Source organism: Strongylocentrotus purpuratus, unplaced genomic scaffold (genome assembly GCF_000002235.5).
Source record: "Strongylocentrotus purpuratus isolate Spur 01 unplaced genomic scaffold, Spur_5.0 spur5_contig_831, whole genome shotgun sequence".
NCBI classification, from domain to species: domain Eukaryota; kingdom Metazoa; phylum Echinodermata; class Echinoidea; order Camarodonta; family Strongylocentrotidae; genus Strongylocentrotus; species Strongylocentrotus purpuratus.
In genome coordinates, this window is record NW_022145537.1 from 11,262 (window position 1) to 83,350 (window position 72,089).

Below are 72,089 nucleotides of genomic sequence, written 5' to 3' on the forward strand. Positions count from 1 at the left end.
CCTTGAAAAAATCCTGCGTACGCGCCTGGACTACGCGATATATATCCAGTCCGGATAAATATAATAATTTACCATATATATCAATTATTAGTAGGCGGTTTCCCGGCAAAATTTGTATCATCAGTTGGAGCCTCGGGTTGTGGCGAGCTGGCGCGATCTTATGGCAAGCTGATTTTATCATTAAAACATATTTCTTGATATCAAGAAATAATTTTACGTTGTAAAGCAATGGTAATTCTTGATATCAAGAATTCGATTTCGTGATATCAAGAATCGATTTCGTGATATCAAGAAATATGTTTTAATGATAAAACGGCTCGCCATAAGATCGCGCCAGCTCGCCACAACTCGTGGCTCCAACTCGGCTAAGTGGGAGCCCTGCTTACGTCCTATTTTCGAAAGCTCAGTGACCTTAAAGTGACCGGGAATAAGTTGATCCGCGTTTAAGACTCATGGCTCAACCGTCGCTAAACTTCTTAAGGGGGAGCGGCGAATGCTTACGAACGTTGCGATTTTGGAATTCGCTACCTTTTCTGACGCATGTTGGCGAAAATCAAAGTTCGCCTCTGCGATGCCTCTACGGTCATCAGCCTAGCGAAATATCGGTTTCCGCATGTGCAAAATCGTACATGTCACCGTCCCTTTGATTTTCAGGATGGTTCTCCAGTCTCGGCTGAAATAACGTCCAGTCTGTAAACGGACGGAATAGTGTGTCGTGTACATGGGAAATAACAGAAAGGGAATATAAAAGGTCATTTTTCGGAAAAACAAACAATTATGAGGGAGAGATAAAGGAAAAGATGAAAGGATAAAACAAAGAGTAATATAAGAAATTAAGATAGAACAGGAATTGATAGAACGATAAAAGAAATGATTACATCTGGAAAGAAAGAAGAGGAAACGATAGAAGGATAACAGCACAGAATAACAGATCGAAAGAGGGATGAGAAAATGTTAGAATGATAGAAGAAAGGATAAAAGGTAACGAAGAGAAGCTTAGAGAAGGATACAAACAAAACAAAGAAATACAATTGGAACGGTATGCCCAAAGGAGTAACATGAATAGGGGTCACAGGACATCGCCTCACCGTCCCCAAAAATTAAAATGGTCTACAAAATAAGGAGGATAGGATTAGTGTGAGAGGAACGCGTCATCGTCCCCTTTCAACAGGTCCCTAATTATAAGACGGCATTACCACGGTAGAAGGCCGGTAATGAAAAAAAAAAGGGGGGGGGGACCTCTGTAGTCAGACCTGACGAGACCACAAAATAACACTTTAAAGTCCTGGATCTACAGGGAACTGCTCCTATTTTTCCTGAATTTAATTGATAGGGTCGAACAATGAAGTTTTTTAGTTGATCACGGAAGCGATGCGGACAGGCTTCGGCGGGCGTACTATAATAGTTAGGCATGGGTTTAGATAACTTTCTAAGCTTAACGAGTAATTTTTTAATGAATATTTGTTGACTTAAGTCTGGAAATGTCCCTTTTCTTTTTTGATAAGAGCAAGTTCCCTTTCCCTTAAATGCCCCTTCTCACACGTCTGCCAAATGCCTTTATCAAAATCTAATAGTTGCCCTTTTTATTTCGACAAGTGCCCATTTTCCTTTGTAATACGTGCCCCTTTCCATTCTAACAAGTGCCCCTATTCATCTTAGATGAGTGCCCTTTTTCAGGTACAAGAAATACCTCTAATTGCTTCTTTTCAAATACGAGAGGTGTCCCTTTCATATTGATAGTTTAAAGTGCCTCTTTTCATCTCCGGTGAGTGCCCTTATTACAATTTGAGAGGTGCTCCTTCGACTTTGTAATAAATGCCCCTTTTCACCTTTGATAAGTGCCTCTTTTATTTTGACACGTGCCCCTATCCTTTCTAATTAGTGCCATTTTCCTTTTAATAATTGCCCCTTTTACTTTGTAAAAAGTGTCCCTTTCCGTCCGCATGAGTGCCTTTCTTCATTTCTGGTAAGTGCCCCTTATCAGGTGCTAGCAGTGCCCCATTGTCACCTTTGATAATCACGATTTTTACCTTGACACGTTCTCCTTTTCTTTTTTAATTAGTGTCCTTTTAACATTGGCCCCTTTACGTTTCACTATAAAATATGCTCCTAATTTAAAGCGACTATATGATCAACTTTTTTCTTCAAGTTCACCCAAAGCTCGCTGCATTTTGCTTGCTCGCATTTTGTTTTAATAAATTTTGTTTCTTATTAAATACGTTGTCAGTCTTTCATGATTAGGATCGTTTTACCTCTTTATAAGATGTATTTTTTCGCAGTACGACATCGCAAATATTTTTTGTTTTGCTTGCTCTCTTCGCTCGCTCGCAATTAAATATTAAGACCATCACACTGCTAAGTATGATACTTAAGCAGTATCTTGGACCATGTAAAGAGATAAACAAACTATGAAATCATCCCTGATAATCTAATCACAATGTAGGGGGTATATTAAAGGGCCTACCCATTTATAGAATAGCTATATTTTCGCTTTGAGGTTGTAAGTGATCTTTTCTTTTCTCTCCAGAAAGTGCCCCTTTTTGTTGGTGTATAATAAGTCACTGAAGCAAAATACGACATTTCACTATCTGGATTCCTCATTGCTAACAATGTTCTTTTAATTTCGTTTTTTTCTTCTTTCATTACAGGCAGCCAAAATCATATTTACCGAACAGCAGATAGCAGGTACGAAATTCCGAATCTTTCAATTTTTAAAATGGGAGACGAAAGATATAACAAGAGGGTATTATAAAACAATGTTAAAACACGATATTAGTATTGCGGTACAATGTTAGCTCTCGAAGAGCATCAAAATAAAATAAGATCATTAAAGATGTGAAATAATAGCTGGTCTTCTAGGATAAAAAACAATTCCCGTTAACATGAGAGGATATCAGTTGGTTGGTTGGTTAGTTTGTTTGTAATACTTGAATGCTAAGAAAGCATGGGTGCTTGTAAGTAAGCAACCAGGGGACCGACGGCTTTCAATCCTCTCCGAGGGACTTGGTAATGAGGATTAATGCCTTACTAAAAGGCACTAGCGCATAGACTTGGTTTCGATCACGGGACCTCCCGGTTTCGAGACCACTGCTCCACCACTGAGACATCACGTCTGCTTGCAATTTGAAGATTGCAATATTGAAGAAATCAAGCAAAATAACGCTAATGATGAAAAACAAATTCTTATTCACTTCAATAATTTATAGTCATGTGAAAGTATTTGCTTTTAAGAGGAACGACTTTGCTTTTATTAGCAATTGCAAGTCCTTTGCTAGTTTATATATGATATATATATATATATATATATATATATATATATATATATATATATATATATATGTATGTATATGTGTGTACATTACTCGATGTTTCCTACAAACATCTCCTGCTTCTTTCCTCCCCTCTCTCACTCACACCATATCTCCACTTTATTTTGTTATTACCTCTTTTTTAAATAGAATTCAAGAAAAAATTCGAGGCCCTTGACAAGAAAAGCGATGGCACCTTCCCTACTAGGCACTTGAAGTATGCGATGGAATCAGTGGGTCATGTCCTTACTGAGGATGAGCTTGACAAGTCTAGAGCTGATGGTGAGTTTATGGTGAAGACTTATGAAATGATAACGAAAGATGAAACTGACCACAACACGTAAATTGAATTAATAATCTATGACTTGAAGCATAATTAATGTCAAATATATATGTATAAATCAATAGCTTGCTTGAACGTCTGTGTATGAAGTATTACCAAGAGGTCATCAGGTCAACAATAATTACAGTGAAAGGTGAAACTAATTTCTTTTTAAAGTGGTAGTACACAATTCTATTTTCTATGGTGGAATGGGAGCTTCGTTTCAACAAAAGGTACATGAAAGTGCTTACTTTTTATCACCTTAAGATGTCTCCACTCATTAGGCATTTATTTTAGTGAATTATCGGATCTAATCTTCGTGCATTGAAATCGAGACGTAATAATGCAAGATGAATCACTGTTCGAAAAGGACTTTTGTGTGGGACCTAAATAACCCTTTTTCCTTCATTCGGCTAGACGGAACTATGACATTTCCTGAGTTTTTGGAGATTATAGCAGGTAAGGTGAGGTCGAACAGGAGGACAGCAATGTCACAATACCGCACAGCTTTCAAAGCCTTGGACAAGGATGGCAACAACCTTCTCTGGTAAGTTGGACAGTGATAGGTTAGTTGGACAGTGATAGGGTAGTTGGACAGTGATAGGGTAGTTGGACAGTGATAGGGTGGTTGGACAGTGATAGGGTAGTTGAACAGTGATAGGGTAGTTGAACAGTGATAGGGTAGTTGGACAGTGATAGGGTAGTTGGACAGTGATAGGGTAGTTGAACAGTGGTAGGGTAGTTGGACAGTGATAGGGTAGTTGGACAGTGATAGGGTAGTTGGACAGTGATAGGGTAGTTGAACAGTGATAGGGTAGTTGGACAGTGATAGGGTAGTTGAACAGTGATAGGGTAGTTGAACAGTGATAGGGTAGTTGAACAGTGATAGGGTAGTTGGACAGTGATAGGGTGGTAGGACCAGGCGCGGATCCAGGATTTCTTAGGGGGGGCCCAAATTTGAAATTATGCGAGCCAAATATTGGTACGTAATGGTGACCAACAGTGACGTGATGCGGGGGGGGGGGTCGGTCGGTGCAGGGAGGGGCGAATTTCCCCCTCCCTCCTCCGCGAAACGCGGAAGCTTTGACGTTTCATTTAATTATTAGAAAAAGAAGACGGTTCGTTGTACCGTTCTCGAAAATAAATCTCGTCTGAATTTAGTTTTTCCCCTCTCGCGCGAAGCGCGGACAATTTTAGGATTTATTAAATTATTAGAGAAAGAAAACGATTCGTTGTAGAGTTCTCAACTCTAAATTCTCGTCTGAATTCAGGTTCCCCCCTATCGTGCGAAGCGCGGAAGCTTTTAAGTTTCCTTAAATCAGTAGAGAAACAAAACAATTCGTTGTACCGTTTTCGAAAATAATCCTCGTCTGAATTTAGACTCTCCCCCCCCCCCCTCTTTAAAGTTTCATAAGATTATGAGAGTAAGAAGACGATTGGCTGAACAGTTCTCGACTCTTAATCCTCGTCTGAATTTAGTTTACCCCCTCCCCCTCCTGCGCGATTCGCGGAAGCTTTGACGTTTCATTAAACTATTGGAGAAAGAAGGCGATTCGTTGTACCGTTCTCGACTCTTAATCCTCGTCTGAATTCAGGTCCCCCCCCCCTCCCGCGCGAAGCGCTGAAGCTTTAAAGTTTCATAAGATTATGAGAGAAAAAAGACGATTTGCTGTTCAGTTCTCGACTCTTAATCCTCGTCTGAATTCAGGTTCCCCCCCTCCCGCGCGAAGCGCGGAAGCTTTTAATTTTCATTAAATCATTAGAGAAAGAAGACGATTTCGTTGTACCGCTCTCGAAAATAATCCTCGTCGGAATTAAGTTCCCCCCCTCCATCCCGTGCGAAGCGCGGAAGCTTTTACGTTTTATTAAATCATAAAAGATTGGTATTACCGTTCTCGCCTCTGAATGCTTGTCTGAATTCAGGTTCCCCCTCCCGCGCAAAGCGCGGAAGCTTCACGTTTCATAAGATTATGAGAGAAAAAAGACGATTCGCTGTACCGTTCTCGATTGTTAATCCTTGTCTGGAGCGGCGGCGAAGCCGGCCCCGGAAGCTCAGAGCTTTTAGGCGTTTAATTAAGGTCATATGAGCATATTTTTTTTTGTATACCTTATTATTTCGTGACACTGGCAGGTAACTATTTGGCGTTGGGTCCAGGGGTCGGAGCCCCCCAAAATCAGGGGTTTTAGGCATTAAATTACCGTCAAATGAGCATCTAAGGACCCGCCGTAGGGCCCTTGGTGGGATCCAGGGGGCAGAGCCCACGGAAGCTTAGGGGTTTTAGGCATTTAATCACGGTCAGATGAGCATATTTTGATGCCTCATTATTTGTTAACACTGGCAGTTAACTATTCTTTCTTTCTTGCTCTCATTCTATTTTATTTCTCTTTAATATACTTTTTCAAAAAAAAGTGGGGGGGGGGGGGGGAGAGCTCGAGGCTCCCGATCCCCACCGTACCTCGGGCCCTGACATGAAGGAATCTCAAGAATCATATTTCTTGCCTGGCTGCAAATTTCGGAATTTGTCATTTTCCAACAAACACATACAAACGTATAATTTACTAAAAAGTGAGGAAAAATCTCGGAAATGATGTCATTTCAGCATTATTTGTAATCCACCGTTGTGGAATTAGAAATAAACCACGTTTGAATTTGATTTCCACTAACTCCCCCCCCCCTCCCTATCAGTACGCCAGTATCTCCTCTTTTCCTTTCCCTTTCCTTCCTTCTCTCTTATTTGTTTTATGGGGGGGGGGCAACAGCCTGGGAGGCAAAGCCCTTTCGGCCCCCCCGATCTCCTTCTTCCCCTTTTCTTTTCTTCTTCCTATTCTTTCTTTTCCTTTCTCTCCTCTTTCCCTTTCGCTTCTTTTCCTTTTTTCTCTTTTTTTTTTTTTTTGCGGGGGGGGGGGGGGGGCAAGGCCCGCTCGCCCCCCCTGGATCCGCGCCTGGGTAGGACAGTGATAGGGTAGTTGAACAGTGATAGGGTAGTTGGACATTGATAGGGTATAGTTGGACAGTGTTAGGGTAGTTAGACAGTGGTAGGGTAGTTGGACAGTGATAGGGTAGTTGGACAGTGATAGGGTAGTTGGACAGTGATAGGGTAGTTGGACAATGATAGGGTAGTCTTAAGGAGTGAAAGGGGTAAGAAGGGATGCTCGCCCCGGTGGTCTCATTCATGCAGAAATACTGTAAGCATGTGTGACTACAGGTATTCCAGACACCCCCTAAAGGATGATTTCTTCTGAAGGCAAAAATACACCCTAAATGAGGATTTCGCGTTGTTTTTCTTCTCAAGAATTCACATCCTAAACGGGTATTTAAAGAAGTGTACTCCTAAACAAGTATTGTAAACTAATTATTATAGTCCAATTGATCATTTTATAGTGCGATAGGGATTTAGCGCCTCAATACTGGATCATTATTCATTACATTATAAAAGATTATTCGATGATTTTAGTCAATGACTTAATCCAAATTTGTAGAAAGTGAACTCAAATAATTGTTATTTGTTAATTATTTGCATGCAGTGCTGACGAGCTGCGTCAAGCGATGTTAAGCATTGATCGACCGATGTCGGAGGAAGAAATCAACGCAATGATCGACAAAGCCGACTTTACTAATGATGGTAAAGTCGACTTAATAGGTGAGTGCATTGAATGGATGATGTCAGTGGCATAGTGTAATCAACCCATTGAAGGGGAACTGGAATGATATGGGGATGGGCACCGATCTTACTCGTAAAATGAAATACGAATTTGAAAGGCTGCTGCTCAGAGGAAGAGTATGGGAGGGGGTCCAGGAGTCTTCTTGTCTCGTCCCTTTCCCCCCCCCCGTTTCAAAACCTCACAGCCAGCTGACAGTATACACCGATTCTTATATGAAACCTCCATAATTGGTCCCAAACATTTATTTTCACATTATGACCAGTAGTCGACTTTTACCTATAATTACCATTCGGCGTCATTTTTGTCTCGCCTGCGAAATGGAGCGAGACATAGGCGTCACTATATCCGGCGTCGGTGTATTTGTTGTCGTCGTTGTTGTCGTCGTTCGTGTTGTTGTCGTCAACACTCATGCTGTATTCGCAATAAATTTGTATAGCTACGAGGTATGATCACTAAATTCAAACCCCAGGTACATGGGTCAAATCAGACCGAGGTCAAATAGTCAAAAGGTCAATCAATTTTTTATGAAAAGCACTGTACACACACTAATGATTGAATAACACTTCGATGATGAGGTCGAAGGTTCAAGGGCATCTTAGGCAAATGAACGATGATCCACTACAATTTCACCAAACTTGATATGTACCTAAGTAGACTTTATGAACAACGCACAATCTCAAGATGATTTCGGATCGCCAGGTCAACAGTTATGTCATGTGAGAAACATTCTACTTGAGAGATATTCAATCAGAGGCAGAGGCATAATTCTCAACGGCGCGGCGTGTGCAGTTGAATATTTTTCTAGTCTGTTTTTTTATATTTTTTTTACCATAGTTTTTTTTTAGATCGTATTAGCAGCATTCTTAAATAGAGATTTCTCATTTTCCAAGGATAAAGTCTATGCAACATTACCATTACCGGAAACTGTCAGAACCAAAATTAACATCCTAAACTCCTGAAAGCTTGAAATGAGATACTTTTCATAATTATGTGTAATGTGTTATCATTCGCATCGTGACATGCAGGCGAGACAACGTTTGGAGATTTCCTTATTTCTTTTCATTCACTACATATTATTTCTCCTTTTCTACCATTCAGAATTCATTAAGATGATGATGAATTTTTGTTAGGATGATGATGGATTTGTACTCGGTGAAGATGATGAACGCTATCCTCTACTTCAGCAGCGACAACTTGTCCCTTTTATACTTCTTGAGGACTCTTCGGGAAAGGGTGATACAATCGTCTCGTATCAGATTTCATTATGTTCCGGCAATTTTGTTTGAGCTGTCACTTTTTGAAAAAGAGTGGTTCGAAATTCCATTCACTTTATTTCTTTACATTTTTGTCATAATACCCAGGGTGCCTTTCAAATGTGAGTGTACTCCTTCCAAGAATAAATGTTGCGTTTTTTCTTCTTCTGAAAGCCAACTATTAGTATTTCATTATATGATACCTTTGACATCATGATTTTTGTATTTGTTTTTCATTTTTATCATAGTCATCGTGATTGTGGTTAGGATGGAGGTCGACTAACACCAAAGAATATCCATGTCTGAAAAGTGACATGGTACACAAGGGAGAAGAGGAATTTTAACTTTCTTAATTCTTGATAGGCGGTAAAAGCACTTATCTTAAATAAATTACTTTAATAGTATTTTATGTGGAGGTACCGTAGGTCATTCAATTGACTCATTGAATGCTCCCCAGGGAGTGGAGATTGCGTACTCAGTGCATGCGGTTAAGTACTTAGAGACATTTGTATTAAGCGCTATATAAAAGCGGACTATTATTATTATTATTATTGAATTAAACTGAATGGGTTATTGAGCATACTGGAAAACGGCAGCACGAGGGCTGAATTACTTTCATTTTACATGAATAAGAGCACATGAAGCACATCGCAATGTTTAAACAGATATTACATAACGCTTGCGAGAATACCTTCAAAGATAAAATTAATAGGATAAAATATTATGACAAAAAAACCCCTCTCAATCTGGACATCTAGGAAGATTTCGGAATAGAGCTATTCATCCGTATTATTTTCAAGTAATTATAATTTATTTGTTTATGTTCACGTGTATGTATTATGTTTGTTTATACGATGATGAAACCAAACCAAACCAAACCAAACCAAGGGTTGAGAGTCCGGCACCAACGTCCTTTGAAAAAAGGCATTAATCCACATTTGCCACTCTCCACCCAGGTGTAAATGGGTACCTGGCAAATAATATTGATGGATAATGATAATTGCAGGGCCCGCGGGAGCAGCAGTATTGATACTGGTATTGCTACCCTTAGTTAACAAAATTATTATTATTATTATTATTATTATTATTATTATTATTATTATTATTATTATTATATGGTGATATCACTTACAGTAAAGTGGAGAAAATGGGTATATGTAAACAATTGTATATTTAGTTTGGTGCAATTTATAACCATGCAATGTTCACTAAATAAAACTCTGTTATTAATACAACCCAGTTTGTATGTTGTCTTTGAAAAGTAATTTTCTAGTAGTTTTTGGAAATGAATACCGTTAATTCATGGAATTTATTTGCTAAAGAATGAATCATGTATTAAACAAAATAAATCAAAAACGTTACTCGCTTCGTTGAAAAAATGGTGATGACAAATATAATGATGATGATGATGTTGATAATAATGATGATGAAGATGATGATGATGATGTTCATGACGATGATGATGATTATGATTATGACTGTCCACATCATGGTTCGCGATTCAAGCATTGTGATAGATTGTAACAAATATAATATAGATATTTACATAATATCCATTGTAAATAGAATCGGGCTGAACGATAGTCCTACCGCTGAATAGTGATGTCCGTCAGAGTCCCTTCATCGCCCTTGACGATAATGATGGGCCCAGCTGCAGATAACGTTAACCATTGTCATTATTATACATGTTTGCATTAGACATTCACATGAATATATAGTTACACATAATATGTTATGAGACAAATGAGACAACTTTGATGACTCTCGTGGAAATGAATTATATAATCAATTTACTTTTAATCATAACTCAGTCCAATTCAGTTCATTTGGCATCATAAAAACATTCCAAGTCATCAATACAAAATAAATAATAGGCCGGTACCTCTAAGAAGAAACTTGTGCGTGTACATGAGGCCCCAAACAAGGTCAACACAATATTAAATTAAAAAGCAAAATAAATTAAAAATTACTAAGCGTATAATTATACGTATATTTAGAAGAAGAAAAAAAAAAGGGGGGGGGGGAAGAGAGACCCACCATTAACTATCAGCAGGTATCACCAACGTATAAGCACACACCCACAATCAAACAATACAAAAACGGGAGAATTCAGAATGAGACAGAGAAGAAAGGGAAGAATAGAGAAGGAGAAAGAGAAGAAAAAGAAGAGATGGAAATGAGAAAGAGGAGAAGGGGAAGAGATGAGAATGAGAAAGCGGAGAAGGGGAAGAGATGAGAATGAGAAAGAGGAGAAGGGGAAGAGATGCGAATGAGAAAGAGAAGAAAAAGAAGAGATGGGAATGAGAAAGAGGAGAAGGGGAAGAGATGAGAATGAGAAAGAGGAGAAGGGGAAGAGATGAGAATGAGAAAGAGGAGAAGGGGAAGAGATGAGAATGAGAAAGAGGAGAAGGGGAAGAGATGAGAATGAGAAAGAGGAGAAGGGGAAGAGATGAGAATGAGAAAGAGGAGAAGGGGAAGAGATGAGAATGAGAAAGAGGAGGAGAGATGAGAATGAGAAAGAGGAGAAGGGGAAGAGATGGGAATGAGAAAGAGGAGAAGGGGAAGAGATGAGAATGAGAAAGAGGAGAAGGGGAAGAGATGAGAATGAGAAAGAGGAGAAGGGGAAGAGATGGGAATGAGAAAGAGGTGAAGGGGAAGAGATGAGAATGAGAAAGAGGAGAAGGGGAAGAGATGAGAATGAGAAAGAGAAGAAAAAGAAGAGATGGGAATGAGAAAGCGGAGAAGGGGAAGAGATGGGAATGAGAAAGAGGAGAAGGAGGAGAGATGGGAATGAGAAAGAAGAGAAGGGGAAGAGATGGGAATGAGAAAGAGGAGAAGGGGAAGAGATGAGAATGAGAAAGAGGAGAAGGGGAAGAGATAAGAATGAGAAAGAGGAGAAGGGGAAGAGATGAGAATGAGAAAGAGGAGAAGGAGAAGAGATGAGAATGAGAAAGAGGAGAAGGGGAAGAGATGAGAATGAGAAAGAGGAGAAGGGGAAGAGATGAGAATGAGAAAGAGGAGAAGGGGAAGAGATGAGAATGAGAAAGAGGAGAATGGGAAGAGTAGAGAATGAGAAAGAGAAGAAAAAGAAGAGATGGGAATGAGAAAGAGGAGAAGGGGAAGAGATGAGAATGAGAAAGCGGAGAAGGGGAAGAGATGAGAATGAGAAAGAGGAGAAGGGGAAGAGATGCGAATGAGAAAGAGAAGAAAAAGAAGAGATGGGAATGAGAAAGAGGAGAAGGGGAAGAGATGAGAATGAGAAAGAGGAGAAGGGGAAGAGATGAGAATGAGAAAGATGAGAAGGGGAAGAGATGAGAATGAGAAAGAGGAGAAGGGGAAGAGATGAGAATGAGAAAGAGGAGAAGGGGAAGAGATGAGAATGAGAAAGAGGAGAAGGGGAAGAGATGGGAATGAGAAAGAGGAGAAGGAGGAGAGATGAGAATGAGAAAGAGGAGAAGGGGAAGAGATGGGAATGAGAAAGAGGAGAAGGGGAAGAGATGGGAATGAGAAAGAGGAGAAGGGGAAGAGATGGGAATGAGAAAGCGGAGAAGGGGAAGAGATGGGAATGAGAAAGCGGAGAAGGGGAAGAGATGGGAATGAGAAAGAGGAGAAGGAGGAGAGATGAGAATGAGAAAGAGGAGAAGGGGAAGAGATGAGAATGAGAAAGAGGAGAAGGAGAAGAGATGAGAATGAGAAAGAGGAGAAGGGGAAGAGATGAGAATGAGAAAGAGGAGAAGGGGAAGAGATGAGAATGAGAAAGAGGAGAAGGGGAAGAGATGATAATGAGAAAGAGGAGAAGGGGAAGAGATGAGAATGAGAAAGAGGAGAAGGGGAAGAGTAGAGAATGAGAAAGAGAAGAAAAAGAAGAGATGGGAATGAGAAAGAGGAGAAGGGGAAGAGATGAGAATGAGAAAGCGGAGAAGGGGAAGAGATGAGAATGAGAAAGAGGAGAAGGGGAAGAGATGCGAATGAGAAAGAGAAGAAAAAGAAGAGATGGGAATGAGAAAGAGGAGAAGGGGAAGAGATGAGAATGAGAAAGAGGAGAAGGGGAAGAGATGAGAATGAGAAAGAGGAGAAGGGGAAGAGATGAGAATGAGAAAGAGGAGAAGGGGAAGAGATGAGAATGAGAAAGAGGAGAAGGGGAAGAGATGAGAATGAGAAAGTGGAGAAGGGGAAGAGATGAGAATGAGAAAGAGGAGAAGGGGAAGAGATGGGAATGAGAAAGAGGAGAAGGAGGAGAGATGAGAATGAGAAAGAGGAGAAGGGGAAGAGATGGGAATGAGAAAGAGGAGAAGGGGAAGAGATGAGAATGAGAAAGAGGAGAAGGGGGAAGAGATGAAAATGAGAAAGAGGAGAAGGGGAAGAGATGCGAATGAGAAAGAGGAGAAGGGGAAGAGATAAGAATGAGAAAGATTGGATAATTTTAGGCGACGCGACATGAAAATTCGGTTTAAAACCGTATATTTAAGAACGACAATAATGTTACCTTATAGGAGAACCCAATCACTATTAATCCCGCAGTATGGTTGTATTGTGAAATTGTTCTTCTAAATTAGGACATGAACTAATTACCACCATTGTTATTTTTTAATTGTTGTTTAGGTTCAACAAGTTTTGCAAATTCGTGGATTGATAATATATTTTACCTGGTTGATATAAAAGCGAATATTATGCTTGTTGAAAAGCAACCAACGGAACCTTAGGCTTTTACCCTCTATCTTGCCGTTTTACTGTTATGCACATCTTATATATTCAGGGAGGTAATAGGGCCCCCTTACAAGTCTTTGTTCACTGCTGGTCACCCAGGGAACTTTTGAGTCATGTTAGAGTCACTCTCTCAGAATATTGGTTGCTTTCCCTGGTCATACAGGTGAGCAGTGGGCAAAGACAAAATCTCAAGCTCTCGTTTTCTAGTCACTTGACGCAAGCGGGTCTATATTTCGTTCCCTTTTTGATACAGAACACAACCATATATCTTGGAGTCACCCATTTCCCGCATCTATGACTATAACCACCATGACCACGTTACACATTTAGGTCATGAATTTGATAAAAAATTATATATGTTCAGCATAGCGACGTTCAGAAAATTGAATTGTCAAATTTTACCTAAATGCCTTATTAACGGCACATCATACATGGAAGCCGTGATACTAGTATACCCTAAAGACACACTTTCATAAGACCCCCCCCCCCCAACTATGTAAAATTCATATCTGAAAGTAGGGCGTCCAAGTATATCCGCATTCCTGAAAAAGGTTTGGATGAAAAAACAGATTTGATCGGTATGAATCTTTTTGGGATATTCTTTACCTTTTTTCCCTGTATAGGCACTGACACACAAATAAAAAGTTTATTTTTTTATTTTTTAAATCCCCGTTAGAAATATATTGGGTCATCAATAAATTGATGTGGTTTTTACCGGGGTTTCATCATTCTATGCATTTGTTTGGTAAGCAGCTAACAGTGTTATGGTGTATGTAGTAAAAAACTTTCATACAAAGTTCATTTATGGAAAAAAGAAGAAGAAAGAGTTCTTGGAACAAGCCAACTCTTCACATATCTCCTCCTCTCCCCCATCATTTTCTCTTTCCTCTCTCTTTATCTCCCTCTTTCTCTCGGAAAACAAGTATAGGTAATGAGTATTGATTTCGACAACAATTCAGACATTTACGTTTACATAAACTATTTCGGATATATTTATATTACGTTTCTCCAGTGTAAAGTTCAGCCTTGCAATAAGCATATATGCCAAACCAATCATATGCCAAACAAACCATTTGCCAAACAAAACATATGCCAATTAAACTCTTAGCCATAAAATCGAAGGCAGCATGTTGACGTGATAATGCGAGTAGTATATCCGTCAAAAACAATGAAATTTGACACCAACTGTCACTTTAAATTATGAGTTAGGAAAACGACACAACTGCGCTGATCAATTTCTACAAAAGAATAAGAAAAACAGACTTCTTGATGAAGGTTGTTTCTCTGAATGGCACAAGATATGAGCCAGACTCCGAAGTTTTATCTGAATGACAACGGCATTGCCAATGTTGAAGTGATATCATGATTACAATTATTGACAGGGACGCTTGGGAGTGCGTATACGTGTGTATACTTCAAATAACTAGAGGCTTTCCGAGTTCCCCTTTTTTTTAAAACAATACACCACATGTACCTACTAGTTTTTATTCATTGCAAATCAATTATTTTGCCAGCACCAATTACCAGTGATTACTCAGACGATATACAATGTATACAAAATACCCTTCTCGTTTTTTTTTGCACAAAGAATACGTAGAACTGTTTAGCTTTCATATTTCAAATATTAATATCATCACCACTTTATATTTGTATAAAATTAGAGTGATGTGTTTGATACAAACCATTACGTAATTGATTAACCCATAATTTGGGAACAACAATTTGGGGACAACAACAATTTCGGAAACTTATATTTTTGACACATCATTCCAATGTCCTTGACTTAAAATATGTTTTACTTTAAAAATCCCAACTTTTCCCCATAACTTGAAATGCAATACCTGGTTATTAAAATTAATATTACTATTATTCCATAATATTTAATTTTCAATATTTTTAACCATGGGTGTATTTACAAATCTCAATTCTGACCAAGTGCAAGGTAAATTAAAGTAAAAATGGGGGTATCCTAGACATTCGACAGAGTTTCTCCATGTTTCTGTTATTACAATTAAACTGAAACACCAGTTGAATTCCATCTACTTTTTTTAACCAATGGGGAAATCAAATTTTCCAAGTAGTTTTTTTCATCGTCAACAAATCTCCTTATTCAAAGTCGCATGCTGAGAACCGACTTTTGCCTGTAGACCAACTATATTTTCCCGGTACCTTCTTGGATTAGTATTTAAACATACATTTCTTTTTATTTGCTCTTTTGACCTCCATAAAAAGAAAACATAATTTTATTTATTTGTTGAACAACAGAATTCGGTATTGGAATAGCGACTAAGTAATTTGCGACACAACTAAAAGCTTTGATATATACCGTATATTAAAACAATCAATTATTTTGCCAGCACCAATTACTAGTGATTAATGGGAGAGACGATATACGGTATCGTTGAATTTCGTTAGATCAAGAAAAGTGTGCATTACGAGTACAGTTGTAGGGGCAAAAGCTTTGATTTGATATGATTTTGAAAGTGAAGAAATAAAGAGAGAGAGAGAGAGAGAGAGAGAGTCAGAGAGAGAGAGAGAGAGAGAGAGATGGGTTAGAGTTAGGGTAAGGAGTAAGGGTAGGGGTAGGGGCAGTGAGAAGGGGAAAATATAATGGTAAATGGGAAGGAAAGGAGGTGAGAAAAGGGAAGGAAATGAGAGTGAAAGAGAAAGAGGGAGAAATAGAAGGCGAGGGATGACAGCATAGAAGCATGAAGGAGTGAAGGAGACGAGAATAAAAATGTCAAACTGGGTTCAGATATGCTTTAAACTTGTCACTCTATTAGTTAGGTAGTAATCACTTGATCAGTACTGACAGACATATTACATCCGTGTGAGAGGTAGCGCTTAGTAGGCTTAAAGTTTCTGAATTCTTAAACGTTTAGCGATGACAGACATTCAAGATGCCTCGAATCATGAGCGTCAAGAAATATCATTCTTGACGATTCTTGACGACTTTTTGACGAAAAGAAGTTTGTTTTCTTGACACGTGCTATTTCAACGTTGACTGCACTGACAGATCGATTTTCTTATCGCAGGATGAGAGTATATTATGCAGCGAAATATAATTTTTTTTGAAGAAAATAATGTCCTGACCGAGTTAAGATAAATGACCATCAGGTCCTGTGAAGAGGGCCGGAAGAGGGTCCTCCGCGGTATGTTTCAAAATAGCAATTTAATCAGATGAAAAGCTGATAGTCGATAGAAGAAGACAAAATCTGTTGACACCGGTACAAAATAATAATTTCGTCAATTACTAAATCAATAAATTGATGAATCAATTAATCAATCAATCAGCATGTCACCCTATTAGTAATAAGTATCAGTTTATATCCATGGACAGATAATAAGGAGAGGCTTCAAGTTTCTGCATTCTAAAACGTTTTAGCAATGACAGGTCAGACAAGATGCCTCGAATTATCGTCGTTAAAAAAATGAAATTATTTATTGACACGTTCTTTTCGATGTCTATTCCACTCAAATATTCTTTTTTTCTCACAGGAAGGGAGAATAATACGATGAAGAAAAAAAAGTACGAGCATTTTGTACTAATTATGGTAACGGATTTCTTTATGATCAACAGGTCTGGTGAAGACAATTGTGTATGCTTCAAAAAGGCAACTTAAACAGATCCAATAATATTACATCGAGCAGTAGATAAATGTCTCCGTATATGCCCATCATTCATTCATCAATACATTAATCATGTATCTATCAATGCAATCAAACAACCAACCAATCAATCAATAAATCAATCAATCAATCAATCAAGCAAGCAATCAATCAATCAATCAATCAATCAATCAATCAATCAATCAAGCAATTAACCAATCAATCAATCAATCAATCAATCAATCAATCAAACAATCAATCAATCAATCAATTAATCAATCAATCAATCAATTCATCCGTGCATTTATCCATTCATGTATCCATCGATCCATAGATCCGTTAATTAAATTCTACCATTCATTAAATCTCCTTTGACGTACATGAGTACATCCATAATTTTATCTATATCAATATTCAATCAATCAATCAAGCATTCACTCAACCAAAGTCCACCACTCTATCATCCCTCCATCCATACATACACGATCCGTACATGTATCTTTCAATCCAACAAACCAACCAACCAAACCAACTGAAGTAATCAGACAAATTTACAGTATTCGTTGAGGAAGGGTGACTGAATCACTGGAACCCATGATACCATGCACTATTTACAGTCATATCCCACTCCTTCTCACCCCTTCATACCCTTGAAAAACAGTGGTCTTGGATTACACCCAATACTGGACTAGAGGGTTACCAACTGGGGGGGGGGGGGGTATGTATGGTTACTGTTCTATCCCTACTCCTATACTAAGCTATACCAGTCACTGTCTTGTCACAACCGACCCTTGAGGAACCTAAACTGTCTAATAGTGACGATCTTCCATGGGTTGGGCATAGGGGCGTTATTCATTTAGGCAAACATTACATAGGGCACTCTAGTGTATCTTAATAATATCTTGCCCTAAAAAATGTTATTATAACATAATGCTCATAGGCAATGCACTGTTCAGCTATTATTCTCCCAGCGAGGTGGCTACCGTTTGGTTGGTTTATATTGATATATAAACAAATGGGGCAGTTTGTGTACCTTAAATCTAAAAACAATAATCATGATGAGACAGACATCGTGCACCAAGCCCCATTCTTAGATGGAAAACAATGCGAGTGATAGGTGAGATGGGGAAGGGATGGAGAGCGTAGGGGGGGGGGGGGGCTAGCTAATAGTACTCACCATTTCGCTATATTTTATCCCTTGATCATTGAGGACATCGAAAAACTCAGTCTGCCAGTGAGGGGCTACCATGACGTCAACAGGACTACCGACCTGTCGAGGGTGCTTCCATATATCAACCTGTCGGTGGGATAAAGAGGTATTCATATTGGAAAATGATTGAACTCATATTTCATTCTCGTAGTGTGTCAGAATAGGCCCTACATGTAACACTATTGAGGAAAATATATTGGAAGGAGAATGAGAAAGGAGGAGAGAAAAAGAAAGAGGCAGAGAAAATGTGACAGAAAAGAGAGGTAAAGAGAAATAGAGGGGAAGAGAAAGAGATGGAGGGGAACATAGGAGGGAGACCAAAAAAAAAAAAAGGGGGGGGGGGGTAGTAAGAGGATATTTCCCCCAAAATATATCTTATTATGTGCAAGATGATAAAAAGTGAGACCCAGAGTAATAGAAGGCTGATAAACTTTCATACGACAAATAAAAAAAAATAGAAACAGATATGAAAACAAGCAGACAGGGAGGAAGGGAAAGAGAGAGAGAGAGAAACAAAAAGCGAGAAAACGCCATTATCCTTCCCATCACCAGCACACATAATAATACAGAAAACGCGTTTAAAATTGCACAATTTTACAGAAGTTGTTCATAACTTTGTGGTAACTCCACGTACTTTGCTGAACTTTGCTTTGCGTTCCACCTGGGTCTATTTTCCTCACAGCTACCCACATCCTCATGTTCACACCCCAATAAGTGACCATATGAGACTCTCCAATGGGAAGCATTAACTAAACATGAGGTAACTCTTAGCACCCCCCTGATGGTACTTAACCCCATTTCTTACATCGCCTTGTTTAACCATCTCTGTACTTAATGCGAACGTATTTTAGCCACTTGCGACCAGTTTGATGGCGGATTCGTCACAAACTGCCCAACGAATGTGCGGCCATTAAAACACATTCGATTTCATGTCTCGCCATATGCAGTGCGTCCCAGAAAAAACGAAACCGAGAATTATTGATGTTTTATCATAACTTAATCACATTTATAATTAACAAATGACACATTATTTGGAAAGGTTAGATCCTCCTCTTTCATTTGATGCAACTCATATAATGCATATTTTACGCATGAGTGATTAATCACTTTGAAGAGAGGAAAACAAAAAGTCATTTGGCGGACGATATCTTAATTTCAAAGAGAAAATCACATTTCTAGAAGTTTGAGTTTTTGCCCTCTCATATGACACCTCAATCAGGAAAAATGAGCTAGGAATAACAAAGTTCAGTTTGTTTAAAATAGTGCTTGCATTTCCATAATTTGATTAAACGAATTTGTTTTCACTGGCTGCCTGCCGTACCAACAAACGATATTAACAAAAGACTTAACTCCGTTTCGTTGACAATCAGCCGTAGACGAAAGACTTCATGCATGGCTGATTGTAAACGAAACGGAGTTAAGTCTTTTGTCAATTCTGCTTTTTGCTACGGCAGGCTGCCAGTGAAAACGAATTTGTTTGCTAAAATTACGAAAATGTAAAGGCTACTTAAAAAAAACAGAACTTTTGTCATTCCTTGCTCATTTTTCCTGATTGAGATCTCATATGAAAGGACAGAAACCCAACTTTCTAGAAATATGATTTATCTTTGTAATTCAGATACCGCCCGCCAAATGACTTTTCGGTTTCCTCTCTTCAAATTGATTTTAATCACTCATGCGTGAAATATGCATCATATGAGTTGCATCAAATTAAAAAGGAGGATCTAAGCTTTCCAAATAATGTGTCATTTGTTAATTATAAATGTGATTAAGTTATGATAAAACATCGATAATTCTCGGTTTCGTTTTTTCTGGGACGCACTGTATAGTGGGGTAGTTTGCACAGGGCAGATGTCCACCAATCAAATAGTGAAGAGAGAGAGAGAGAGAGAGAGAGAGAGAGAGAGAGAGAGAGAGGGGGTGGACTGGGAGAGGGGGAAGGCAACGTATAATGAGGATACAACCCTCCCCTACACGATGGCTTGTTTTCTATATATAACTCGTATCCAATGCTACACCCCCTCCCGGTATGGCAATAGTGCCACTAAATGGAGGGGCCCATGTTGTACGCCACTAATGCTGCCCATAATAATTATACAGCATCCTTGTTTGTATTTTTTATTTTGAGCAGATGTCCATCGATGTAAATAGAGCAGTTTGTTTCACCAGATTGTAGAAATGGTTCTTCTTTGAATTCCATTTAAAAAATCGGATTATTATGTAGGAATGGGGAGTAGGGGTTCTCAAAAAGTAAACACCAAATAATGAAATTAGATGGACTCAGTTAATGCTTTTTCTTAGGGGATTTATTCGGTTTGATATGACTTTTAAATAAAAAGTCGTTTCTAAATTTCTAGATTGGGTAAACCGATTTTCTCGAGCAAAACAATTTCATCTCGTGCACTTTTCGACCATGCCCCTATTCCACTCATACGTTTCTATTTTACGAGAAGATACAGATGACATATTGTATTCCTTTTATTTATTTTGTTGCTGTTTTGACATGATTAAATGTGACGTGAAGCTTATGGAAAAAGTACTGAAATGAATGAAACTCTGATAACCTAAATATCAGAATAATTCGAAACCACTTTGAGAAGTTTGAAGGTTATATAGAGGCATCGTCATAAAGAGAAAGTACTGGCCTATTTCAAAGGAAAGGGTCTCATTCTTTAGGAACAACGTCAGGGCTATTCAAATTTCAATTTTCTGTAATTAAAATATTATATTTATTACGTAACACCGTAGATGTTTATGCCACGCTGTTGAAGGTATCCATTATGACAAACCCCCTTCCCCTTAGAAGTTCCATAGCATTAGAAAATGGGGAAATCGTACTGACTACGAAATATTATTTCCATAAAGAACGATCATAATTTTTGAAAAAAGCAAAATAAATCTACAAACAAACATTACAAAATGAAAACAAAATTAATTCGATATTTTGTCCCCACAAGGAAATTCGTGGATAACAAGGCAAGTTGAATAATTTTGACACAGTTTCCACGATAATCAACACAAGTCTACCTCAACACATTGAATGCTAGTAAAACACGTGTTTCTTTCATACTACTAATTGCGATTCAGCCAAAGAATAAGGAACAGGGGGAATACCCTTCAAAGCTTGAAATACACACAAAGGGATTTCCCCCTGTGTGCTATCTCTGCTCACCACTCCCTCACTACTATATACTGACGACTAATAACTGCTGTCCGACTGTTTCCTGTTGTGCAAAAGTATGTTTTCCTCGATAAAAGCATTTTTGTTTTGTTCGTAATTTACGATTTTTTAAATGTCTGTCATCGCCTTTGGTATGGCTATTGTCATTCTAATTGGAAAATGTATCCAGTGTCCTCTCGAAAGCATGAATGCTTTTTTGGGGTAAAAAAGGGCAAGGAACGTCTGGAACTTCCAGACGTTTTATGTCAGTTATTCTAACTTTCATTTACTCAATTCAGATTGGGGAGGGTGTGGTTTTTAGAAGGAGTGAAAGGTAGGCGATGACAAAATGTTTGCAAAGCTGTATTAAATAGCCCCTGCAAAGTAAGCCACCTATATTCCAAACAGCTGGAACGTTTCAAATGAGAGAGTGGTATGGGAATCACGTGTCGGGCATAATAATTAATTTAAAAAAACGTGTGGGGGTCATTTAGTTTCGTGCCCCCTTTCAAAATCGTGGTGGTGGGGGGGGGGGGGGAGCGTCCCCCGTCTCCAAGATTTTGTCCCATGAGTGGGTACAACTCGGTGTAAGCGGGTAACGCATGGGGGTGGGAGAGTTGGAAGAGGGTGGTGGGAGGGTTGGAAGAGGGGCACGGTACTTACCCTGTTTTCCCATACTTCTGCTAATGTGTTAACCCATAAGAGATCCGCTTCAGTCTGAGGTGAGATACGAAGGACTTTATAGCTGGAAAAAAAGACAAAAATAATTTCGTTTTCAGATTTGCAGTGTAAATGAGGTGGGATTGAATAAGATATTGAAAACAGTTAATATGATTTTTTTTTAAATACAACAAATCTATGGATGGGAGTACCAGCAACCCAGCTAACAGATTATGGGTACAATGAGCAAAAAGAAATTAGGAGCTTGGGATATCCAACCAAAATTAAACATCCCCCCCCCCATTTTTTGGGGTCAATGTCGCTATTTATAAGGACCGCTATTCGTAAGGTTCGCTATTCATAAGGTCAGCTATTCATAAGGACCGCTATTCATAAGGTCGGCTTTTCATAATTGGAGAAAAGGGTCATTATTCTTAAGGACAGCTATTCATAATCAAAGAAGAGGGTCGGTATTCATAATATCAGAGGAGGGTCGCTATTCATAATACGAAATCGGGGTCGTTATTCATAACGTGGGCAACTCGTTACTTCACACTACTTTACTGAACACAATTTTAAATCTTTTCTACAATCAAACAGTTGTGAGGAAAACCTTTTTCTTCTCCATCTAAATATTCGAAGTGCCAATAAAAATTTTGATAAACTTAAATTATTCATAGACAGTAACCAGCTTCCCAAATCTTCAATTATAGGATTAACAGAAACTTGGTTTTCCGAAAACCCATGTTCCCTCTATTCACTCACAGATTTTAATTTGGTTGTTAATAACAGAACTTTTAGACCCGGTGGTGGTGTTGCACTTTACATACCGCAACTATATGAATATGCTCTTAAACCTAATATGACTATATCTAACGATGTTTTAGAATCCCTTTTTGTTGAAATTAACAACCCAAGTGGAAAAAACTTAATTGTAGGCGTTTTATACAGACCTCCTCAATCAAATACTCAAAATTTTCTAAGAACTCTTAATGACCTTCTGCTAGATCCTCTGTTGAAAAACAAAGATTGCTGTATTATGGGTGACTTCAACATTAACTTAATGAATTGCAACATTAACAACGTTTCGCAAGAGTTTCTCGAAACTTTTTTATCCAATTCTTTCTTACCACTTATCACTAAACCCACAAGAGTGACAAAAAATTCAGCTACTATTATTGATAATATATTTAGCAATATAACCTACCCCATCCCCAAAGCCGGTATCATCCTAAATGACATTTCTGATCATTTTCCAATTTTTGCTAAGTTGTGTATAAATAAACTTGTCAAAAAAGCGACGATCACTACTCCATATCGCAAAATAACTGATGATAATATTACTAATTTAATCAGTGATTTAGACTTAATAGACTGGTCGAACGTTTTTGATTCATTAGATGTTGATGAATCGTACGACTTCTTTATCAATAAGCTTACAGCGTCTTTAAATACTCATGTTCCCCTCACCACCCACCGGAGATCAAACTATAAAAAGATCCCAATTCATCCTTGGATTACAAAATCGCTTTTAAGATCTATCAACCGCAAGAATAACTTGTATTATAAATATATTACAAAACCAAGTGACGAAGCTCGCTCTAAGTACACATTATATAAAAACACCCTTACCACTTTATTACGTATTTCAAAAAAAGAATACTATACTTCACAACTCAATTTGTACAAAAATGATATGAAGAATACATGGAAAATCATTAATGGTGTATTAAATAAGAAGAAAAAAGGATCAACAATAACAAAAATCAAAACCAATAATACTATCACCGATGATGCTGATACAATCGCTGAAAATTTTAACTCGTACTTTTCACAAGTGGGTAACAAACTGGCACAACAAGTGCCACAGAGTACCAAATCATTTAACGATTTTCTTGTCAACCCTAACCAAAATTCCATCTTTTTTAATCCTACAAACACTCGAGAAATTATAGACATTGTTAACAATCTTCTGATTAAGAAGAGCGCCGGGTTTGACTGTATTCCCAACTTCTTATTAAAGAAAATTATCAGAGCTGTTGTTCATCCCTTGGTGCATATCTTTAATATTTCACTTCATACAGGTCGGGTACCTAATCAAATGAAAATCGCCAAGGTCATACCCCTCTTTAAGAAAGGTGATAATCAACTCGTTACTAACTATCGTCCCATATCCTTACTTACCTCGTTATCTAAAGTTCTTGAGAAACTTGTTTTTACAAGAACAACCACGTTTTTTAAAAAATACAATATTTTCTCACACTTCCAATTTGGTTTCCGTGAAAATCATAGCACCTCGCATGCAATTTTGTCTTTTATGAAAACAGTTACCACTTCCATTGATAAAGGTTTGCATACTGTAGGTATATTCCTGGACTTCTCCAAGGCCTTCGACACTATAAACCATGAAATTCTTCTTCACAAACTTTCTCACTATGGTATTAGAGGGAAGGCCTTGGAGTGGTTCAGGAGTTACCTTACAGATAGGACTCAATTTGTATCGGTTAACAACTGTAATTCTTCTACACTTCCTATTACCTGTGGTGTACCGCAGGGTAGCCTACTCGGCCCCCTTCTTTTTATTACCTATATTAATGACATTCAAAAATCTTCAAATTTATTATCATTTATACTTTTTGCAGATGACTCCAACATTTTCTTTTCTCATAAGAATGCGAACCAACTACTTAGAACTGTAAACTCTGAACTAAAAAATGTAACTGACTGGATCAAGGCTAATAAACTATCACTTAATCTGCAGAAGACCAATTACATGCTATTTAGCAACAAAATCAATAGTTTGCCAGGTGAAATTATTTTTGATAACGCTGCTCTTGTTAATGTTTCTACAACCAAATTCTTGGGAGTGTTTATTGATGAAAAATTATCATGGAAAACTCACATCGATAATATATGCAAAACCATTTCGCGAAACATCGGTATTATCAATAAACTCAAATACTTTCTTCCTTCTCGAACTCTTCTTACATTATATCATACCTTAATATTACCATACATTAATTATGGGATTATAGCATGGGGATGTGCAATACAAACACAATTAAATAGGATCCTACTGCTGCAGAAAAAAGCACTCAGGATAATATTTCAAACACAATTCAGATTTCATACAGATATTTTATTTTTCGAAAATAATATTCTCAAAGTGAAAGATATCTATGTGTTCCAACTCTGCCAATTTATGTTCAAACTAAGTAAAGACGACCTCCCCGCAATTTTTTCCGATATGTTCTGCAAAAATGCCTCTGTACACAATTACCCGACTAGACAACGGAACTGTTATCACTTACCCTTAACACGAACATTATTTGCACAGAATTCATTTGTCTTCGCTGGATGTGCCTATTGGAATTCTCTTCCCAACGATATAAAAGAAGCCCCTAGTCTTAGCAATTTTAAACGTAAACTTAGGAAAACATTAATCAGCCAATACTCCCCACCAACAAGCCAAGCTCAAAAATCTAAACCTACGGAAAGATAAAACAAATCTTTCCTTTTGTTATTCCTCCTTTCCTCCTTTTTTGTTTCTTTTTTAAGAATAATCTAAACAAGCCTAACGACCTGGTGGTGTACCTGCCTCCTGTCCCCATCTCCTTCTTCCTGCCTTTCTCTCGCTCTCTATTTCTCTCTTGCTCTCTCCCCTTTCTCTCTCTCTCTCTCTCTGTTACTATATTTATCTTACTTTTATTTTTACTTTTACTTTTTTTTTTTTTTTGTATTCCCTTTTAGTGTGTTTTACTGGTATTAGCTTTCGACCATAATTATTTAAGCGTATCCATGTAACTAAGTCAGGGGCTTGCCTCATACAAGCTCTGCTTTTTTAGCAAGCCCCTCCGTTTTGAATTACTTCATCAAGGTCATTTTTTTTCTATTGTTCAGTACTGTTTTTTCCCAATATTTCTTATCAACTAAATTTTGTTCTACATAATACTGAATTTACTTTGTTTATATTATATTTGACTGTATTATATTATGTCTGTTTATATTTTGTTTGTTTTGAAACGGAAATAAAATCTGAAATCTGAAATCTGAAATCTGAAGGGTCCCTATTCATAATATTACAAAAGGGTCGGTATTTATAACACAGAAAGAGGGTCGCTACTCATAATACGAAATGAGGGTCGCTATTCATAAGGGTTATCATTCATAAGGGTCATTATTCATAATCGATGAAAAGGGTCGCTATTCATAATACGAAATGAGGGTCGCTATTCATAATAGGAGTAGAGGGTTGCTATTCATAATAGGAGAAGAGAGTCGCTATTCATAATAAGTAATGAACCTCTTTTCGTATTGTGAATAGCGACCCTCTCGTCGTATTATGAATAGCGACCCTGATTTCATATTATGAATAGCGGTCCTTATGATTAACGAACCTTATTTCTTTATGAATAGTGACCCTCTTTCACCATTATGAATAGCGGACCAGGAAGTACGGGAATTTCCACGTTATGAATAGCGGTCCTTATGAATAGCGGACCTTATGAATAGTGGTCCTTATGAATAGCGAATAGACCCCATTTTTGGGACCCTCCGACAGGCCATTTATTGAAAATAAATCTCGGAATAACATATTTGAATACATGTACATTGTACATGTACAAATGAATATCATATAATACTTCAAAATAAGATATTCATAATGAATATAATAATTGATAATAATAATATGATAATGAAAATACTATACATACAGAACATGATAATAAAGATAGATTAAAATTAAACATGCCTTTTACAGATCAAAGCGATTCCTTGAAATCATATAAACATGATGGATTTACCGATTACTGCTTGATTACGAAAAGTCTCTATAAAAATGAAAATATCACAACAAATAATATTTAAAAAGTCTAGGACATGGAACTCATGACGTGGAGTAGAGAAGGGGTGTCTGACACCTTTGTGATATAATAAAGGAGGCATGAAAAGATGTGTCGACTATTGAGTATGTTGAATTGATATTAGTCATGAACAGTACAGTGAACCATATTTTTTGAAAGGGATAGGGATACTAATATACAGCTGTTGGGGCTGTTGGTGCTGATTGCCAGTTCACATTATTTTTTTTTCAGGGGGGAGGGGGGGGGGGGTGTAATTGACAGTGTCGATTTTTATTTTAGACCCTCTTATGTAATCTCTGGGTCAACTTATCAGATATATTTTTCGCTAAATTGCTATTCAGAAAGAGACACATGTCTGGTTTCAATCAAATTTAAATGGGATGAACTTATAGAACCATATTCCTATATACATGTACATGCAGACAAATCATTGAGGGGGCACTATCATCATTGTTGGGGGGGGGGCAAAACCCTTGTTTCACGTTCCTTTCCCCTATCAGTTCCCTTATCTCTCTTAGGGTTTTATTCTTTACCCCTTCCCCGTGGGAGGGGGGGGGGGTCACGTGCTTCCTCTGTTCCTATTACGCCATTGATGCAAATGAATTGAAACAAACATACCATGGTGAGAAGTTAGATGTCTTACATCAAAAAAAGTTTGATTATGAATATCATTACAATTATCGCTCGAGAAACTGAGGTTTACAAGGCCTAATGTTGGCAATTATAGTGTAGGTTTTGCCCCATAACTATGTCATGCAAGCCGTATCAGGACAATTACCCTCCCCCCGGAAATTACCCCAGAGGACAATCAACCCCCGCGAGGACAATAACCTTGGGTATTCCTTGGGGGGGGGGGGGGGGGGGGGGGGGGTAATTGTCCGCTGGTTATTGGCCGGGGGTGATTACCCAGGGTGTAATTGTCCTAGAACCCATGCAAGTCAATCGCTCATGTAGGGGGGGGGGGGGGAGTTCTTCATTCCAATTCAAATGTTATTGATTTAAACATTTTATATTAGATTTGTCATTCTAAAATAACTGTTTGAATGTGTGAAATAGAGTCATCCGAAAACCTCATACATAATACAACACACTGATAAATCTCTCCATAAATATTGGAAATGGATATGTGCGAAATGAATAACGCATGTAACTTGTACATTGTCTAAAGAAGCTGAAGGTGGGGGGGGGGGGTCTGAATATAGTAGGCAAAAACAAAACAGGGGATACAATAAAAACGTTAAAACCGTAGCTAATAAGAAAAAAAACAAGATTGCTCGCAACACAAGGGCCCTCGGGAGAAGGATATCCCCTTACACGCACCAAACTTCATGTGTGCGATGCTCTGGCCCAAGGCGAGTGATGTTATGGCTATCCATCTTGTTTATGCAATATGTTTTATCATTTCTTTTTACAGGGCTTAGGTCCAGAGCCTTTCCCAGGGTTGCAAACATTTCGTCAGAAAAACAAAATGGGGGAGAAAAAAAAAATCAAAATATTATCGGTTTGGATGCTGTTCAGCTTCTTCAGTAATTTGTAAATATGTTTGTTATTTTTGTCTGCGATGTAATTAAAAACGGTTGTTATTGGAAAAATGTATCTGTTGTTTTAAAGCGTATCTGCCATAGTTTACAGGAGGGATTAGACTGCCCTGCAAGGTCACTGGACAGGTGGTTATCTCATCAACTCAGCTCTCAGTTAACATAAGAAAAAGAGGATCATGGGGGGCCAATGGTCACCGATTAGGCATGGTTTGTTGTATAGAGGGCGCAAGTAGCTACAAGTAGTGCAGTGGGCCTTTAATTCCGCGAAATCTACCACAAGCAAATGAATGGTATTAACATTCCAAGAAACAAATTAAAGCTTGCCAAAGATGGACAAAAAAATGGATTTTGATACGAGATAATGCGGTAATTGACAATATTGGGTAAACACTCGAAAATTGTTCATCTTTCATAAGTAAAACGAGATGTAAATACCTCTCCTTTTACATCTCTCATTTTTTAATCATCAACGAATCATGAAACTTGCTTATTATACTAGTTTTAAACTAGTTTGAGAAATATGAACTGACTGTTTGAATTTATTCTGAAGTTTCGCTAACCCGCTCTACGCCTACACATCTTTCAACATAATGACAAAAAGTGTTTCCCTCGCGAATCGACAAAATTACAAAGTCTCGTCTCTAATCTTGATCTCACTTAAAGATAAACTTTAGTACTGGTAATGCGATTGCATTGTGAAAGAAAAGGTGTGGAAAGGATCAGAAACAGTTGATCAAGTAGCATGTAAGTATCGGTGAGCACTGCAAGGTTCTGGAATCATCAAAATGATAAGAAATTTGGCCAAGTCTTGATAAAGTTACAAACACTGCACACAGAAAGATGTATATGGGACTACACGAACACGTGGCGTAAAAAGCCGGCCCCCGATTTTTACGATGTTACATGCATATTTAGAATATGAAGGCATTCGAAGAGCCATGCTTTTCAGGGAACATGTCTTATCTGATGTTCTTCCACACTTGCATAATAAGAATGAGTAATGCTCTCAAATTATTTTTCACCTCTTCCCAGAACTCAACCTTCTCTTTAATTCTGCAATGATGATAAACACATCTTCCTATTTTTTCGCAACATGTTATTTGATATTGTCTGATAGTCTTTGCAGACATTGGCGTAGCATGGGTCTATCCACCCTTGGGGGGGGGGGGGGCACTGGAACCATGGGGGATGCATGATGTAGTTTAGGCGTCTTCATTTCTCGTCTACTTCCCCTCTCGCTTTCATTTGCATTTGTTTTTCTTCTCGCTTTTTCGTTCTTGTTATTTTGTGTTTTCAATATTCGATAGAGGCCATGTGCCCTCGTGACCTTATAGCTAAACCACTGTCTGCAGACGATATTAAGGTGTGGCTGGAAAGATGCAGTTCGCGCCAACCGTGCACCCGGCTTGAACGGTTGCCATAGCGACGGGTGGACGCATCCTAATGATTACACAGGGAGACAGAGTAACAGTTTACTTTAAGGGAAGAGCTTACTCGATCCTTGGACCTCCCGTTTCAAGGCTGACATCTTTCAGGGGTTGAAAGAAAATCATATTTTAACACGTATTTGAATAATTGTCATGTCCTTCATCAACACGGCGAGATTCCAAAAATATCTCAGACCGCCAAAGCCAAGGTTGTCCAGGCATTGGCAGACGTATTACTTTTGTTCTGACAGGCCCCGAAATGTCACTTCTGATTATTATAAAAGCTTCTCACACTCAGAATATCATTTTGAATTTAAAAATCTCTCTTTTCCATTGATCTTCCTTTATACAGATTCATAATCAAGAAGCATAATGGACCTACTCAGACATACAATATAAAAAAAAAACACCGCATCCATCACTTTCTCATTTAGGTAAATGGGCCTCTACCAGTCATGTAATTCACAGAATGGCTTTTAGAGACACACCCTAGCTGCTTTTAACAAGATACGCCCATATAATTTGGCCTCAACCACAATAGTTTTTAACGTTCTGACCTACATTTTCATAATTTAGAATTAAAAAAAAAAATTGTGGGACGTATTAGATAGGGGCGCACAGGGGTACCCGCCAAATTACTCTAAAAAAGGCGTAAGAGAATTAGAGTAGCTGTGGGCTCCGTCTTTTAAAGAGATGCGATTGATCCGAATTAATTGCAAGTCCTCCAATCAATCGCAAGTTTGCAGTACCCTATCTCTTATGTACAAAGTTGTGATTGATGTCAATTGCAAATAAAAAAAATTCAATTCATTTATTTCATTCTCCATAAAAAACATTAAAACGTACAAACATGGTATACAGATAAAAGATTGATTACAAGAAAAATACAAAGGGAAGGAGCAAACAAAAGTTAATAGAAATGTGGGGTTAACAAAAAGGGCAATTAGCCTTATGAACGTCAACCCCTTAAAAAGTGTACACTGTGTTGTTGAGAAAAAAGAAGAAGAAAAAAGGAAAAGAAAAGCAGAGAAAACCTGAACACCAATATAAAAGAAGAAAAAAAAAGGGGGGGGGAAGGAAGGGGGAATACACTAAAAAGTGAATTAAAAGAAACGTAACGTCATTTATTTTTGGATTGAATACAATGCTAAAATATGGGATTTATACAATCGTTTAAAAATATTAATTGAATTAGAGTTTTTCATATTAAACGGGATATTTTTCCATATAACTGGCCCTTTGAAAAAAAAATGGATTTTTAAAAACATTTGTACGGATTTTAGGAAAATGAAAATTACCAGCATTACGAGTTTCATGAGAATGTATTTCATAATTGAATGTAAATTTGTATGACATGGACCTTGGCAATAAACCTTTGAAATACATAAACATAAATATAGCAGTATCAAAATTATTTATATCATAAACATTTAATAATATTAATAATAGAGAATATTTATGAAGCGCATCATAAATTGAAAATTTCTTCATGCGCTTAACAATGACAAATTTGAATATATAAACAACATTAAAGCCCCTCTGTCCTACTTGTAGCTACTTGCTCCCTCTATATAGAAAACTTCCCCAATCGGTGCCTGTTGGTTCCCCATGATCCACTTTTTCTTATGTTAATTGAGAGCTGAGTTAATGAGATAGCCACCTGTCAGTGACCTCGCTTTGTGGTCTAATCCCTTCTGGCCCAGTAGTATTGACGGTCTTTAATACAACAATAAATAACAAAATAGATAAGCAAATAAGAGGCACAGTGTGGGCATTGAACGGGGCATCGTAAATTAATCGAACAGCCTTCTTTTGTAATTTAAATAGTAATGTCATAAAATAATCGGAACCATTTGGCCATGTAATACTACAATATTTATTGTGTGGAATTATCAAGGCATGATGCAACATAATCAAAATATATCTTGGGGAGTGTCTTAATTGATAAATAATACCAACTCCCTTATCAACCCTGTTACATATGACACAATTGTGTTCATGACATGTCACTATATCCTCGATGTAAACACCGAGAAATTTAGTGAAAGAAACTCGAACTATAGCCTGTCCATTGAAATGAATAATCAAATTACCATCTTCTACTTTTCTATTTGTAAATAACATAAATTGAGTTTTATCAATATTTATAACTAATTTATTATTTAACAACCAATCATTTAATTTGTGTAGTTCGACAGTAAATGTATCTAGTAACATGTTCATATTACTTCCAGACATTAACACACTGGTGTCATCTGCAAAAAGAATAAATTGTAAGAGTTTAGAAGAAGTAATGATATCGTTTATATAAACCAAGAAAGGTAATAGACCCAATATAGACCCTTGGGGCACTCCGCATCGAATTTGCTTATTTGAAGATTGATGATTATTGATAACTACAAATTGAGACCGGTCTAACAAATAACTCTTAAAGGCACACTGCCATACTTGTAGCTACTTGCTCCCTCTATATAGAAAACTTCCCCAATCGGTGCCTGTTGGTCCCCCATGATCCTCTTTTTCTTATGTTAAATGAGAGCTGAGTTAATGAGATAGCCACCTGTCACAGTGACCTCGATGGCTCGCTGTGTGGTCTAATCCCTTCTTGCCCAGTAGTGGTGACGGTCTTTAAATACTAATAATAAATTTCCACGAATTCCATAATCTTCCAATTTGCTTAACAAAAAAAAAATGATCTAATGTATCGAAGGCTTTGCTCAAATCGAGAAACAATCTACCCATGTATTCTTTAGAATCGATAGCTTTACAAGCTTTCAGAATAAATTCAAGAAGCGCCATCAATACGGAGTGTCCCGAACGGAAACCTTATTGATCATCAGACAAAATATAACATGAAAATAGAAAATCATTAAAACGTTTGTATAAGCACTTCTCAAAAATCTTTAAAAACAAAGGTAAGACAGATATTGGGCGGTAATTTTGGGGATAACTAACATCGCCTGATTAAAAAACTGGGATCACTTTTGCTATTTTTAATTGAGTAGGGAATACACCGTATAAAATACAAAAAATATTTATAGAACATTGTGAAGCAATTATATGAATGACTATTTTAATGACACCAACATCGATTTCATCATATCCGGCACTAGTTCCATTTTTTAAAGAACAAGTTACGATTAATCACAACTGTTTGTAAGACGGGGCCCTGGTTTGCAGCGTCAGGGGACCCCATGCGGTCAACAAACTAAGCGATAGATCATTCTGATCAAGACATTGTCGATTTCCGGCCTAGTAAGGATTATCCATTTCATGATGAGACTTGGACCTGGGTCGAAAGAAGCAAATTTGGTTAAAATGCCTTGTCCAAGGTTGTCAACACCGGACGAGACCCAGGACTTCTCGTGTGACGGTCAATGCATTAACCAATATACCAAAGAGCTCCCATTTTAAAGGTAGTCTGTCCCTTTTGCAGACTGAACATATAAAATTATGGAAATCCTTTGGTAAACAAGAGATAATACCAACTACAAAATCCTCTTAAGATATTAGAATTGGTAATTGCCTCTACGTGGAATTATATCGACTGTTAGGAAAAATTTCTTCCATTGTTGCTTAAAAAACACGTTTTCTTGGTAATTTGGCCATTAATGATACCATGATTGATTTTGTGATGGACCAACAATAAGCTTAATATGTCTTTGATGTTGATCAATTAAAAAATCCATTATTCTAATTTTAGAATAATATGGTCTTTTTGCGAGGTTCGTTACTGGGAATATGATTACTGAACCTCCGGTTTAATGAACCGAGTTCCATTTTCAGAAACACGACCCTCGCTATAGGTGAATTTAGGAATTACCACATTCTAAAAATAATTAGAAGTTACCGGAATTTTAAAAATGATTTAGACCCTTCTCAAAATTTATCGTTACCTTTATAACATCTTTATCAAATAATCCGAAACGACGCGAGGCAAAATGGTTAAAACATTATGGGCAGAAAGATGACCCAAAGATAACGCCATGACCAAATGAAAGAAATTATAGTAAGAATATCGCGATCTTAGAGGAGAGAAAGTGCAATACTTGGGTGGAAAATTAGGGAAAAGTCTGATAGTGTTATTTCAGTTGTTACAAATTTCATCTCAAACGGTTATTTCGTGTGAGGTGTTATTGACTTGAGGTTTTATCATCCATCAGAAGACCACAAAAAGCAATAAATGACGAAACCACAAATACCTAAAACTATCAAACAAAGAAAAAAAAGGATTTTGTCCGTTTTAATGGATAAAATCATGGAGTTGTTAGGCTGTAGGAGGGAAGGCACCGCTCTGACGAGCATCTACAAAGGCAAAGGAGGGATGGGGGGGGGGGGACACGAATTCTGTCTGTTTGTTATAAAGTGTGCAAAACGATGTGCAGGAATCTGTGAAGGGCGGGGCACAGTTCCGAAAAAATCTTGGACGAGCACCCCCCCCCCCCCCCCCACCCCAAAAAAGGGGTGAAAGGTGAATTTTCGTGTATTTTTTTGCATGTTTGGGTCTACATTTTGAACGGGACTCGGTACAAGAACACATCTAACATGGGACTACACTTTCCCCTTTATATACTTATGTTTTGTCTCTTGGTTTAAAGATACTATGTCCCTTTTGCAGCCAACATCAAATTCTGTAGAGCTTTGCAGGAATTATGAATATGTCATGTATGTCCTATCTGTGAAATTTTAACGTTAGCAGTTTCCTAGTATTCAAATTATGCAAGGAAATCCATTTACTTGCTAGACTTCACTGTCAGACACTATTTGGTGACTGACTGGCTTTTTCTTCTTTGGTAATAACATACATAAAATGAGTTGTAAAGGGTACATGAACATTTGTCTCCTTCAATAACCCACTTCTTTTAATGGGAAAATTAAACTGATTGAATCTTTGCGCAGCATAAAACGTACACCATTCGGTACAATGGTCTGAAAGTCAGACTATTACTTACTGGCTCTATAGCTCTTAAGTCGATGCGACAACTAATAGTTGTCATTTTCCCACTTAAGACATTTTCAAGCCCCCCTTTTTTTAGGAAAGTTCTAAATTAGTATTATTTTTCAAATGCTATTGGAATTTAAGCTTTTCATTTTTTGGGCCTGCAAATGGGACATAGTACCTTTAACACCAAGGGGTGGTTGTAACGCTCCAATTAAAAAATATTAATAAGTATACAAAAACATATCCCAGAGATGGTGGGTATGTAAAGTGATGAGTCGCAAAGCGAAGAGAATGAGGAAAGGAAGAATAATTCCCAGGCGCTATATATAGGCCGATCAAAACGAGCTAATCTGATTGAGGTCAAACTGATCTATATAATATTTGAAGTAGAAGCTCTGTTAGACTTGCATTTTATCGAGTACTACCATTAAGGAGATATTATGCAAAAACTTTAGCCTTATATCTCATCATTACTAATGGTGAAGCAACTGCATTGTATAAAAGGAAATTGTATCTTAGATATTCTGAATGCTTGGTTGCGTGGCAGATGGGAATTATTAGGCAATGTGTTTTGGAATCATACAAAAATGCAACAGAAGCACTCAATAATTACTGCAAAAGCTCGTATAGGATCATGCCAGAAGCGTGATAATCATTGAGGAAAATAATTTTCCTTCCTTGTACAGTATAACGTTATTTTAGGACTACATGTAGCAATAGATTTAGTCAAAAAGTACATTCATTCATGGTCACGTGGTTCGAGGATGATCAACTAAATTTTTCATTCACCGCCAGGCAAAAGCTTTCCTTGGAAATAACAAGAAGAAGAAAACATACAGCGATTTTGCTTGATTTTATACCTGAACGGATCGCTTCCCTCTAACGAATTTCCACTTTGTCCTACTCCCGAAGGCATTATGAGGAAAGTAGTTTGTGATTAGTTATATTCTGTTGTTGATTTTTCTTTTTATTTAGGAGAGAACCATAGTTGCCCTTTCGCGGACCTAATTCACATTTATGCAGGTTATTTGGTCCGAGTATATAAGTACGTATAATTTGCAGCTCCCGTAACTTTACTCCGTTCCGCCCTATTTTCGTTTGATAACGTATCATATAAGTTTGGTTGGCGACTCGTTACTATAGGGTCAATGTAGATCATCAATCCTTGTAATGGTTGATGGTTTGATGATTTGTTTTGTCTGACTGCTAAGATAGCATGTGTATGCTTGTAAGTAATCATCCGGGGGACCGACGGCTTTAAGTCCTCTCTTAGGGACTTGGTGATGAGGATGAATTAAAGGGCACTTTTGCATCGACTTGGCTTCGTACCCGGGACCCCCGGTTACGAGACCACTGCTCTACCACTGAGACACCGCGTCTCCTCGATGAATGAAACTTACTCTTCTAATGCAGCAGATTTACATACAAATTGGCCAAGGGCACTAGACTCGTTAGGGCACCGAGGGGTTTGTAAAACAAACAACAAACAAACGAACGAACAAACAAACAATTTCTAAATCTTTGTTTGCGAAGAAGGGTTAATTATGAATTTTAGATCATCTTTAGATTGGATTAAATTTGATTTGATTTATTTGCACACGCTGATAACAAATTGGAATCATACTACAATATATATTGTGTAATTCAACAAATGGCAAAATTACGTTTAGAGAAATTAATCAGGCAAACATACGTTATAGACCAATGGAAATAATGAGCAAACTTGGATGAGTAATATCTTATAAATAATTCTGCCCCCCCTAAACTATTAATTCACAAGTATTAGAAAAATGTATAATACGAAACAAAGGCGAACATGATGCTATGCAACTAGAGCTTGAAGTCTCTAAATTAAAGTCATATCCATGATCCAACAAGCAAACAGACAGCTAGACAAACTGAATGAAAATCTCCAATGTAATACCCCTAGGGTTGTTATTACATTTAATCCTTCTATTGATAAGTGTGAGATTATTGCACATGCCAACAGGGAGCAAACAGTGTTAGCAAACTGTGACACCACACCCTACAGACAGAATAACAAAACACGCATCATCGTCCCGGATCATCGTCTGTAAGAAAATTCGAATGAAAAGCCCCCGAACGCGGGAAAACTCGAAATATGGCCGGAAACTGTGTTGATTTATTAAAAACATCCTGCGGTCATAGATTTCTGGTCACACATACATGTATGAATTATGTACACCGGACTAAAACTCAATCATCGCATGCATGCATTGTCGGTTCGTTTGGAATACGGTGAATTCCATTTTCTCTTATCAATGTAAACATTCATATTTCCATATCCTCATACCCTCAAATGCTATATTTCCGGCATGTCTCATAAATGCCATAAACCCATAGCTTTAACATGGAATTATGATTTCTACATATATCTTGCCCCTTTTCTGTCTGCCTTTCTGTCTGTCTGTCTCTCTCCCTCACCGCCTTGCTTTTTACCGGTTTCTCTTTGCCCCATTACGCTACCACCCCTTCTTTCCCTCTCTTTCTCTCTCTCTCTCTCTCTCACTCCTTCTTGCTTTCTTTCAATTTTTCTTTGCACACACTATGTGACTTAGTCCCCCTCTCTCTCTCCCCCCCCCTCCATTCGAAATGCCCTATAATAGCTGTCCCTTTGCCCAGTTATGTATGGAATCCCTGCTTTTCTCTCTCCCTCAGACTCTCTTTCTTCCTCTCCATTGAGTATACCCCATCCCCTCTCTCTCTTCTTTTCTCTAACCCAATTCCCCCGCCTCCTTCCCCTCAGCTCTCCCCTGCATGCCTTACAAATAAATTCATGTCTCTCTTGCTCTCATTCCTCTCCCCATTGTCTCTATCTGACATGTTCGTGATTTTGTCAGCATTAGTTTGACCGATCTAGGAAGATTTGCTAGAGTGACATGACGTTTGTGTTTATATTCCAGTGTGCTGACAATGGTAAACGATTGTAATAACTAATACCACAGCGGGATCAAGTCTGAAAAACCGAATGCATCTCTGACAACATTTCCTGTCAATATTTAACGGTTATAATATATTCGAGTAATCATGAACTCTAGCAACCAATAACCCTCTTAGTGAATGATTTGTTAAATTGTGAATAGCAGAAAATAAAATGGGTTATTTTCGATCATTACTCTGATTGCAAAAGCGCCTAACTGGTATCATGAATGAGAATGTGTGGGGGGAGGGGAGGGGAAGGGGGAGATCAGCTAATATCATCTAAAATTGGGATACATTTTCCAACAAGGAATCAAAAAAGTATCCTCGGGTTTCTGCTGACAAAAGTTTTGTTAAGATCTGAATGCAGGGTTTCAGTCAAATTTTCCAAAAAAAGACGCCCCCCTCGCCGTTTTCCTCATCATTCATCCCGACTCAGTCTTGTAGCCATGCCCTTGAAATTAAGAAGCCCATGCTGTCTAGATGTCGCAATGAAATACATTTGCAAATACATTAAAATTCACCATTCATCCAATAAGAGATAAGACTCATTTCGGAGAAGGGCACAGGTAAACATAGGGATTATCCTCCTAGCCTTAAAGGCTACATAGTAACGGTTAATACAAACAAGCTAAATTAATAAAATAATTGTCCTTGATACATTTGATGTTTCGGAATTGCTCAACCTGACTGCTAGGAAATCATGCATATATGCTTGTAAAAAAAAACAATAAGGGGACCGACGGTTTTTAGCCAGTCCGAAGGACTTTGATTAGAGCCCGACCCGAGAACACGAGCGCATTTACTTGGTTTTGAACCCTGGGCCTTCCGATTACGAGACCACTGCTCTGAGCCATCGCGCCTCATTTTGTTCTAGATTGTAAATTATGTGTGCTCTATTTCAACAGTGGAATTACTGGTAATTATGAAAAATATTACCCCTTCGATGCGATTCCCCCTTCGGATACCGTGACACATCCGTGAGCCTCCCTGATACATATAACGTAATTCCTTATTCAGAATTATCGAAAATCATGTGAGATCCCCTGTCGCCACCATTTGCACGCAAAGTTTGACCGACCTAGGCCAGGGGCCTCGGCAGAACTTTATATGGGAACATCGTGAGCTAAAAATAGTCAGATTTTATGACAATTAGTGGCGTAGCATTCGTCCAGACATTAAGGGGCACCAGCAACGGGGGTGGGGGAGGGGGTCCGGTCTTATTATTGATGAATGAAAATGCTACTTAACAAGGTCTTATTCGGGTGAGGGTGTGGGAAGGATTCATATTTTCCTTTCTCATCCTCGACCCCCTTCTCACTGTCCCTTTCTCCCTTTTCTCTTTATACTTCTATTTCATTCGACTGGGGGCACATGCCCCCATGTAGCAACGCTAGTGTTTACACCATGTGATATCTCCTATCTTATATAAAATACACGTGTTCATTGTATTATAAATATGTTTACCGACGGCTATCAAAGAACACATTAAAATCACGGATGTGGAGATGAAAGAAAAAAAAACACTAAATTCTTTATTCACGAAAGAAAATAATATAACATATTCGAGCTCTAAACTATGACAAATTCACCCCTATCACGAAGTCGACCTGCTGAGTGGCAATTATCAAGTAAACATAATTTCCCATATCAAGCATTATATTTTACATAATAAGTACTGTATCAAACTAATAGTTGTATATACTACAGCTTTGGATATGTCTAAATATCTTGTATTACCACTTTGCAGAACTTGACAGTTGACACGTCAACTAGCTATAGGCCTAACGGTGGCTACTACGTATTGTACATACAAAGAATTTGTTTAAAAAAATGGAAATAAAGTATCTATGCAACAAAGCAGAGTTACAACCCTTACTTAATACAATCAGTCATTATCTCACCACAAGTCATTCGATCTCATGATCTCGCATTAATGTGATGATATCTTTTCACTGAACAAAATGTATTTTACTTCAGGACATTAACCTCAGAAAATGCCTTGCATTTAAATTGATACAAAGGAGATGAAAACGAACCGAAATAAAAGGGTAGCCTACATACTCACTTATCATAACGAACAGCTGCGATGGCTAGCCCGAATAGGGAGAGGGAAATAAGGAGAAAACACCCCCTCATAGTTGTCCGATAATTCCTCATAGTACTGACTCCAAACGATAAAACAAAAAGCAATCGAAAATATCCACCAAACATCGACTCCGAAATAATCCGTCTCTTTATCATCTGCGCATTGACATGGTGTCGCGAACGAGTTTGCATCTCAATTATCCCCAAAGTAGGTTATTGCTGACGTCATTCTTATCTCTCGTGAAGGTCTAAAGCTCAAAACAATGGATAATTGTCTGAGGTATAACGCAAACCATCTAGCAATGGACTGGGGTCGTACAAACGCTGTCCCCAGCGCGGTCAGAGCGCCCGCTCTATCACAAAACGAGAATCGTCAGGCAAACCAGAAAAAAACCGCGGCAACTTGGCAGTGACGTCACACCTAGGTGATTAAAACTTCGCTGTTGATATACAGAGAACAGGGTTACCAGATTAAAATTAAAAGATGATTAAGACTTAAGTGTATTTTGAGATGCTTCGTTATAGTCGGTAGAATGGAAGAGAATAATCAGATGTGCGCAAAGTTTGTAACTTTGTTCAACTCTCTATTTTTGCGCCTGGATATAATATAATCGGATAATCTCGTTGACGGCATAAGCGTTATCAGATTATCAATTATGTGGGGGCAGCCTGGGATTGTTTTTATCTGTTTTGTGTGTCAGGGATTCAGTGGAGTTGTCGCATTGATCCTAAACGCCTAATTTAATATTTTGGCAAAGGATAACCTTTTGTCTGGGGCATTTTTGATGGCTGTACTTTTGCTTCTAGTCTTTATAAAATGCTCTCCACATTTTGCCTTTTTCGCAATAACCCTATATTTATACTTCTTTTACTCAACGCAATCAATTACATTTTTGTTGGAAGTATGCTGACTATCAATGATTAGGATGTACCTTATATTAGTTGTTGTATTTCGTGTCATTTTCCTAAAATTCTCTTTCTAAGGTGTGGTTCAAAGATTTAAAATTTCAAATATTAAAACTTTAACAATATTCAATGTTTGGTAGAATTACGCACAACTCCATTATGCTACTATGTTAGACCAAAATATGGAATCAGCTTTGAACGAAAGGATTATATTACTAATCGATACAAAATAAAGAAGTGACAATAAGATACTAAGTTAATAATTAGATACTTATTCAAAAATGAATATTCAAAGATAAACACGATACCTTTCGATATAGCGGCGTCTATATTTGCTAACACCTTTTTTTGGTTGAAGTGCAGATGTCTGAATTATATTAAACGTTTCATTTATTCAAGCATACAGCATTTTTTGGCGCGGTCCGTAAAATTGACCTTTTGTGTTTCTAGGCTTTGGACAAAAAAAATATTCATGCTTCCCGAAACTGACCAGAAAAAAAAAATCGGGTTGTCTGTTTGGAAAGTCAGCAGGAAGCGTGTAGGGCTCACACTTGATTTCTGTATCAGCTGTCTCCACATGTATTCTCTGTTATACAAAATGGGACATGAAAGTACAAAGGTGATTTTAAAATGACGAAGAAACTGTCATTAAGCCACAGCAATGGATATAGAAATGCAGACAGTCTGGGAAGTAACATTAAAAAGTGGGGGCAACAAAAAAAATGTTGGAAGCAATATTGCCATCTGCCCCGAGTCAGCTGTTCCCCCTTTATTATTTTTTATTTTTTATAGACAGCCTCTTTAAATAGCATTTGGTGATTATCGCCCTGTTACCTCATGCCACCGGTTAAAGTAATTAGGTGCAAATCCACATAATTGCAATCGGCCTCAAAGTCCTCGAGATGAGCAAATATTACCTACATGACCTATTTGAAACACCAGTACTCCATATGTTTCACAAAAAGGGTGAATACCTGTAGCCTCTAATTAGTAATTGGCAGTCATATAGTTATCATCTTCTTTTTTTTCATCGCCAGCTGGATAAAATCATGTAATTGCCGTTATCTTGGATATCTAGAGGGTATTGAAAAAATGTACCAACTTGTATTCAGATTCAAGTTCATATTTTAGAGCTAGATCGGAGAAGGGTGGGGGGGGGGGGCAAGAGTCACTTGTAGCACTTGTTCCTCAAATGGGGGCAGAAAATTAACCAAAATCCATGTCAACGATTTTAATAAGGTAGCCGAAATATTTTCTTTTTGTTTTTCAATGGTGAATCTGTTCATCATATATTCAGGAGAGGGAGGCTGATTAATCTTCGAGCAAAGGGACGAGAACAACATATATATATATATATAAATATATATATATATAAATATATATATATATATATATATATATATATATATGTAAATTGAACCCTTTAGAAAACACTATTCATAGACTTTTATGATTTAAACAAAAAGATAAATTTCAAACCCTGGACAATTATTTTTTCATGTAATTCACTCTGCTTTATTTTAAATGTTGAAGGCGAATATAATAAAACATAATCGTTAGTTTTCTTTTCCTTTCTCTCTTTGGCGTTTTGTTACGCCCCTCTATCTGATAGTTTTTGCACCCCCTCCAAGTGCCGCCCGGGGCCCCTCTTTAAATAAACCACTGCCCTTATCTTCAAGAATCTTGATGTCATTTTGCAGTCTTAAGGGCCAAACTTTACCAAAGAGCCAAATTTGTAATAAAAAATAATATTATGTTTACATATGACGTTACCATAGGACGGTACTATGCCCAATTTTTAATATAGAGCATCGTTTTAATGAATAGACATTTTTATTTACGTTGATAATGTAATATCTACAGCTCAACAGACAAAATTAAACAGAAATATACGAAGCAGTTGCTACTTGTCTTAAACTAATGATATTTTGTCCAGATATGTTCACATGCAGGAACCTTTTTAAAGTTTAAGGCCTTAAGTATGAAAAAGAGCAATTGCAACATACCTGTCATGTTAAATTTCAGTTTATTCTCATCATAGTTAAGTTGAATTACCAGAAAACAGAATCAAACAGTTTATTTCATGGAAAGGAGGGATTTTAAAATGCCAAATTTTTCTGATAATTCCGTTACCAAGGAATGTATACCCCAGTATAAATAATGTAAGTGGATTTTTTTAAAGGAAATAAAGAGCTCAGGTGAAAGAATGACTATATCTGCAGATTGTTAAATGGTGAGAATGGGGCAGAGTAAATAAGAAAATAGAGCACAAAGTCTTAAAATGTGAGGAAAAAAAGTTGCCCTAATACCGTCAGATTCTATATTCAACAGAGCACAGATAGAAGGAGCCATATCGAAGATGTCTTTGAAAAAAATGGAGCTGTTCGGACCCAGAGACGTCTATATTTAGATACTTTTTAGGGGGTACCCAACAGATTAGAGGGATGGGAGGGGGCGGGTGTCTATAGGAGAGGAGTATGATGAGTCATACACACATTTTCCTCATCTTTTTTGACGATAAAATATTCTAAAGTTAATATGCTCTAACAGGTTGATTGCCGAATGTATGGTCATATTTTATATTCGTATCCCTCTCAATCTGCAATTATATTATAGTATTCAAACAGTAAAAAACATCCTTTTAACACTTCCTTTCATCGAATTATGCTATTAAAAGTATTTATTCATTTATTTAATAATCTGTATTTAATTATTTATTAGTATTTTTTTATTTAAAGTAATCTGCTCCTGCGTAACCCTTTCTCGCTTTGACTGTGTTAGTCTTAATCCTTCTTTTATAGATCACCGTTTATGAATTAGTCTTATTTTCTAAAAATTCTTCCCCTCTCCCGCTCTCTCTTGCACCCCACTATCTCTCTCTCTCTCTCTTTCTTTTTCTCTGTCTTACTCTCTCTTCCCCCTTCTCTCTCTCTCTCTTGCACCCCATTATCTCTCTCTCTCTCTCTCTTTCTTTTTCTCTTTCTTACTCTCTCTTCCCCCTTCTCTCTCTCTGTCTCTCCCTCCCCCTTTGTCTCTTTCATTATAATGTCTCTCCATATATGTTCATAGAGTAACATTTCCCCTGTTACTCTCTCTCTCTCTCCCTCCCCTCTGTCTTTTTCATTATAATGTCTCTCCATATATGTTCATAGAGTAAAATTTCCCCTGTTACTGTCTGTCTCTACGAAATTGATCTCCACATTCCTTCCTAAAACATGGCATTCCTTAAAAAGAAAAAAAAATCAGTACTTGCACTCATTATATACCATCGCTTTATTTTCATCTTTATTAAATACTAATCCTGCTTAACATTGTACATGAACATACAAGTAGTTACGGCTTATTCATCTCCAAAATATGACTTCAACCATGGACTTATTCGTATAGTAGGTCCATGCTTCAACTTAATTGCTCATGTTTACTTTCTTGATTTTGATTTTTTATTTCTTCAGCTGTTTTACCATTTAAAAGTGTTTTGCTTTTGATCAACATCACGATCGCAAAGAATTTCGAAAAACTAATCGCAAGGCATTTTTTCATAGCGGTGCCCATCACCCGTAGAAACGTAGGAACATTAATATGACGTACTGTACAGGGCAGTGGCGGATCTAGGGGGGTTGCTCACTACCCCCCCCCCCCACTGAGCGACTTTTCGGACGGCGCGATTTTCAAATTTTCGGGAGCAAAAAAAAAAAAAAAAATTGGCCCCCCCCTAAGAAATCCTAGATCCGCGCCTGGTACAGGGGTATCGGTTGATGGATTGGAACGGAGGGATAGGGGAACTAACATTCCTCCCGAAATTAAAAATATCTGTCGCTTAATGTGCAATTATTGTCGGGAAAATTGTTAATCGGATAACCTTTCTTTAGACCGTTCATTTCATTCCTATTTTAATATATCTGCCACTTGTGACAGCAAGACCGATTGATTTGATGTCTTCGCGTTGTACTTACGCACAACAAAACATTTTATGCTATTATCACCGTCCTCCAAATAAAATGTGACGATGGAAAAAAAAATGACTAGAATTTTGCTTGTATGTTCGTCATATTCATTGACAAATTCCATTATTTTCTGATGGCATAAGGTCAGCAAATTTTGGGTCCCCCCAAGGCCCAATGAAAACAAATAAAACGCCTCTGGGTAATTTATATTTATAATTCGGAGATGAGTTGTTGCCCGACGACCAAGATGGCGGCGTAGATTTCTTCAGTGGTCGGTTGGATCTCCTTTTCGGGCAAGAAAAAGCCGTACTTGTCCTCATCACGGAGTTCGATGGCGTAGGTATACTTGATCCCCAATTCACCGTAAAGCCAGTCGACACTGCCCCCAGATGCCGGGTCTATTTTTGGAAAGGCACAGGTAGAGAATCCATATTTATATTGGTGTTGCATATGATTTACTTGTAGTGCCGTGCGGCTTGTGCACCAGCGATTCAGATGCCTTTGGAGGGCCATCGGTATTATTAACCCAACAAATGCAAAACATTTCGAAAGAAGATGTACTTCCATTATACCGACGATCTGGGTATTTATATATATAATTTTATATTTCGTTATCTTTCCCCTTCCTTTCTCCCTATTTTCCTTCCCCTTTCCCGATCTCTCGCTCTCTCTCTCTCTCTCTCTCTCTCTCTCTCTATCTCTTTTGTTGTTTTGTTGGTTAGCATTCGGCGGGGGGGGGGGGAGGGGAGGGTGACAAGTGCAACTCGTTGTCTCGTACTTGTATCACTATACATGCCATTGTCTAAGCTACTCTGACTGTTGGATGTGATTTTCTAGTTGTGACGCGATCTCAGTGATAAGAGGTTATAAATTTGTGGTGGTGGTGGTTATTTTACCTGACTGCTAAGTCAACATTAATATTTGTCACTGTGACTGTACATTGCCTATTATATGTGATTGCCTATGTATCGTTGGGAACATTCATATACCCATCAATCAAGAGTCTATGTATAATTACATTGCCGAACCCGGTGCCTTTTATTGTTACACATAATCAGTAATATAAAACCTAATGGCGTAACGTGATCCCATTCATGGAGGAGGAGGAGGAGGAGGAGGAGGGGTGGGGTGGTAAATAAAATACGAGAGAAAACGGCCAGCGGGGGATCGAGGGGGGGGGGGTAAAATGAGGGGGGGGGGGTAAAATGAGGGGGGGGGGGTCGTGTCATCATCTTTTCACTTTATCTTCCGTCTATTTCTTTCTTTTCTTTTTTCTTTCCCTCTGTTCATTTCCTTTTTTTTCTTCCTTCTTTTTTTGTGTCATTCGATTGGGGGTGGGGGGGGGGGGTGGGTGCTACGATGCCTCCTGGTGCCGCCTGTTTTTCTATATCTACGCCACTGACTCTGGCTATAATTATGTCTCAGCCATTGTAACCAAATAAACGATCTTCGATGCCATGAACATGCCTTACACACCATGAGAGGGTGTTTTGCAACAGAATCACTCTATCTACATTGGACGATTTAAAAAAAAAAAACTCTTTCTAAAGAATGGGAACATTTAGACACACGTGGTAAAAGTTATGTATGAAGGCCACTCCCTCATTTAAAATCTGTTTCACGACTTATGACGGATACTTACAGAGATAGGGCCCAACCTCCCCGACAAAGTAGGTCTTTCCATGGGTAGCAGTGATGGCTTCAATGGCTTTCAGTCCTAAGGCTCGCTGTTTGACGGAAAGAATAAAAACAATCAACCAATCACGAAAATGTAATACCCTATTGCATATCATATAGAACTTATGTTAGGATTACATAATGCATCATGTTTCCATGTTTTCACAGATAAAGAACAGGGAAATTTTTTATTTTTTTAAATTTTTGGTCACTTCAAGGTACATAAGTATATTTGACAAATGACTCACACACCAGTGAAAATGAGCATTTGATTACATAATGCATTGAACATTATACAGCTCCTGAAAATGCTTATGTTGATTTTTCGAAAGTCGTTCCGATTGACTTAAAATGATATTATCAGAATTACGATAGAACAACAATTGTAATCAGTGTTGGTTTATGCCAGGAGCTTACACTGTCTTGATAGAACACGTTAGATGACTACTTATGAAAGCTCTTCATCGGTGAAGAAGGAGGTGAAGATGAAAAGAGAGGAGATGACGAAGTAGAAGACGAAGATGGTGAATAAGATATTGAAGAAGAAGAAGGAGAGAAAGAAGAAGAAGAAGACGACGATGAAGAAGAAGAATAGGAAGAAGAAGAAGAAGAAGAAGAAGAAGAAGAAGAAGAAGAAGAAGAAGAAGATGAAGAAGAAGAAGAAGAAGAAGAAGAAGATGAAGAAGAAGAAGAAGAAGAAGAAGAAGAAGAAGAAGAAGATGAAGAAGAAGAAGAAGAAGAAGAAGACTTTTTTGACTTTTGAAAGTAAAACTTTATTTACAATACATATAATAATTAAAACAGATAAAAAAATAACAGTGATGCACTTAATATAATAAGTGTTTGTGAATCATATACCAATAATCAACAACAAGTAGTACGTAATACATGAGAAAGTAACCATTAAACAATTCATAAAAAAACAATAATTTCGACGGTAGAAATTGAGAAAAAACATAAATTGTACTAAACACTGATTACAAATGATTACACATCCATAGAGTGTTTCAAAACGATTAAATTATGGGAATTCATAACTTCCAACTATGAGCTTCTTCTCAAGACAAACTTATCACAAACAACAATTAAATCAACCATGTGAGATCAATATCATCTGAAAGAAAGAGTACATTATTGTACGACCATATCTTATGAAATAACACCAAATTGTTTTGTAATTTGTGAAATTCATAATCAAGAAGATGAAGAAGATGAAGATGAAGAAGGAGAAGGAGGAGGGGAAGTAGACAAATAATAACAACAACAACAACAAAAAGAAGATCAAAAGCAAGAACAAAAGAGAAACAAAAGAGAAGAAGGAGAAATCCTATCCTCACCTGTCGTTCTCTATTGGGTTGTAGAACGGTCGTATCATCGGTGTAGCCCCATGGATAAAGCCAGAGCTGGCCGTAGCTATGGAAGTCGAGACTGAGGTGGATGTCGGCCGTCTGGTTCTTCTTTGTCAAGAAATCTGTGATCCCCACCACCTCGATCTCGGAGGCTGGTCCCGTGCCACGATACTTGATGGAACATGACAACGGACTTGCTCCTTGGCCTACAAAACGCAAGAAGGGAATACATTTTTACTATCATTGTCGCATCTTCATCATCATCGTCGTCGTCGTCACTATTATCATCATTGACACCAGTATCGACCTCGTAGTGAACAACTTTATCGTCATCATCGTCGGCACCATTCTCACCATCGTCACAATTATCGTCACCATCATTTTAAATCATCATCACCATCGTTGTCATCCCCGTCATGCCAATGATAATAATGTTGTGGTGGAGTTGAGCTGACTGTTGCTTAGGAATTATGACGATGATGCCAAAATGATGAACCTTATTGTGCATGTCAACAGTATCCGTGACAACGATGATGATGATGATGCTCACTTTAATGCGGCAGTGGATAATATGATAATAATGATGATTATGGCGCTAATTATTACACTACTTTATTACACTACATTACACTACTATTTCCGAAAAATCGTTTTCGATAACCTTGTGAGTCTTCTGTTGATATATGTGAAATTAACAATGACGCATTACGTAACTCAAACATGAATTCTATAGGACATACAATTATTGTATGGTTTTAAAATTGCCCATGAGTTGATTTGTCGAAAATATTTGCGATCTTGTTTGATTCAAATGTTGAAAAAGAGAAGAAGAATTCAGCCTTAGTTTGAATGATCGAGGTAATCACCATTTTGTCTCATATTTCTTCATTTTCTCACCTCCCCATTTGTAATCGTAGTTTCTATTCAGGTCGGTGCCGACACAAAGATTACCAGGTGCCATCCGTCTGTTCTTGCGCCAGTTACGGTCCTGTGTACGTGCATGTCACCAAAAGAACAAGATAGAGGTTTAATGTTCATCTAATACAAATGGTATTCCGATAAATATGAGGTTGAGATCTTTTCTTTCTCTTTTGGGTTTGACGAGAGAGAGAGTGAGAGAGAGAGGGAGGGAGGAAGGGGAGGGGAGGGAGAGAGGGAGAGAGAGAGATAGGGTGAGAGAGAGAGAGAGAGAGAGAGAGAGAGAGAGAGAGAGAGAGAGAGAGAGAGATAGAGAGAGAAGAGAGGGGGAATTTCAGTCGGCAAATTTTAAACTTGTATAGGCTGTCGATGAATCGCAAAAGTGAATGACCTCAAATTATTTATTAAAAATATGCTTGCTTGTTAGAACAATTTGTGGAACGCTTGTTGGTAAATTTGGTCTGATCTCACTCTTTATCAAACATGGTCTAGCATCGCCTCCGTCTATCTTGTTTGTTTGTTTCTTTTAAGCGTAATTTTGCTAAAATTGAAAGCCCAATTTTCTTTTGACGAGGCAAAAAGTAGGAAAGAGTATTTCTAAATCACTGCAATAACAAAAAAGTTTATTAATTTCTTTAAAAATCACATCAAGTCATTATCATCAAAGTTTTAGCATTCAAATAAACTGTATATATAATAAAAAGACTGTATTGCAATATTATTTATTGAATGCGGTCGACTTACATTGGTCCATGTATAGATATAGCCATCTACGTTGAGTACAGGGACAATATACCAGTCTAGTTTGTCGAACATTTCAGTTACAGTAGCATCTTCACCGTATGCCTTCAGAAGCTGAGAAAGATACAAGATGGCGTAGGAAAATCCATGAGTACTTGCTTGTACAATGGTTAACAGGAAGGAATTACGGGGGATGAGTTGGTCTAGCGGTAATGTTCGTGGTACGATCATCTCTATGTCTACGCCTGCAAACTAACTCAGCGGATTTTATGTTCATTTGTGAGAGAACTGTGGTATATGAGTGATGTCTCTTTTAATCAAATCAAATCAAATCAAATCAATCTCATACGAGACGTCCCGGGTTCGATCCTTGCTCAGTGATTACATCTTTGGACAAGATGGTTCGCCCACAGTCGTCCCTGTCGACTTAGCTGTATCAAATTCTCTGGCAGTGCTTTGGTAATAACATACAAATTATTTTTCAATATCTTTAGGGTGGGGCGGGGGGGGGGATACGTGCCCTCCATGCCTTTCTGCGGAGCTACGCCACTGACAGTTATGTTGGATTCATTTGAAGTAAAAATCATAGAGATCGTATTGGATCTCTATGGGTGAAATCGAATCGAATCAATTATTGGAACACGATGACAAATCTTTTTAAAAATAACTTAAGATTGTAAAGAGAAGAAGAGTTATCATATTGTCGAAATTGAGACATTCTGGTTTACCTTATAAGTCATGAACATAACAGTGGCTGGGCTGACCCATTCCCTGGCGTGTATTCCCCCTTGAATGTAGGCGATTGGCTTCGGGTTTTCTGATGGTTTCCCAATCTGCAACATTCAAAGAGAAGAAGTATCATGACTTTATATTTACGTTATGTTTTTTCAATGCTAACTCAACAACCCGATGTTTGAAAAAGTATTCAAAAATATAAAGACATGAGACAAAAAAGTGTATTTTATATTTTCGCTTTAGTACAATTTATATACAAAACAAAGACTGACATTTTAGTTGAGACATTATTAAACAGTGTGAGAGAAAATAACAAATACTAAATGTAGTGCTCAGTGAAATAAGCTATTTGAAAATATCAGAAAGAAGCAAAAACCAGCAAGCAAACATTTATGAAGATTTGCAATGCAAAGTTATACAATCACTGATTTTTTTAAAATTTGTTTTAATACCCCATACAAGTATCACATAGTAATGTAATCAAAGAAAACTCATGAACGCGGATGAAAAATATATATAATCGGAAACGCAATAAAACACATGAAGATTATGAGTGAACATTAGAGAACAAAATGAATTTCCAAATTAAAGCAAATGAATGTTAATTCTAATTGTATTTTAATGAACCAAATTTTCATTGATTTCTCTTTTGAAAGTATAATTTTGCTAATTATTTGAAACTGCTTGTACATGTACCTTGAGCCCCCTTACACGTTTGCCTTCATGTGTTGAACTAACCGCCTCCACGCTAACCAGATTGCTGTACTGGTCTGCAACATCATCAATCCATGCATCAATCTAAAATGGAAAAGGAGACCAAACAGGATTGAAAACAAGTCCTCATTAAACGTCTAATTTGCAAAGTGTCATCCTTCTTGTTTCTTGATACATTTCCTTTTTAATTCAATTCAATTCAGGGTTGGCAAATATCTGGGAAATACCTGGGAAATACTAGAAAAATACTGAATAATACCTTGGACGTACTGGAAAATGCCACATTCATGCGACCGTTTGTTTGAAAAATGATTTTTAACAAAAAATCAAATCAAAATTAAATCTACTCGCATAAAATTAAATTGAATCAAAACATATATTATATCAAATCAAATCAGTTTTTTTCACCTCTTCAAAAGTGTGATATATAGTGTAGTCGAATTTGTCGAATTCGGTAAGTGACCGTGAAGGTAGATTCTGAGACAGTGACTCGTTTTCAATCAGCTGCTGGACATCATCAATCTGCAATAAATCATGTATAAAATAGTTGAAGATTAATAATAATAATAATAATAATAATAGGCATTTGTATAGCGCCGTCTATCCAGACAATGCTATTCCGAGGCGCACAAGAAAAATAGAAAGAATGAGAAAGTTTGGACGAAAAAGTTCGGATGAGTGTCATAGTGCCAAGTACAGGTATTATTAAAAAAGATTGGTAGACATTCGCAAATTTACAAAGGTACCTGTATGAAGACTGCATGTTGATTGTAATATTATAATATTATGACAGACGAGCCTGAAAATGGTATCTTACTATTGAAATAGGTTCATCGCATTCCTGAAAAAATGTGCTTACCTTGTAAATACTGTTTTAAAAAACGTGCTAGTAAATTTTGTTAAATTCTCTCTCTCGAGTTCAACTACTTCTTAATCCTTGCTCATATGTTCTTAAATGTTATTATAAGGCCTATTGGAGAAGGGGCTACGGCCCACAAGACCGACATCAACAAGACCGACAGCTTTGTTATTATTGGTATTACTATCATCAGGCGCGTACGCAGGGGGGGGGGGGGAGATTTCGGGTTGTGTGTGTATGTTTTTATAGAACCCCCCTCCCCCTTAACGAAACAATGTCGATCGGTCAAATTTTGAAATTGCGGGACCAAATAAAAAAATATATATGTCCTCTTACCCCCCCCCCCCCCGCTTTATTCAGCGACTGGCTGAGTCGTTGCAAAATCTTTGGCCCGATTTCAAAATATTACCCCCCCCCCCTTGAAAAAATCCTGTGTACGCCACTGACTATCATCATCATCATCATCATCATCATCATCATCATCATCATCATCATAATTATAGTATTATTATCATCATTATTATCATAATTATTATCATTATTACCGGCATTATTATCATCATCATTATTACCCTTAATATATGATAAAAATCCTACCATGATCGATCGTTGAATGCCAGCATATGTTGCCATGATGACAACATCTTCCAAGTCGGCTGGTCGAGGAGGTATCATGATGTCCACGTGGTGGCCCACTTTACTCGGTTCTTTCCAGACGTCAAGCTGTAATGTAAAATAATTAAATAATTGCAAAGATAATTACAAGAACATAATGATGATGATATTGATAATATAAAGTGATTGTAGTTGAGGAAATGATGATAATGGTAGTATTAATTATAATACTAATGACACTACTATACTATTACTTCTACTCAGGCGCGTACACAGGGGGGGGGGGGGTGTTTGGGGCGTTAAACCCCCCTCTTTGGTATTTTTATGTGTGTAAACCGTCCCCATCACCCCCTGAACCTCCCCCCTTTGGATTTTTTTTTTTAATTATTAAAAAAAAAAAAAAAAAATATTCCCATGGCTGACCTAAAAAGGTGACCTAACCCCCCCCCCAAACGGAGCTAAATGTCACATTTTCAAATTTCGAGACCAAAAAAAAAATGTCCTCTTACCCCCCCCCCCCCCCCCCCCGCGCTTATTCAGCGGCTGGCTGAGTCGTTGGGAAATTTTCGGCCCGATTTATAAATGTCAAAACACCCCCTTGAAAAAATCCTGCGTACGCGCCTGCTTCTACTACTACTACTACTACTACTTCTACTTCTACTACTACTACTACTACTACTACTACTACTACTACTAATAATAATAATAATAATACTACTACTACTACTACTACTACTACTGCTGCTGCTGCGGTTGATACTAATACTAATACCACTACTACTACGCGTAGTACTATTACTACTACTACTACTACTTCTAAGTACTACTACTCGTATTACTACTACTACTTCTATACGACGACTACTACTACTACTTATAAGTACTACTACTATACTATTACGACTACTACAACTATTTCAACTACACTTCTATTTTGAAGACATAATTATGTTTGCAATGGGATCGGTTGGTGTTTTTGAGTAACGATAAAGAGTATCAAATGTTTTCTGTTTGAAACCTAGAACAATAACAAGAGTATTTACATCATGTCTGCTTGCTATGAAATCGTTCAGACATTCCAGCTCTTCTTGACTTTTCGGTACCATCCTGATAACCCGAAAACTGTTAGGAAAGGATTAAAAAAAACATGATTACATACTGGCGGAACAGCAAATTTGAAAAAGTGGTTTTATTTCACCAAATGTTTTTGTATGTTTTTATGTTTTAAAATTTTCTTTAAACAAAAATTGATAACAGTTTGAATAGTATCAGTAAAGTAATTACCATTGATTCTCGCCTATGTATAAGCTTTTCTTGTATATTGAACTGGCCAAGAGATGTCAATAATAAAGGAGAGGAAATAATGCAAACCTATAGATAAAAAAAAAAAAAAAAATCGGCGAGGTGGCACCTACAGCGATTTCCTACTCATTTTTATCAAAAATAATCAGGAAGCGATTTCATGGATTCAGGAATATATTCTCGTTGATTGTCAAGGTTGTACTGACCCTAATTGCTTGGTGATCATGGCCGACCTTGGGAATTGTATATCCATTGCTATTTCGCAAAAACCCAAGCATCGACCAAAACTGAAGGTTTTGTGGTGGTATTGTTTGCAAAAATCAACGATTCGATGCAGCTACTGTGACTGTGTGCATGACAAGTTATAAGTCGTGTCGTGTTGATTATTTTGCTTGCTTATTTTGGATCACCCCTCTAAATTGAAAATGTTTAAACTTGAAATATGATACATATTCTAAAAAATCAAGTCAAATAAAATTCATCCCAAATACGGTATGGTAACGTCGTTCTGAATAATCTATATTATTAGGGACTTTTAGATTTGCGTGGACTGATACGTGTGACGTCCATTCAAGGCAGTACATTAAAAGGACGTCGATCGTAGCAATCCACGTTGTCGTTGTGCAAAGCTAAAAGTCCCTATTGTGAGCTGGACTTGTACTATTGCCATGTACATTGCTCAAAGTGGGTGACTCGCAATTTCTTTACTCTGATTGTGTCTATTTAAAAGCATTTTTTGCTCATCAAAAACAAAATCAAAGTCGTTTTTCTGAAAGCAACCATTCGGACTTGTGGGCAAGATGTATACTTTGCTAAATTTTCAACAACAAAAAATACTTGTAATCCACTTGTAATAGCAAATATAACATCCGCAGGGTTTTCAGAGGAACGTAAAAATGTATGTTCTTTGTAAACCTTCATCGACTGACAAACCATCCTGGAACACACCTGACACAGCTGTAAATATCACATTTAAATATCAATAGGTTGTTGAGGTAATATTGTTTGAAAGCATACCATTGCGGATAACTGCAGTTGAATGCCTTTACCATACCTTAATTGACCCGTTGCATTCTAGTACACAATCAATAGGCGAGGAAACGCATGCACAGACGGTATTTGGAAAAGTAATTCTTGCTGTTTCAACTCGTTATTCACATTCACATGATCACGCATCGAATTTGTATACTTCGTTTGTAAATTATAACATGAGACAAGCTTTTCCTACTTACTTGTCATAGCGAACCTTTCCTCCATGGGGCTTGCCGTGGGCGCCAAATTGGTACAAGACGACTGCCACGCAAGTGAAGCCTAATAGATGGCTGATCCCCATGGTATGACGTTCAGGAGTCGACTGAATTCATCGATATCTGGACAGTCAGTTTTGCTTGCGATTGTTACTAACGTTCAGGGGCGGCGATTTCTTTTCATGACTGGGGGGACGAAATGCGAGGAACGAGGGAAGAGTGACGTAATGAGCAAAAACGTTTTTTTTGGGAGGAGAAAAAAATCCGCATCATCACCGCTCTTACATGTTACATGCAGGCCCCGCGGAACGTTTTTCAAGGTGGGAGTGGGGGGGGGGGGGGCTAAAGTATTTGCGATCAGATAGAGCAAAGCAAGTGGGGCGTAAATTGGCGTGGGGTCCAGGGGCGGAGCCCCATGAAGCTCAGAGTTTTTAGGCATTTAATAAGGGTCAGATGAGCATATTTTGATACCTTATTTGTGACACTTGCATGCAGGTCACTAATCTGAGTGGGGTCCAGGGGGCGAAGCCCCCAGAAGCTCAGCGGATGTAGGCATTCAATTACGATCAGATGAGCATCTAGGGGCCGCCTTAGGGCCCTTGGTGGAGTCTAAGGGCGGAGCCCCCGGAAGCTCAGGGTTTTAGGCTTTTGAATATGGTCAGATGAGCATCCAGTGGCCCGCCGAGGGCCCTGGTGGGGTCCAGGGGGCGGAGCCCCCGGAAGCTCAGGTGTTTTAGGCACTTAATTGTGGTCAGCTGAGCAACCAGGGGCCCGCCTTAGGGCCCTTGGTGGGGTATAGGGGCAGCAACATTTGTAAATTAGTCACTGGTGTCGAATTAGAAAATGAGTTTTATCGGGAGGGGGGGGGGGGGACTGCCCCAAGCCCGAGTGAGTGAGCATAATTAATGAGAGGGGTGAAGGTGACGAAAATGATTACCCCCTCATGGGTTTTGAAGTTTTGTTGTATTACAGAATTATATTCCTTAGCAAAACTATAGTATGAAAACAAATAATGTACTGTTTTCACACTTCACTTTTCTACAATATTTACTTGTACATTATGAAGGATATTATGCGAGGGAGCAAAGAAGATTTTCGCATTTTTATTTGTCCAAAGCCTCCAAAGCCTAATAGTGTGTTACAGTCTTTAGTCCGTATTTGCTGTACATTATTTTTGTGCACTTTTTCAAATTTTCTAGGGGGGACGATTCCCCCCCCCCCCCCCCCCCTACAGAACGCAATTGCATAAATGAGTTGATGCTGTTGATGAGGTGAAGGTTTCCCATGAATAAAATAGATTTCTCTATCGCTATATTTTAGTATTTTTAAATAAATGAGTTTCGATTGTTACCCTATATTCACCAAAAGTACTTTTTACCTTCTCGGCTATGATTTTTCCTCATTGAAAAGTAAAGGTTTTCTTATTGGAATAAAAAGTCTTTCCAATTATAGCTTGGTGCATGATACATGTACAACTTTAACTGCACGTCACATTTTCAAGAAAATGGCGGCGCCCATGCCATGCTAAAAGGCATTACATCATGCCAATAAATCTTCATTTATATATCTCTTGTTCACTTTCGTAAGATTAAATGTACATCAAAGGGCAGGAACACATCTCGTTTTTTCAGAATACCTACACTTATTCTTTGGGGTTAGTTCTCCTTAAACAACATAAAACTCATACTCTCTTCAATGGTACACAACAAAAGGTTGTCTGGGGAACCACTTCTATCTTTACGGGTTGGGTGCAGGGGCAGAGCCTTTGCCGGAAGTCTAGGGGCGGGTTCATTTAGGTAAAGCTCAGAAATGTGAGCCAAGCCATTAAAGGAACGCTATTTAAAAAATAAGTGTTATCACTCTTTTATTTATGTCCGCTTACATATATATTTATCCCTATCAGCCCGTACTCATCTTCCCCTTTTTCTCTTTGGTGTATACTACGAACGAGAATTTCAACCAGTCATAATCATAATAACATGAAGATATCGTAATTACACATAAAAATATAATACATCTAAATAAGTCAATTCCTGTTTTACAGATCATTCAAATATATATCAAACAAACTCATGTGTTGCAAACACAGTCTCGATGTTATTTCAATCCCAGGTTATTCTGGAAAAATGTTAAAATTTAGGTTTAGTATTACAAAAATGCATATTAGTTGACCCAATAATTTCAAAACGGGTGTGTATCGATTAATTTTGCAAGATTACTTAAAACCTGCTTTTTTAAAGTGATTTGTTACATTTAATATCCAGCAATCATTTTAGGATAATCACCAGTAAAAGTGATGATTAAAGACTTCTCCTAGCTTGACTGTCCCACTTCATCCGGGGTTTATTATAGCCCTCCAATTCTTTCCATTCAAGACCTCTTTTTAAAGATAATTATTAAATTCTGGTCATACAACTGCAGTGTGAAAGCTACTGGAAACGTTAATCATGTAGCACATAAGTATTGGCGTTTACTGTGAGGATTTGGAATCCTCAAAATGATAATAAACTGGCTCAGTTTGGCTAAGAGTCACATGCATTGTACACAAACATCTTATGTGACTACACAAAATTATATGTGACATGAAAGTAGTGGCCCACAACCTTTAGCTGTTACTTTTCATATTTCAAATATGTGGGAATTCGAAGAGCTATCCTAACATGTTTTCTATGATACTCTTCCACACTAAAATAAAAATAATAAAAAAGCTCAAAAATTATTGTTCCCCCTTCCGAGAACTCAACCTTCTCTTTAAACGACCAATATCATTATGTAGCCTAGTATGAGTGTTACATACCATGTGAAAATGGGAAGGCTGCAAGAAATATTTAAAGAGTTATAAAGTGAAGTCTCGCCTCATGATTTGTTTTTATACTTCATCCCGTTCTCTCATAATGTGTGTGCGTAAGTGGGTGTGCGCATGTGCGCATATCATATTTTACGGTATGTGCTTTTCTTTGTATTTTGTGAATGCTGGCAAAGTGGTCCGGAACCAAACACGATATTCTACTTCAATGATCCTAAAGAAAAAACGAGGTAAGATAGTTTAAAACTTAAGACAAAAGAAACAAACAAGAAACAACAACAATAACAACAACACAAACGATAACAAGAACAACAAATAAAAATGGACCGAGAGGTATCGATCGTTGATACGCATGAAGTGGAGTAAAAAGCAGATTTATCATTGGAATGAACGAGTCAACACAACAAGAAGGTAACACTATAACTTATCCATTAAAATGTATGTAACATCCAACTCATAACGCGTTAGACAATAACCACAATGAACAAATGTATAATCTTCTCATCATTTGTTTTTAATCACGGACCTCCTAAGAGTACATTTTGACGAATTTAATGAACATAATTTCAGGTGGATTTTGTGTGTGTACGTTTCAAGTTGTTTGTTGTCATATTTCTGTATATTTGGGAGAGTCCCAGATATTTTGTACTATCTCACCAAATATATCAGTAGGCCTGAAGGTTATCATGAAGTTGATAGCCATTTTTTATCTGATATTAGATCAAAATGATATCAAGGAAAAAAACAGTTTCAATTTTGATTTTGCTTTTCATTCTCGATATTAGTGTTAACGAGTCTCTAACATATTGCAGAGTAAATCGTTTTGGTTAAATCAATATATTTCAAACGTGTTACTAAATAATATCGTATGATCTAAATCATATTTTTGTTTTGTTTAAGACGTGTACGTCTCTAAGCGTATTTCTTGACGAGCTCAGTGCCGAGTGCCTTCATGCCTGCATAGATCTCCTCAGCAGTCGGGTTGATCAGTGAGGTCGGGAGCAGGAAGCCATATCGCCCTGTGTCTCGGAGCTCGACCACGTAGCTGTATACCACACCGAGCGAGCCGTAACCGTAGTCTTCGCTGGCCCCGCTGGCTGGGTCTGAAAAGTTCGTGATATTATCAGCAGTTTGTGTTTAGTCCTCCATTAGTTTCTCTATCGGAATAGGGTATTGGGGAGGGGGGGGGGGGGGGTGGAGGGCAAATGAGGGGCAATTTTCGAAAATAAATTTCCAGGAATGCTCTGACCACTCATATTCATATTTCCTACCATGCACTCTATCTGGGAGAGCTGGCAGGACTTTTGAAATCATTAAAAAAAAAAAAAAAAATCATAAAATCATTATAATCGGGATATCTAAAAGAAGAAAAAGAAAAAACGAAAGAAAAGACATGCCCTTTAAAAGTTCTAGACTATAATAGGGTCCACTTCATTCGCCGGGCAGGCACTTTATTTCTTTATTTTGAAAACAAGAATAGGGAGGGGGCGAGGGAGGAGTTCAGCCCCCAGGCGCGGATCCAGGATTTCTTAGGGGAGGGGGCCGAAAAGTTGCTCAGTGGGGGGGGGGGGGGGGGGGGGGGGGGGGGTACAGAGCACAATTTTTTTTTTTTTTTTTTTTTTTTGCTCCCGAAAATTTGAAAAACGAACCGGCCAAAAATTCGCTCAGGGGGGGGGGGGGGGGGGGGTAGTGAGCACATTTTTTTTTTGATCCTCAAAAAAAATTCAATTTGCACCCCCCCCCCCTTGAGTGCCAGGGGGGGGGCCCAACCCCCCAAAAAGGTAAAAAAAACACGTGATTTCACATGATTTTTTTCTCAAGGGGGGGGGCCGGGCCCCCCGGGCCCCCCCCCCTAGATCCGCCACTGTCAGCCCCTCTGACTCCCCTCTCCCGTAGTACTTACACATATCAGGTCCGGATTCTCCGACGTCGTATGGCTTTCCATTCGCATTAATGGCTGCCTCAGTAATATCGGCCACTCTTCTCTGTATTAATAAGACGAAAGACAGAACAATAGAACAGCTCCTAATACCAATAGACCCAAATAGATCTTTTAAATTTGGAGAAGTACCATTCTGTGCATTAAGAATATAATCCCTGGCAAAGTCATGGAAGCGCTGCATGAATAAATTTCGTTTGCCTTCTTGACAAGAATACTTCCGCCTGTGCATCATTGAAATAATATAAGTGCATAAACGATAAATTATTACATTTGAACGCGCGCTGAAAACATAACAAATCAATAAATAGATTGAAGATAAATAAATGAATACAACTTTTAGAATGAGGTCATTTAAAAAAAAGTAAAATCTTTAAAGGGAATCTCAGTCTTTGTTATGAGTTTATAGCAGAAAATAGGAGAAATGAAATACCGGACTACTGGGACGTATTCACGGACAACTGTCCTGTTTGTTGTCTAACAAAATATAATTGATTTCAGGTTTTGTTCCCATTTCACCATTTTCCCTCGAGGCAGTATTAAAATATTATGGATATATTGTTATAGGTCATCAGAGAAAAGACTTTCCGACTATACATTCTTCCAAGCTGGCTTAAAACGACCGAGAAAGCTCACAATTTATCCTTTACCAGAACCCATATTTGTCACTAATTATTCCGACAATAGTGTAGGTCCTACCTGCTCAGTCCTATCTGGATTCCAGATTACCGAGCCCGTGTGACCCCAAGGATGGAGCCACAATTGACCGTAGGCGTGGAAGTCAATGAAGAGAACAAGATTGTTCTTCTGAGGCAGCAAAAAGTCGTTCACTCCTGAGGTTTCTGGCTCGCTTAACGCTTCTGTTCCTGGATATGTGTCGTCACAGAAATTTCGTTCTGTAATATTAAGAAAAAAGGAAAAGAGAATGGAACAGGAAATGTGAATCCTCTTCACTTTTGTTGTTTTTGTCACATCAGAAGCCAGATGAGGATAAACAGTGGAAGTGAGATATCTCCCAAATCCAAGTAGAACTATTATTTTAGCCGAAATATGATAATTTATTTTGTAATTTCACCGTTGCCCTTAAAGTTTGATTTCATTTTCATTTTCTCTTTTCATGTAATGATTATGACAATCAAAATGATTATGATTGATTCGTGATATACTACGTTCATTCATCCTCATAAGAGTCTTGGAGATTAATCAATAAATCTCAAAGAAAAAACAAATCAATTAAAACAATTGATAGGCAGACTTACTCTTCCACATGTGATCAAAGTTTCTATTGAGGTCCACTCCTTTACAGGTACCCACGGTGTGTCGATTCTTACGCCACATACGATCTGTCTAAATAGAGAATAGAATAATAAAATAAAAAGAACAGATCAATATAAAAGGGGCATATTACTGGATATTATACATTGCTTACGAATTTATCCGTCTTTTTCTTCTTCTTTCCACGTTTTCATGTCTAACGAACCATCGGAATAACAAAACTTTGGAAACATGAACCTTAAGAATGATAAACAATACTATTTTAATCAGGGGCAGCGGGACATATTTTAAAAATGGAGGGGCACACTGTAAAGGGACACTTCTCAAGACTGAATACGCCACCCCTCCCCGCGAATACCATCATATTTTGGTCATACTGATATAATAATTCTGATCTAAGATCCATAAATTGATTTGGATTTTATCCTGACATCAAGTTGGTTTCAATGAAATTCTATACATCACAATCAATAATTAATCTTTAACGTCGACATCAATCACACACACACACACACACACACACACGCACAGCACTCACCCATTCCGAAACATATACACCTTCACGCACCCACACTCACAAACCTACACCTATATCCGCACACTCACGCACATACCGAAACACATACAGAAATTGTTTAAAAAATGACTTCACAGTCAAGGAGCTGTCAGTTTAATTTATCAACTAACTTTTGCAAGTAATACTCACTTGGGTGTACTTGTATCCATCGATGTTGAGGACGGGTACAATGATCCACACAAAGTTATCCAACATGCTCTTTACTGTCGAGTCTGTGTCGTAATCCTCAGCAAACTATTATATAGATTGAAAAAAGAAACAAAGGCATTGATATACATTTGCCACTCTATACCCAGGAGTAAAATGGGGACCTGGTAGGATGACGAAAGCCTTTTGTGTTGGTAATAGCCATAAACGCCCATTGTGCTCATACGGTAGGAATACTCCCCAGGGAGTGGAGATGGTGTACACTGTGCGTGAATGAATTCAATGACGGGGTGATAATAGTTTTTATAAAGCGCTTAGAGACGCTATTCCATATTAAGCGCTATATAAATCCAGATTTATTATTGTTGCTATTACTATTAATATTATCATTATTAAAGTTATTATTTATACCATAATCATTGTTATTAATATAAGATGTTTGTTTTAAAGTATACAAAATAACCCTAAGTCATTTTTGGAATTACGATACTTCCGATACCATGAACCACATTTCCTCTTATCACTATCAGCCCTTGTTCTCTTTTGGAATTACGAATGGTCAGAATAATGAACCCTATAATTATCATTTTCGGAATGGCAAACTTTCGAATAAAACCAACGTTGAGAACAATCAAACTTTGGAGTAATGCAACAATTAATGTTCAGAAATGTAAAACCCCATTGCATTAAAAAAAATATATGAACCCCTTGGTATGGACATTTATCGTTCGGAATCATGACACTTTGGAAATACATGTACAAACCTGGGGAAAAACGTCATGCAATTTTGGAAAAAACGAGTGATCTTTGACCACTCGTAGGCTGTACTTACGAACTTCGCCATGTACATCATGGTAGCAGGACTGACCCACTCTCGAGCATGGATACCACCTTCGATGTAGGCTATCTTTTTAGCGGCAAAATTCTTCTTGAACTATATCGGGATTGAATGAACATAATAAATAATAGTGATAATAACAACAACAACGGTAATAATAATTATGATGAAGATGATAGCAATGATAATGATGATGATGATGATAATAATATTGATAACAATTCCCCCCCCCCAAAAAAAGAATTAAATCTTTATCTTATAATTGAGCTTAACATGATCTTTAGGTAAGATCCCAAACAAATTGCGAAGGAGCGAAGCGACGGTACTTGGAAATGTTCGAATTAAAAACAAAAACAATTCTACATTGGCCTAATTTAACGCTGCTATTTGGGGGCGCACAAATACATGTATTCATTGCATTTCTTCCTTTCTCTCTTCTGCAGTCTTATGCGACCCTTTTCTTTTAAGATTGTTGATACCCTCTGAGTGCACGTAAACACGCCACTAATATTGTTTTGTCTAGCAGTTTTTCTTCCTCTGACATTTTAACATCTGACATTTTGCAACGAATTCTCATAAGGCATTAAACGCAAAGAATAAACGTCCTAATAATTGGGTCTATAATCATTACACGTGGCTCGAGAGAGAATACATTATCAAAACCGCCTTCCCCTCGGTTTTATGTAGGCTGGGATTGGAACCACAACCTGGTGTTGAATGTAAAAAATATATATGTTCCTACCTGCAGACCGTAAACAGTTACACCCTCGTAGGTCTTGGAGACCTTTATTTTGGTAACTTTACTATTCTGACTGACGAAGTCATCCATCCATGCGTTAATCTGTCGATTTAAACAATGGTATTTGTCAATATTAGAAAATTGTTATTTATTTTATACCATACCATACCATTTAGATTTAATTCCATTTCATTAAGTAAATTTCAAATGAAACATAAAAGTAAAATACTAGTATGTACTAACACTACTACTACTATACTATACTACTTCTACTACTGCTACTACTACTACTTCTTTTAATACTACTACTACTTTTACTACTACAACCTCTACTACTAACCATGATAATATATAAGACGTACAAGAAAAAGAAGACGAAAGAAGAAGAAGAACAAAAAGAAGAAGAAGAAGAAGAAGAAGATGGAACACTATCTTTGATAAATCAGCTGTGAACTCCCTTTGCACCAACTTGTAGTCAAAGACTTTACCGTCCATTTGGTAATAATTAAACTAAATATATTTTGAGTAGAATATGAGAAATCATGGATCGAAAATCAATTTCCTAATATTTTCAAAAATCTCAGCGAACTTTGGTCACCCCCATCGTACAGGTACAGTGAAGGGGCGCATGTGAAGTATCACTTATTGCCCGGGGTTCAAGTCTCAAGGTTATTTGTTTCACATTTCACCAGAAAGAGTTCACATAATTTAAACAATTGGGACATAAAATGAAATATACTAAAAGTAACACATTATATAATCAATTCTTTGTAAAACGTCGAAATTAATTGTATTGAATAGTAGGTTATACAGGGTGACATGTGAGGGTAATAGTATGTTCTCTAGATAAATCCTACTGATTTGTATTATAGAGAACAACGATTGTATTTATTCATGTAATCACACATACCTCGTCGTATGTATGGTATTCATCATAGTTGAAACCGGCATTTGGCCTGACCCGGGTCATTTCTGCGGCCTCCTCGTCAATTCGCTCTTGCACATTGGGAATCTGAAAACAAGTTATTGTTGTTATTATTACAAGAGGATTTGTAAAGTGAACATAATCTGGTATTTCGACAATTATGACAATAATAATGAATAATTATATCAAATAATAATAATAATAATAATAATAATAATAATAATAATAATAATAATAATAATAATAATAATAATAATAATAATAATAATAATAATAACTATGATTAAATTGATAACAAAAGATATTACAAAACGTTTTCTTGACATGTGAATTAAAAAACAAAAACAATTAGATATAGTGTAAAACATCACATTCTCAGAACCCTTTGTTGAACTTCATGTGAAATTCATGAAGTAAAACGAAAGTGTATGTTATAGACAAACAAACAACAAACAAAGAATCAACAGTAGAACTTTTCCGCAAGAGAAATTAGTTAGGTATATCAATGTCAATCCTCTTTCGTGTGATCTCTGGGAGAAAATATTCAAAGTATAAATGATCCAAATATTTACCTTTTTAGTCCATTGAATGAAAGATCGTTTGTGATCTACAAGTGAAAGGTGTATACTGAATGTATGTAAAAAAATAAATCTGTGATAACAGATGAATAACTGACTATGATTATGTCGGCGTGTTGCATTGAAAAATTAATATATTCATAATACAACAATTGCACCAGCAACAACACCAACAACAACAACTACTACTACTACTACTACTACTACTACTACTACTACTACTACTACTACTGCTACTACTAACACCAACAATAATAATCAATATTATCATTACCCATGTTTCGATGGAGAGTCCAGGTCGGCTTACGGATTCCAAGAAGTCGAAGTCGCGATCGGGTGACACCATGATGTCGACAGCTCTTCCGACCTTGCTTGGGGGTTGCCAGAAATCAAGCTGAAATTTTGTTTAAATAATAACGAATTATTATATAGTTAAAATTATTATTTTACTTTGAAACAGAGTTATCGGTCTTCTGGCTCTGAACAGACAACTCGAGGGCACAGCAACCAGGAGACCCTATGGCGTTAGTACTATCCATGGACTTCGAATGATCGAGGAAGGTGCCTATACCGAATGTGTGCCGAACCGGGGACCTTCCGATGGTACAGCCAAATACTGGTTTGTCCTTCTACTGCTACTTAGTAAATACAATGATGTGAAATTGACTTGCTTTTACTAGTGATAGAAAGTACCAACAAACTACCAATACGTAAGAAAATGCATAATTAGGACTGAATTCAAATAGGTTTTTAATTAATATTTAAGTCACATGAACCTAGAAATTAAATTTGGATTAGTGAAAGTTTTACTGCCTTAACTGAATCACCCTTTTGGGTACAACTCGAAACAAAAGGTTATTTTGTATAATACAGTCGGTACACGTTTTGTGATGTCACAATACACTGAGGTATAATATCGAATTAAAGGCTGGCTCACATAGTAGCGGCAAAGACGCCGCGAAAGGCGACGGACGTCAAAATCACAACATTTTGGCGGCAAAGCGACGACAAAAGGGGAAAACCAAGATTCGCTGACGGGTGGGAACGACCTTCAACGACAACAAGACGGCAAGGGACGAATGACTGCGGCAGGGAACGGAGTCTAGCGACCAAAATCGGACGTTGTCTGGGCGGCGAGTGACGATGTCTCGACGGAGCCCGGCAACAAGGAATGAGGTCAGACGGCTGGCAGCGGATCGGCTGGCGGAAATGAACGGCGGCTGACGATAGGTTGCGGCGAGGCATATTCCAGCCTGACCCTAGCTACGTCCTCAATGATGATGAAACATCTTTAACAAAGAACAGTGGGACATTTTCTGTTTATATGAACTACAAAATTGCATCGTGCCGAACAGTCTATTGAAATCAAAGTGGCGTCACAAAACGTGAAAAACGTCACAAAACGTCACAAACGACCCGACTTCAACAGTCATCACCCGTCACCCTCCGGCCAAAATTCGCAATCCATCGTCGCACCAAGGTCGTTAAAATGTTGTCACTTGCTAAATTGTGTCGTCAGGGTGTAAAATGTGACGTCACTTGCCGTTGTACAACGACTACCAACGAAATTGTGACGACCTCAAAACGACTATAGAGACGGAATCACACGGCATGGAAACGTGAAGGAAATGAGGGTTGCGGTCTCCAACGAAATCTGAAGGGAATCACAACGATTTTTTTTTGCCGCCACACAATTTTCAACATGCTGAAAATTTGCCGGACGCGACTGATAATTTCGGCCGTCCGCAGTTGCTAGCGGATTCGTCAGCGACAATTGAAGGCAACACACGGTGATTGGCGGGAAATTCAAAATTGCAATTCGCAGCTTAACATAACTTGCATTACCCCCTATTCGGCATAGTGTGAGCCAGCCTTAAACTCGTTGATATGGAGAAAAACTCCATAATGCAAATAGAGTGAATCACACTCGCTGTCCACATGGCGTAGCTGGGAACTTTTTAAATCTTTTTTTCACCACTCGATTTGAGGGGGGGGGGGGGAGCACGTGCCACCCGTGCCTCCCCTGTAGCTACGTCACAGGGCATTTGGGTTTATATTTCATGATATGATATGCTGCTGTCATGTAAATAACAACATATATTTACATTTGTGGACTCATTCATTTCGATTAGTAATTCAATGAATAAATGTTATTAGTACATGTCTAAGATTATACTTCATGACAGTAAAATAGGTAAATAAATAATTTTGCTTACACGTTCCACTTGTTCTTTTACATCTTTGAGTCGTTGCAGTTCATCCACCGTCTGTGGAATTATACGGTAGACTTTGTAACTGTGAAAAATAAGCATAAACATGTAAACATGGCATGATCGGGGTAAAAAGGAAGTAAAAATGGAAGAGACTTACTGAACTCTTCGATACCCTTTTTACACAATTTTACAAGCTTGCACCTCATTTGACTTAATCAAGAATAATATAAAACACAATAGCAGTTCTGATTTAAAAAGAAGCAACACACGCTAGTAACTATCTTGATAAGAAATTGAATCCAGAACAGGGACGCCACAACACCATTCTAAACGGGTGCTGTCGGACCGGAGATTTATGAAATATTTCCAAGAAGCAAAAGAAAGAAAGAAAGAAAGTGATCCTAAATCTCCTTAATTTGTTGACGAAGATTTTGTATTTTTAATCGTCAATATGCTGATCGGATTTTTGAATGGTTACGGGTGGATGTTACACCCTTATCCCTTATGGCCTCTATAGTTAATACTTTCTGCACCAAAAATCAAAGAAACAAGAACAATATTCTTAATCGTGAAGTTGGACAAGTGGAAGAGGAAAAATCAAGGTACACTGAGCATGCACAATTTATTTAGTAAATAAAAAGGATTTCAATAATGAATACAAATCATGAATATTTAAACTGCGTGCATCCAAACAATTAGATGATAATGCCACTTTGATATTAATGAGACGTTTAGAAGAACACAAATCAGTAGAAAAAAGTATTTTACTTGTCGTAGCGAACTTTTTCGATGACCGGGAGCGCACTGCAAACAGCTACGCAGACGGCAACGAAGAAAAGACCGATCTTCATGATGATGACCGATATCTAGCCAAAATGAGTTCTCCCTGGCAATGTTGGCGCGAAAATGATTCTGATCAGACAGACGATGATTTAATATACCATGCATCATCATCGCGAGGAGACAATGATGACATATCAATAATTGATTTATGAGATGAGATAAAAAAAAAGAGGTGCCACGTCAGTGGATACATCACTAGGGATTCGTGTGCAAAGAGACAGTAAAAAGGACGCATCTGCCAATCTTAAAAGCATTCATAATTAAAGGTGGAATCACACCTTTGACGGGGCTCAATTTTTCGTTTCAAAAGGCGCTGTGTTAAAATAGAAGGTAAGGTTTAATATGAGACGGCAAAGATTAATATGCAGCTTTATAGTTCATGGTTTGCAAATCTCATCTAAGAACAAACAAACCCTTTTAAACTGTACAACTTACTGTTACACAGATTCCTGGGTAATATACCGTATTCAGAGAATAATTTTCATTAATAGTTAATTACTCAGTCTCCGCTTTAGCTGCATGAAGAAGTAAGAGTATTTGCACTTTCAGACCCTAAAGACGAACTGTCGAACTATAAAATTCACAGATGTTAGCTTTTTAGAATTATCATACTTAAATAATCAGAGTGCAGGTTGCATACAACAAATGTTGCTATGTCGGATAAGTTTTGAGAAATGTTAAGGTCGTAACTAGTTGCCAGTGTAAAGTATAAAGTAGAGGCATGCATTGAATTCTGATGCACTTTGTAAACTGATTTGTAATTTCTCTTTAAAAAGATAAAAAATGTGGACGTGCACAAAATTGGTTAGTTGATGTTTGATTTTGCGCACGTTCCTATGGATCACGTGCATATTTTAATATTTATGCGCATGCTGAGTGTTTTTAACTACACGGTCCCTGGGAGAACACGTCTGCAAGTCAGCAGGTCTACAATGAGAAAACTCTTCAAGTGAAACTAAAACGAAATACGAGTTTAGTTTGATCATTTTAATGACTGTATACACTATAAAATGCTACTTTTTGTGAACATGACACCACTAGACCTTGTTCACGAGCCCAACACGATATATAACGCGCAAGAACTGAAGCTAGTGCAATATCGTAATTAGAACGTGCTGATAAAATGACATTTTGGACACACTTCGTTTCAGCGTCATCACTTAGAGTTTCCGCGGAACAATTAATGTTGAGCACTGTCACAGGTGAAAAGGGTACGTTACCTGCAACACGTGTTATGCATGTGACCGGGAGAAGAAGAAGAAGATGAAGAAAGAGGAGGAGGAGAAGTGGGAGAAAAGGAAGAAGGATATAGGATAAGAAGAAGAAGAAAAAGAAAAAGAAGGATAAGAAGAAGAAGGGGAAGGAGAAGATGATGATGATGAAGAAGAAAAAGAGGAAGAAGAAGGAGAAGAAGGAGAAGAAGAAGGAACAAAGAGGAAAAGAGAAAGAGAAAGAGAGAGATAAAAGAGAGAGAGAGAGAGAAACATTGAACTCATATAGTCAGTTATCCATTCATCTCTATAGTCTGTCCTAAACACTACTACCCGATAATGACACATTCGTGTAATTTAATACTCAATTCTTTTATAATTTATTCTTCATAATTTATTTTTGACAAGTTTAATGTTAACATGCTATTAAGTTTGATTGTGTGTTTCTATTTTTATTGTATATTTTACTTCTTTACTATTTTATCGATGTAATACTTTATTTACAATCTCGGTCATAAAATCAAGACTATTTTTTTAAATTGGGGATACATCCCTGGACAGTTTTTTAAAAATCTTTTGCTGCAGCGACAGACATGTTTGTTATTTTACTGAATGTCTGAATAAATACAAATATAGCAAACAAAATAACACATGCTCATATTTTTGTTCACGAAATCTCACGTCTCGTGAGCATCACACTGTAAATATACGTGTCTATTTGTTAAAGGGCAAGTCCAACCTGATATTAAATTGGTTTTAACAAAAGCATATCAGTGAATTTGTGAGCAATATCCGATTAAAAATAGGTAAATTATGAACTTTTGAAGTTGTCATCAGTCAACCACAAATAGGCAACACTGTGTTATATCTTGAGAGCTCCTCTTCAATTTGCTCTGTACAAAAAAAAAATCATAAACTTTCATTATTTTAACTTATTGATGAGGGAATAGATTTGTTTCATACATTGGGTTGAATAAAAAATAAATTTAGGGTGAATGTATGATTGAAAATTTTCTTGAGGGAAAATAATTACACCTTTTTTTTCCTTCTTAGTACAGGAAAAATGGAAGGGGACCTCGTAAGATACGTCACAGTGTTGCCAATTTGTGTTTGGTTGATCGCACCTTCTAATCTTTATAACTTTCCTATTTCTAATCAGCTTTTGCTCAAAACTTTCACGAACCTGTTTCTCTCATTTTTCTGCTTCTATTGAAACCAACTTTACATCAGGGTGGACTTCCCTTTTAATAGGTTGAAAACTAGTTGAGCAATTTCTATCCATCACGATCTGTTCAGGATACGGCCACGAAGTCTGCTGAGCTTAGCACGACATGGATATCGTATCCGGACACCTACCCCCTGGACAGCCCCCCCCCGTATAACCACCCCCAGTCAACTACCCCCTAGGACAACTACCCCCTAGGGCAACCACCCTATAGGACGACTACCCCCGGTGCAACTACCCCCGTACAACTACCCCCGGACAACTACCCCCCAGACAACCACCCCCTAGGATAGTTGTCCGTGGGGTAGTTGTCCTAGGGAGTAGTTGTCTGGGTGTAGTTGTCCGGGGGTAGTTTTCCCGGGGATTAGCCGTCCTAGGGGGTGGTTGCCCTAGGGAGTAGTTGTCCTAGGGGGTAGTTGATTGGGGTGGTTATCCGGGGTTGATGTCCAGGGGATAGGTGTCCTAGAACCCATGGCTTTGTGTTAACCTACCGGAGCCTAAACTATTTAAACATGGTTATTGAAATCGTGATAGTCGGACAGAATCATTATGGTGACTGCAAACAAGCTCGGATTATGTATGCTTATCTTTCCATAAAAATCAAACACCGTAAGTATACACTGATAATGCTTTCTAGTTTATATTTGTTAATAGTATTACTGCGATTTTAATTCACTCATTATAAAACTATAATACTCTTTAACCAATCTCCGAACAATCCAAGAGGATTTGACGACAATTCTGACATATGTCTTCGCGGTCTGTAATCTCAAAAACAATACCCGATCAATTAGTTTAAACAAACAATTATGACGAACAGCAGAAATTGCTGAGGTTGCAATGTTTCAATTTAGGTTGCAAGCTATGAGCCAGAAAGGTATTATCTCATATCGCATTAAGAGGAGTTGACGCCATTTTTACTCTCAACAGTCGTATCTCTCTTGTGGAAATTGAACAGCTGTAATGCGTCAATATTGTTGTCACGACTCCCTGTTTTTTTGTCTCCACAAAGTTCATTGACATTTGTATAGACTGGTCAAGTGAAAATCGTCAACGTATAATGAGCATTATCAGGCATAAAACATTACAGTCAAGGGTGCGATTTGTATCAGTGGCTGGGGGGGGGGGGGGGATGATAGGTGCCAAAATATTTTCAGCAATGGATCAAAGCAACCAAGAGGTAGAAGCGTGTGGCAGGTTGCACTCTTCCCCAAGCGCGTACCGCGGAAGCTCTGACGTTTCATTAAATTATTAGAGAAAGAAGACGATTCGTTGTATCGTGTCCTTGTCTGAGTGCAATACGCCCCCGCCCTCCTTGACGTTTCAATTAATTATTACTCTTAATCCTTTTCTGTATTCATTTTCGTCCGTCCAGCGCCAAGCGCGGAAGCTTTACCGTTTCATTAAATTATTAGAAAAGAGAAGATGATACGTTGTATATATCGTGTACTTTGACGTTTCATCAAATTATAACTCTTAATCCTAGTCTGAATTCAGTTGCCCCCCTCCCGCGCAAAGCGCGGAAGCTTTGCCGTTTCACTTAATTATAAGAGAAAGAAGACGATTCGTTGTAATGTTCTCTAGATTAATCCTTGTTTGAATTCAGTTTCCCCACATGATGTACGTATGGAACGTTCGTTCGCAAATCTTTGCATGCACAGCCCAAGTGGTGGGTAGCATGACAGTATCTCCTGGCAGTGCTTGTCGCAATAGCTTCTGGAAAGGAATTGTATACTACTGTTAGTGTTAACGGCCACTAATTAGGCCCATTAGTGACTATAAAAAATATATTTTTTCCTGGCTATTTGGGAATGTGTTTGCAACAGAAATGGAGAAACGCGAATTTTGTTGAAAATCATGTGATATCACGAACATTTATAATTCACTTGTATGAAATTGAAAATAAGTCATGGTTGGATTTTATTGGGGGATTGAACCAATCAGTACGCCAGTGACATAGGCCTACATCAGCTTTTCAATAAAAACAAAAATAAGTTGTGACATAATAATCTTTCTCCAAAAATGAAAAATGTTTTAGGAAATATCAGGAAATAAAATGAGTGAAAAAATA

General features: G+C 37.7%; 4 protein-coding genes across 4 annotated transcripts in view; 1 reads left to right on the forward strand and 3 right to left on the reverse strand.

The window, feature by feature from the left end:
- The window catches only part of LOC762878 (calcium-binding protein SPEC 2D), an 11,748-nt gene extending 2,142 nt beyond the window's left edge, over positions 1-9,606 (forward strand). The window contains exons 2-6 of the mRNA XM_030983756.1: positions 2,649-2,685; positions 3,459-3,590; positions 4,048-4,177; positions 7,156-7,271; positions 8,392-9,606. Coding sequence (XP_030839616.1) covers positions 2,649-2,685; positions 3,459-3,590; positions 4,048-4,177; positions 7,156-7,271; positions 8,392-8,423 — 447 coding nt within the window. The 3' untranslated portion in view covers positions 8,424-9,606. The remainder of the gene's footprint in view (positions 1-2,648; positions 2,686-3,458; positions 3,591-4,047; positions 4,178-7,155; positions 7,272-8,391) is intronic.
- Positions 9,607-18,021: 8,415 nt separating this feature from the next.
- On the reverse strand, positions 18,022-40,039 carry LOC115923301 (carboxypeptidase A1-like). The gene is made up of 3 exons (XM_030983750.1): positions 39,676-40,039; positions 21,896-21,977; positions 18,022-18,159 (listed from the first exon to the last, which is right to left on the reverse strand). Exons 1-3 carry the CDS (start codon positions 39,885-39,887, stop codon positions 18,022-18,024), a joined length of 432 nt encoding a protein of 143 aa, XP_030839610.1. The 5' UTR covers positions 39,888-40,039.
- A 4,450-nt stretch (positions 40,040-44,489) lies between these two features.
- Positions 44,490-54,915, reverse strand: LOC582972 (carboxypeptidase B). The gene is made up of 11 exons (XM_782900.5): positions 54,688-54,915; positions 53,197-53,275; positions 52,136-52,261; positions 51,088-51,201; positions 50,662-50,763; positions 49,959-50,063; positions 49,234-49,344; positions 48,469-48,559; positions 47,560-47,777; positions 46,188-46,272; positions 44,490-44,943 (listed from the first exon to the last, which is right to left on the reverse strand). Exons 1-11 carry the CDS (start codon positions 54,786-54,788, stop codon positions 44,756-44,758), a joined length of 1,320 nt encoding a protein of 439 aa, XP_787993.3. The 5' UTR covers positions 54,789-54,915; the 3' UTR covers positions 44,490-44,755.
- Positions 54,916-58,001: 3,086 nt separating this feature from the next.
- LOC582994 (carboxypeptidase B) lies at positions 58,002-64,914 on the reverse strand. The gene is made up of 9 exons (XM_030983744.1): positions 64,801-64,914; positions 63,934-64,035; positions 63,027-63,125; positions 62,279-62,380; positions 61,429-61,533; positions 60,707-60,794; positions 60,147-60,343; positions 59,412-59,493; positions 58,002-58,611 (listed from the first exon to the last, which is right to left on the reverse strand). The coding sequence occupies exons 1-9, from the start codon at positions 64,870-64,872 to the stop codon at positions 58,421-58,423; spliced, it is 1,038 nt and encodes a 345-aa protein (XP_030839604.1). The 5' UTR covers positions 64,873-64,914; the 3' UTR covers positions 58,002-58,420.
- Between the last annotated feature and the right edge of the window lie 7,175 nt (positions 64,915-72,089).

What these genes read in the sequence shown, in the direction of transcription:
- LOC115923301 (XM_030983750.1), bottom strand. Translation starts at nt 39,887, where the DNA reads ATGCAAACTCGTTCGCGACACCATGTCAATGCGCAGATGATAAAGAGA. An exon ending in GCAGCTGTTCGTTATGATAA is followed by an intron (nt 21,978 to 39,675) that starts GTGAGTATGTAG and finishes CTTTTTTTCCAG; the next exon opens with CTATAAAGTCCTTCGTATCT. An exon ending in CAGAAGTATGGGAAAACAGG is followed by an intron (nt 18,160 to 21,895) that starts GTAAGTACCGTG and finishes TCCCACCGACAG; the next exon opens with GTTGATATATGGAAGCACCC.
- LOC582994 (XM_030983744.1), bottom strand. Translation starts at nt 64,872, where the DNA reads ATGGTGTCACCCGATCGCGACTTCGACTTCTTGGAATCCGTAAGCCGA. An exon ending in TGATGTACATGGCGAAGTTC is followed by an intron (nt 61,534 to 62,278) that starts GTAAGTACAGCC and finishes TCTATATAATAG; the next exon opens with TTTGCTGAGGATTACGACAC. An exon ending in CTTTGATCACATGTGGAAGA is followed by an intron (nt 60,344 to 60,706) that starts GTAAGTCTGCCT and finishes TTAATATTACAG; the next exon opens with AACGAAATTTCTGTGACGAC.
- LOC582972 (XM_782900.5), bottom strand. Translation starts at nt 54,788, where the DNA reads ATGGGGATCAGCCATCTATTAGGCTTCACTTGCGTGGCAGTCGTCTTG. An exon ending in TCATAGCAAGCAGACATGAT is followed by an intron (nt 52,262 to 53,196) that starts GTAAATACTCTT and finishes TTTACATTACAG; the next exon opens with CTTGACGTCTGGAAAGAACC. An exon ending in GGAGGTTGGGCCCTATCTCT is followed by an intron (nt 44,944 to 46,187) that starts GTAAGTATCCGT and finishes TTCCAAAAATAG; the next exon opens with ACCCGGCATCTGGGGGCAGT.